The 72,089-nt window shown below is 39.4% G+C and overlaps 3 protein-coding genes across 3 annotated transcripts; 1 reads left to right on the forward strand and 2 right to left on the reverse strand.

The window, feature by feature from the left end:
• Nucleotides 1-29,548: 29,548 nt before the first annotated feature.
• LOC110893997 (CASP-like protein 2C1) lies at nucleotides 29,549-31,668 on the reverse strand. Its single transcript, XM_022141160.2, has 3 exons — nucleotides 31,443-31,668; nucleotides 30,747-30,891; nucleotides 29,549-30,090 (listed from the first exon to the last, which is right to left on the reverse strand). The coding sequence occupies exons 1-3, from the start codon at nucleotides 31,592-31,594 to the stop codon at nucleotides 29,845-29,847; spliced, it is 543 nt and encodes a 180-aa protein (XP_021996852.1). The 5' UTR covers nucleotides 31,595-31,668; the 3' UTR covers nucleotides 29,549-29,844.
• An 8,838-nt stretch (nucleotides 31,669-40,506) lies between these two features.
• Nucleotides 40,507-41,109, forward strand: LOC110892395. The gene has a single exon (XM_022139561.1). The coding sequence runs from the start codon at nucleotides 40,507-40,509 to the stop codon at nucleotides 41,107-41,109; it is 603 nt and encodes a 200-aa protein (XP_021995253.1).
• A 21,358-nt stretch (nucleotides 41,110-62,467) lies between these two features.
• On the reverse strand, nucleotides 62,468-65,231 carry LOC110892394. Its single transcript, XM_022139560.1, has 6 exons — nucleotides 65,003-65,231; nucleotides 64,706-64,890; nucleotides 63,540-64,598; nucleotides 63,413-63,495; nucleotides 63,213-63,318; nucleotides 62,468-63,088 (listed from the first exon to the last, which is right to left on the reverse strand). Exons 1-6 carry the CDS (start codon nucleotides 65,229-65,231, stop codon nucleotides 62,468-62,470), a joined length of 2,283 nt encoding a protein of 760 aa, XP_021995252.1.
• Between the last annotated feature and the right edge of the window lie 6,858 nt (nucleotides 65,232-72,089).

Consider the following 72,089-nt stretch of genomic DNA (forward strand, 5'->3'; position numbering starts at 1 on the left):
GTTAAACGGGTAAACGGGTTGAAAGTTATGCGAATTTTAGTATTATGCGGACAATGAAACAACACAGCAGGAAAATGAATAAACGAGGAGCCGTCGCCGACGCCCAGAAGGGCCGTCGCCGACGGCATGTGGGAATTGAAACTTGGCCGACGGCCTAACTAACTGGCTACGGGAAAGTTTGGGCGACGGATGATTTAAGAAGCCGTCGCCGACGGGTCCCCACCCCGTCGCCGACGGGCTGTCTAGCCCACTTCTCCGTTCTGCTTAATTTTGTATTTTTAAGCGATCCGTAACGCATCCCGATGATTCGTAAGTTTCTTATGAGCATATAGGGATGCACATATGTGGATAGGCAAGTTTGTGTGTTCATATGTATTTATATATGTATGAAGAAGTTATGTAAGTAGGTGTAGGTATATACATATGTTTATTCATAACTCCAAGAGCACACATGTGGTGGGATATGTAGTTATGCTTAACGATATGTATGAGTGTATGTACGTATGTCTAGTTGTAGGAAGGATATGTAAGTATGTAGTTGTGTATGTAGGTATGTATAAGGGTATGTACGAGTATATGTACGTTTGTAGATGAATAGGCATGTGGGCATGTAAGTACATATGTGTGCATGATTTAGACACATTGAGGATTAACGTTAATATTGGTATACCTTGAGAATGATAGGTAATGCAGGTACATTTATGAAGTCTCGCCAGGAAATGGATACGCAGATGGAATGCTTGAAATTTGATAAAGGACGAGAAGTGAAGCGTATGTGAATGATCATGTTTATACATTGTGTGCTAATGTTCTGAATGTATGTGGTGAATGCAGGTGGTACGTGTCACGGAGGATTAGCAAGGAATATAGATCAAGGATCGAGTCACTCGAGGGATTGTACGGGGCTGTCTGAGGATGTAATTTATTGCACATAAGCTATCAATTATTTTATTATTAAGTCAGTTTGTTGTATTTAATGTAAAAGAGTTATTCTAAAAAGTGAACTTTCAAGTAAGAAGCATGGTTTATAATGTAAGAAATTTTATGGTAAGGACTTCCGCTGCGACTTTCGTCAATTACGTGTTAGGGCGTTACAAGTTGGTATCAGAGCCCTGGTTTGAGAGAATCAAGTACAAGAGGATAGGTACTTGAACTCGAACCTATGTGCATTTATCACAAGAAACCCGTACAATCCGAGACTCGACCAAGATCTAAAGGTAGAAGCAAAGGTAAGTATGTGCTTAAGTATGTATTGGAAGATAACTAATTATATGTTATGTGTAAGGTAAGCATGGTTGCTTGAAAAGAATGAATTGTGGATGCGGTCTAGCACCGACGCCAAGGTATGTAAATTGACATATTGACCCAAGTACATAGGTTTAATATATGTAAATACATGTGATGGTAAAACCTAACAGTGAAAGGAAAATTTTAAGTGAAAAATAATGATAAAAATGGTAATAAAGTTTTGGAAATGTTACACGTGCCGAGACTTAATTCTTCGGACATAAGGTGACAATTACACGAAGACACGAAACTAGTGTGTGGATTGTGTACCTGGCCAGTACACAAGAAATGCATGACTTTCGTGAGCCCGTGATAATTGATACAGGTGTGTCCGTTAGAATTAAGTAGTAGGTGGACGTGAGGGTGAAGAGAAATGTAAGACTCTCAAAAATGAGAGTATGAAATGCTATGTTAGAATCCGCGAGACGGATTCGAAACATGAAATGCTATGTTAGAATCCGCGAGACGGATTCGAAACATGAAAGAAAGGTATGAATGCAATGCTTGAATCCGCAAGACGGATTCAAGGGATGAAAGGCGTGAATGCAATGCTTGAATCCGCGAGACGGATTCAAGGAATGAAGTATGCGAATGCGACGCTTGAATCCGCGAGACGGATTCAAGGAATGAAAGATAAGAATGATGCAAATCCCTTGTGGATTTGGTTATTATGGCGAATGCTATGATAAGTTATGCAAGTCGACCGGTTCAAATTGAACAAGTCGAGTAAGGATATGGTACCATCCGTTTGGAACGGGTGGTCGCGAATGCAATAATAAATGTAAGAAGTTCAATCCGTTATACGGATAGAACGAAAGATTTATGTTGAAAGCAATTAACCCGATGTGACCGGGTCGTAAGTGGTATGCTTGAATCTCATTATGCGAATATATGCCATTACCCATTTAATTGGGTAATCGAATGCGTAAAAGAAATAAAAGCATATAAGTGAATGGAATTAAAATGTTGGAATTATAAGCGAAACAAGTATTATGACTAACTTTTAAAACGGGAAGGGCAAGTGTTTGCAAGAAAACACTGAAACGGTGAAGCGATGGGATCGCAAGCATGTCTGAATCAAAAAGGGGTACAAACATGTACTCCGATACGCATGTATATACATGTACATAATAAGAAATAAGTGGCAGTTTGACCTTGAAAAGTCAAACTGCAGAAGCTAAGAAATAATTTAATTTCCAACCGTAGGACTGCTAGAAGAAAGGAAGTGTATAGAATAGTACACCCAATGAATTATAGAATTACGAAATAATGGTTATGTGTCTACCCGTCAAGAACGTGTCAAATAATAAGAATGACATATTGAGTTATGGCTATGTATTGACCCGTTATGAATAGGTATAGCACACTAATGCCTTACGAAGGAATTGAGAGAGTATTAAAATATAAATAAGGCGATGTGATAAACATCATATCTGAATGAAATCGAATGGGATGTGTAAACCCCTAATTTATAATGAGATTGGCAGGAATCACGATGCGATAAAACTACCTAGGACGGCGAAAGAATGCCCATGAATGAAAGCTTATGATACCGATGGACAAGATCAGGCCTATTAAGTTATGGATTCATGAAGGAGCAAGTCAACTCGGGTTGTTACACGTTGGTTTGATCCAAATTAGCGAGGTTAGTAAATGGTTTAACTTGAGAATGTTAAATAAAAAGTTACAAATTGAATAATACTTTTATGTGAATTGGTGGTAGTGACCCTGGATGCTCGTAACTGTGGAAATTTTGATGGAAATTATGAGAAGGGAAGTATCGTTAAGAAATGCTAATTCTGATGCTCGGCTTGTTGGCCATGTTCATTTGAACAAAATGAAAGATGGCATATGATGAATGAGCAGTATAAAGTAACTCGATTTATTTTGAATTAGCAAATATATGAATGCGATATGCTTAAATAGGGAGTTAGAAACCAGCCGCATACTTAGGTTTGTACAATCAATAATTGTATACAAATGGAATAAATTCGATGAAAGAAACGTAGTAATGCTACGTGTTAAGATGCTAGTATTATAGAGTAAAAGACACTAATAAGAGCTCTGGAGAAGAGTCTAACATAGGTATAATTATGAAAGTAATTTACTTAATATGAGGGCATATGAACGATGTGTACAAATACGTTCATGCATGAATAAAACCTTTGCCAAGGTCCCGGATGCGTTTAGGTTGTAGTAAGTATAATGAATGAATAATCTGAAAGGGGTAAGAGTATAATTGGTCTAGTTCGAATGAGAAAGGTTTCGGGGACGAAACCTCGTTTAAGGGGGGTAGACTTGTAACACCCCAAAAACGGGTTTGGTAAATTAAAAACCCGGTTGATGTAAACAAATAAGTTTTAATCCCTAATATAACCAAAATGAAACTAGAAGGACCAAAACCGTTAAGTGGGAAACATGATTTTATAAAAAGAAATTAAAACACCACACACACACATAGAGTGTGTGTGTGTGTGTGTCGATGAGCAGGAAAGAAGAAGAGGGCTCAAACCCTAGCTTCTTCAAAATATTCAAATTAAAGAGGAAATCCAGCTTAATTCTATTGCATGTGCAAGGATTCTTGATCATCTAGACACGGTGAACATGTGGTAAGTTGAATTTCGTGAGTTGTTGATCTTACATGATGTGGGTTATTGATTAATCCACGAATTGGTATGAAATTAAGCATGATTATGTGTTAGAATCGCTATATAAAACGTGTATTATGTATGATTTCGGTTAATTTGATGATTTAAGAAGAAACCCACAACTTTGAAGGAAGGTAGCGACATGGGTGTTCTACCCATGTTCAATCCTTGTTTGATGTATTTGTTACTAGCTTAAAATGGGTTTGTGATGTTAGTTTAGGGTTAATTGTATGAATGGAATGTGATTTTGAACACTCTCTTGGTGATTGAGAATTTGGAAGTTAATGACTAAACTTAAACTAGTTGTAAATTATGCATAGTAGGTTGTACGCACACCAAGTGCTCGATAAAATGACTAGGTGAAGCTAGAAAGTGAAATTGTATGCAAGTTGTGAGTTACATGTATAGAAGGTGATTGTGGTAAAAGTAGTGGTTTACTAACTTGGAAAAATATGCTTTAGATGGTATTCATATATAAACTCGGGTTGAAAGTATATGTTGGTCAAATTTATGCATTAGGAGCTTGTACCTTGTGCTTGAATGGTGTAATGCTCACCTTGTATTAGATATGCTTGAATCAAGGTAATTAAGAGCGAAGGTGTATGATATGTGAAAGTATATGTAAGCAAATGAGTATGCGAGTATGATTATGTGATCATGTGGTTGTAAGTACTCTAGCATCATAAGTACGAAATGTACATAGTGTCGTATGGTAGGTGCTAAATTAATATGTGTTTTATGCGTTAACATGATGGATCGCATGAGTCTAGAAAGATGTGGTTTTGGATGTATGCTTTATGATTATTAGACTTGACCATGAAAGTCAAATGTGAGTTACGCTTTTGATATGATCTTTATATGTGAAATCATGTACACTAACAAGGATGTGATTGCGGTAACATGAAAGCATTAGGGATCATGTGGACATGGACTCAAGCACGAAAGACTAACGGGTCAAGAAGGGACAAGGAAGCCAATGCGAAAATGGACGCTCAAGGTAAGTGATTCCGTAATCACTTCTTAGTTATTTATGTAAAGTTATATGCAACTTAACTAGGTATGGTAATTGAGGTCGAATAGGAACAAATGGTATGATATTGATGAAGTATTAAACGGGTCTCAGTTTTGATCCGAGCAAGGTATGCGTGATTAGGAATCGTAACTAGGTAGTAGGATGGGTTGCTTATGCAAGGTAGTGCTTGTTGTTAATAATGGGGCAAAGTTGACAAAAACGCCCTTGGTGGGGATCTCGGGTAAACGACCTTAAAAGTCATTTGGAAATGAGCTATTCGATTAGAGTAATGTCTTTGTCCAGTATGAAAGCGAAGTATAGGGTTTTGTATGTTATAAACCTTTTGATGTATAAATGCCCATAACGGGTCGAATAATTCATAAATGAATAATAAGCCGATAGTGTAAGTTAAGAATTTCCTTAATCCGGATATGGGATTTTAGGTTCTTATGATAAATGGTGAATTTACAAGCATGTAGAAAGGAACGGGAGGTTAAACGGGTAAACGGGTTGAAAGTTATGCGAATTTTAGTATTATGCGGACAATGAAACAACACAGCAGGAAAATGAATAAACGAGGAGCCGTCGCCGACGCCCAGAAGGGCCGTCGCCGACGGCATGTGGGAATTGAAACTTGGCCGACGGCCTAACTAACTGGCTACGGGAAAGTTAGGGAGACGGATGATTTAAGAAGCCGTCGCCGACGGGTCCCCACCCCGTCGCCGACGGGCTGTCTAGCCCACTTCTCCGTTCTGCTTAATTTTGTATTTTTAAGCGATCCGTAACACATCCCGATGATTCGTAAGTTTCTTATGAGCATATAGGGATGCACATATGTGGATAGGCAAGTTTGTGTGTTCATATGTATTTATATATGTATGAAGAAGTTATGTAAGTAGGTGTAGGTATATACATATGTTTATTCATAACTCCAAGAGCACACATGTGGTGGGATATGTAGTTATGCTTAACGATATGTATGAGTGTATGTACGTATGTCTAGTTGTAGGAAGGATATGTAAGTATGTAGTTGTGTATGTAGGTATGTATAAGGGTATGTACGAGTATATGTACGTTTGTAGATGAATAGGCATGTGGGCATGTAAGTACATATGTGTGCATGATTTAGACACATTGAGGATTAACGTTAATATTGGTGTACCTTGAGAATGATAGGTAATGCAGGTACATTTATGAAGTCTCGCCAGGAAATGGATACGCAGATGGAATGCTTGAAATTTGATAAAGGACGAGAAGTGAAGCGTATGTGAATGATCATGTTTATACATTGTGTGCTAATGTTCTGAATGTATGTGGTGAATGCAGGTGGTACGTGTCACGGAGGATTAGCAAGGAATATAGATCAAGGATCGAGTCACTCGAGGGATTGTACGGGGCTGTCTGAGGATGTAATTTATTGCACATAAGCTATCAATTATTTTATTATTAAGTCAGTTTGTTGTATTTAATGTAAAAGAGTTATTCTAAAAAGTGAACTTTCAAGTAAGAAGCATGGTTTATAATGTAAGAAATTTTATGGTAAGGACTTCCGCTGCGACTTTCGTCAATTACGTGTTAGGGCGTTACAGAGGACTCAAGAAACAACAGAAACACCAAGTGTTCGAAGAAGTATTAGGGATCGTCGTGCCCCTGAAAGGTATGACGATATCTTCGTGATTGATGAAGCTGAACCTGCTACTTACAAAGCTGCAATGTTGGATTCAGAATCCAAGAAATGGCAAGAAGCCATGAATGCAGAGATGCAATCCATGTATGATAACCAAGTCTGGGATTTGGTTGATCTTCCTACCGAAGGTCGGACTGTAGGAAACAAATGGATCTTCAAGAAGAAGACCGACATGGATGGAAAAGTGCAAACCTACAAAGCAAGGCTTGTAGCAAAAGGGTTCACTCAGACTCAAGGAATTGATTATGAGGAAACTTTTTCGCCAGTAGCCATGCTTAAGTCTATTAGAATTCTACTTGCCATTGCTGCATATTATGACTATGAGATATGGCAAATGGATGTCAAGACCGCGTTCCTTAATGGACACTTACTTGAAGATGTCTATATGGTTCAACCTGAAGGTTTTGTCGATCCAAATAATCCTAATAAGGTGTGCAAGCTAAATAAATCCATCTATGGATTGAAGCAAGCATCTCGCAGCTGGAATCTTCGTTTTGATCAGAAAATTAAAGAGTTTGGCTTCATTAAAAACGAAGATGAACCGTGTGTTTACAAGAAATCTAGTGGGAGCTATATCACTTTTCTAATTTTGTATGTAGATGACATACTAATCATTGGAAACAATATCCCTATGCTAAAGGAAGTTAAGGCTTGGTTGGGAAAATGTTTCGCAATGAAAGATCTTGGTGATGCCGCTTATATTCTAGGAATAAAGATTTATAGAGATAGGTCAAAGCGGTTATTAGGTTTAAGTCAAAGTACATATATTGATAAGGTCATACGACGCTTCTCAATGCAAGACTCAAAAAGGGGGCTCTTGCCCATGGCACATGGAACCATTCTTAATGGTGAGCAGTGTGCTAAGACCGAAGAGGAAAAGAAGAAAATGGAAAGAGTTCCATATGCTTCTGCTATCGGTTCCATCATGTACGCCATGTTATGTACCAGACCTGATGTCTCGTATGCTCTTAGCATGACGAGTAGATATCAACAGAATCCAGGAGAGAGCCACTGGGCTGCAGTGAAGAACATTCTTAAGTACTTAAGAAGGACTAAGGACATGTTCTTAATATATGGAGGACTGGATGAGGAGCTATCAGTTAAGTGTTATACTGATGTAAGTTTCCAGACTGATCGTGATGATTCAAGATCACAGATTGGATATGTTTTCATTCTGAATGGTGGGGCTGTTACTTGGAAGAGCTCGAAGCAAAGTGTGGTTGCTCAATCCACCTGTGAATCAGAATACAATGCTGCATCGGATGCTGCCTGGATGAAGAAGTTCATTACTGATCTCGATGTTATGCCTAGCATAAAGAAACCAATCGAGATGCTGTGTGACAATACTGGTGCCATTGCTCTTGCAAAAGAACCAAGGTCGCATCAAACCACAAGGCATATACTCAGAAAATTCCACTATATTAGAGAGATAATAGAGCGTGGAGACATCGTAATAAGCAAAGTTCATACAGATCTAAATCTGGCTGACCCCTTTACTAAGCCTCTACCTCAAGCTAAACATGAGGAGCATGCTGGAAAAATAGGGGCTTAGATGTGCTAGACAGTGGGCATGATCTGTAGTTAGTATTGGTGTTTTAATTTTGAACTACAACAGTTACATTGAAATAGTTATTTGATTTATTGGTTAAATGCAAGTTTAATTATTTTGTAACTGTGTTCGTTATTTGTATGTTTATATCCTTGAATAAGCGTATTCTAAAATATCCGTAGTCGATCAAATTACATGGGAATGAATTTGAATGTAAGACTATTGTGAATTGAGATGATTGTATTCGTGAGATGAATAACTCAAGAGTTTGAGAATCAAAATTCACAGATATCACTAGGGAATGATATTGGATGTGACTCGCTTCAAAACGATCTCCATGGATCTAAGTCATGAGATGTTTTGATATTGATATGTTCAATCTGTCCTTTTTCTTTAGGCACATATTAAACTACATTGATCAAGGACAATCTTTGATGTTATCTAACACTGTCCTGAAACATGGGTAGTAATCCGGGTAGCGTTGGGAGGAATCCAAGGTTAAGTGGGAGTTGTATGGTGCTGATGGAATTCTGTACTTCTATGGGATTAGAAGTTTAGACATTCTGGCGCCCTCGTTAAACTCAAACTGGAATAAACGCGTGGCCACGCTCGGACTAAGAGTAGTTCGTTAGACCACTTTGAATTAAAGACGAGAATAGAGAATGGTTGATCACTATATAAGAATGAATGATCAATGTCTTATGATCAACGAATGTTCTATACAGAAGGGACTTATTGATAGAATTATCAGGGCTATAGTATTTGGTTAAGTAAAGTGTTACTTGAACGCAAAGAACTAGTTGACGACCGTAAAGTGTCATGCCGTGTTAAGAGCAGTGCGATGCAGCTAGGCGTCCAACTCTGCACACGTTGACTCATTTAATTAAAATCGTCCAAGTGGGAGATTGTTGGATATATGTATGTCCGACCTTAATTAAAGTCAACGTAACTAACTTGGTACGATCCGAAGAGTTACACGTTGGTACACGAATCGTATATGTTCACGAGTAGGTAGATTATTATTTGTGAAATAATAATAGTGGAAACCCAAGAGACACCTTTTTCTAATAAAAGGATGTTTAATGTGGAAACCCAAGAGACACCTTTTAGAATAAAAGGATGTTTAAGGTGGAAACCCAAAGAGACTTTTTTGAATAACCACCTTCTTCTTGGCCGGTTCTACTAGAGGTATCTTGTGCTCGGTTGTGAACTTCCTACTAGCGAGGATTCGTTGTAACCCGCGTGTTACAATTCCGGTGTAGTCGTCAAAGGTTGATTACTAAAACCCTCTATGGTTGTTTATTCAGTTTATTTGTTTATACGCGTATAACCTTGATCCTGATTGGGAATATTTATTAATCGGATTAATAAATCAAATTTATATAATCGGCTTTTGGTAAATTATATAAACCGCTTCCACTATTTTTCTGATACCATGATTCCCAACAACAAGTTATATCCTGACTAATTTTTTTTTATGTTACTAGCGAAATTTTGTTATTTGCAACTACGAGTTACATGTTATGAATTTACATCGAGATATATAGATAGATAGATGATAAACGGGTAACAAGCTGTGTCGTTACCTCTTTTACGAACGTGAGATATTGATCTGTTACATGATCGGTCATATGTTTAAATGTTTGGTCACTGCCACGAAATTGTATGCTCACCACATGAATAGATTTATCAGTTTTGCCTTAAAGGTAGTTAAAATACTACATGATCTATTTAACAATATCTACATGTCCCTCGTACTTGATGTGACAAAATCAACAACATAATTGATGATAAGGATTACAATAACAATGGCAAGAATGAATGCATGTCGCGCACTTAGTTATGTTTTCAGTTCCTTTTTTTTATTGAAGAAATAAGTCCAAAAGACCTTGTGGAACGGCATTCATTTCCAATATTAAAAAACAAATGCGAGATTAACATATTAATTTAAACTACTACAAATTTAACTTGATGATGACGTAAGGTAATAGTTCACTCCTTCAATTGGTCAAAATGGGCGGCATGCTTAATAGTGCCTGCCAGCTGCCTGGCACTCCCCTATTGGCCCAATAAAATTACGATTTTATCCTGATTTAAAATTACGATTTTGCCATCAGTTCAAATTTATATTTTCGCCCCCGTTTGAAAATAAATTTACGCTTTTTGCTCCCAGCTAAATATTTCAATTTTACCCCCGGTTAAAAAAGTACGATTTTGCCCCATTTCAATTTACAGTTTTACCATTAGTTTTTTTCCCTTAAAAATTCGATTTTCCCATCAGTTCAAAATTATGTTTTTACCCTCATTTAAAAATAAATTTACGCTTTTGCTCCTGGCTAAAAATTCCAATTTTGCCCTCGGTTCAAAATTACGATTTTGCCCCGTATAAAATTATAGTTTTCCCATTAGTTTTTTTTCTCACACCCAGGTTACGATTTTACCCTCAACTTAACTTTACATTTTCCCATCGTTTTTGTTTGCTTTCCTGGTGACATTACAATTTTGCCCCCAGTGTAAAATTACAGTCGTTCCGGCAACTTCCTGGTACTCCCCCGTTGGTCCATTTAGTTTACAATTTATATCCGAATTAAATTTATGATTTGATCCTCAGTTAAAATTACGTTTTTCCCATCGTTTTAGTTTTTTTTTTTTACCAAAACTATAAAGGTTTTTTGTTTTAATTGGTTTACAACGGTCTTATCATCGTTTTTGTTTTTTTTCCCTAGCAAAATTATAATAGTCTCTTTTTAATTGGTTGAGAATTATTCGGCCATCGCCCCGCAATGCGGACGGGGCATCTAATCTACTAGTTATCTATATCTATTAATTCATAAGGAACAGTAATATTTTGTCTTTAGTTTCTTTTTATTTCTTTATTGTCTACTTTATGGTTTTTTAATGTTTTAACAAAACTTTCGTATTTTTATTATTAAGTTAAATGCCATTTTAGTCCTTGTGGTTTGAGTCATTTTGCCAGTTTAGTCCAAAGGTTTCATTTTTAACATCTGGATCCAAAAAGGTTTCATCGTTGCCATTTTGGTCCAACTGACTTAACCCCATCCATTCACCTCTGTTAAGTCAAGAGCATTTTAGTCATTTCCCACACTATTTTAATTAACCCTTTAATATTACCCTTCCTATTGATAAATAATTAATAAAGAAATACATAAATTATATATATGTAAGTTATAATACACACCAGCATCACATTCAGTGTTCACCCTCCATCTTCACTATAGCCTCACCACCACCACCACTAACACCATCACCACCACTGCCACCACCACCACCACAGCCTTACCACCACTAGTCAATAGTCGGAGCTGGAAAGCTGGTACCACCTCTGAAGACCTGCCTGCCGCCACCCATCTTTCAAACCACTGTCATATCACCCCCGTCGTCTCACGACACCACCACTGCAACATCACCGAATCCACCCGACACTCCATCATAGCCTCCCTTTGGAACAACTACCACCATATTCGCCGGCGACTGTTACTTCACCGGTGGAACAACACCACCACCAAAGAACCTCCACCACTACCGTCAACACCACCCAATCGATTTTTAACATATCTGATAAAATTTTAGCAGATCTGGAAGCCACTTATGCTGTGACAATGGTGATGGTGACCATGGTGGTTAATGGTGGAGGTGCACGGTAGAAAGAAGATGATGACGGTGAGTAGTGGTGTTGGTTCTGGTGGTCGTATTCTTACCAGTAGGTGGAAGAACACGGTGGTTTCGGGTGGCACATGGTAAGTGTATGATTATTCCATGTTTTCAGATACCCGATGTTTGTTTCATGTGATTCAGGCTTCTTTTCTGATCTCGGGTGCTTACCGGAAAACTATGATGTCGGCTGATACTTTGCGGCTAGGGTTTTTCTTGGTGACTCATAATAAACCGGAAACAGAGGGGTTTAGATATGGTGTTCTTTATGAGGTAGCAATGGTGTTTAGATGATGGTTGGCAGAATAGAGGGTGATGGTGGTGGTGTTTAGTTGGTGGTGGTGGTCTTGGTTGAGAGAAAGAGATAAAGATAGAGGGAGGAGAGAGAGACTGAAAGTATCTTTGAAAGAAACAAGGTATAAACTTTGATAAAAATAAACCTTTAATGAAAATAATAGACAAAATGACAAAATTGCCCTTGACTAACTGAAACCAATGGATGGGGTTAAGTCAGTTGGACCAAAATGGCAACGATGAAACCTTTTTAGATCCAAACCACTGGCAAAATGGCCCAAACCACAGGGACTAAAATGGCAATTAACTCTTTATTATTTGCCAAAGTAGTTACTAGGGTTTAGTTTTTTGTATTAGTTGTTGTTTTATGTTTTTGTCAGATTTGATCGTGTTAATGCACTTTGGGTGATAAGTGCATGCCTTCCAATTTGTAGGGTCTTTATTGTTCATATATTGAAACTTAGTCCTAGTTTTATCCTTGGACATTTTGTCAAAGTTTTAGGCTAGCCTTTTGTCTGACTTTTTGTTTAGGACAAAAGTCTGAGTTTTGTGCTTTATTCATGATTCTTCATTCATTTCTAGTGATTTGGTGATGGATTTTGAGTAGTGTGGTGATTTTTAGTGTTGATCTTCATCTGGGTTTTTACAGGGGTTTTGGTTCTTGTTCATACAGTGTTGAAGGTTGAAAAAGATTTCTAAGTTTGATCTTTGGAAGCTTTGTCCGTGGTTTAAATTCTGTGTTTGTGTTTCCGGGGTATTGTTGAACCAGTGTGAAGTCACATTGGGGAGATAGTCCGAAGATTGGTTACCGGATCTGAGTTTTGAGAAACTCTTACTTGTTCTGAGTTTCAAATTTCAACTCCTGTCCGATTTTTAGATCCTGTCCGAAATTTTAACTCCTATCCAAATTTTCATCCATCTCTTTGGGTCCGAATTTTCAGTACATTTCATAGTCCGAATTTTAGAAGATCCGAGTTTTAAGTTATATACATTTCATCTGTTTTCCTAGGTAGTTCGAGTTTTCTCCTAACTTTTATTAGGTCCGAACTTTAAATTTTCTTTGAGTCCGAGTTTTTCCAATTTTTACCTTAGTTTCCTTCAGAGTCCGAGTTTTTTCCTTTTCATTAGGTCTGAGTTTTAACTTCTTTGTTAAGTCCGAATTTAAGTTCTACTTAGTCCGAATTTTTATATTCCAACTGTCCGAATTTTAATTCTACTTTGGTCCGAGTATTTAAAATTCGGTGTCTGAGACCGAGTTTTAATTCTCTTAGTGTTATCTTAGTGTTGATCCGAGTTTAGTGTGTTTATTCAATCCTGCTTGTCCGATTTTTAAACTCTAAGTGTGTGTCCGAGGTTTGGGATTTATTTCAGGTTCTGATCCGGATGTTACATTCTGATTAAAGCCTCAGACATTTCACTCCGTGTTTTATCTCCGAGTTTGAACTTAGAAAACCTTTTCAGTGACAAAGTTCTTGCTTGGAAACCTACTGTTGTTTTCTGAAATGGCAAACAACAATCTGACTGCAATGGTGCAAAACCTCAAGCACAATGCTGAGGTAGGGAGTAACGACAAACCTCCTTTGTTGATAAACGAGCTTGATTTTCCTGAGTGGAAGGAGCGTTTCGAAACGTATGTACGAGCAAAAGACATCAAAATCTGGTTGTGTATCGTTAAAGGATGTGGAGCTACTCCAGTACGTACGTTGACGATTGATACGTATTTGGCTCTCATTGACGACCAGAAGAAATTTTATGATTGTGAAGAGAAAGCTATGTCAATGATAACGATGGCTATGACACAATCTATACTTCATACGTTCCGTAAGAGAAGTAGCTCAAAGGAGTTGTGGGATAGTATGATCGAGCGATATGAAGGAAATGCAATGTACAAGAAGCGACGTCTTGAACGTTTGAAGACTCAATTCGTTGTGTTCAAAGTTCTAAGAAATGAATCATTTGATGACACAGTGAACCGATTTTATCATCTGCTGAGCGAACTTGATAGAAGTCAAGAGGGTATCTACACTGAATTTGAGAAGGTTGAGAAGTTTCTAAATTGTCTTCCCAGAGAATAGAATATGTACACCGCTTTGATTAGAGAGGGTGTTCTCTATGAGTAGCTCTCATTGGAAGAAGCTGTCCAAAAACTAAGGGGTTATGCTTGGAATATGGAAGATCAAGCATCTGATTTCGAGAAGATCCAAGATCCTCAGTTATATAAGGCTTCGAAACCAATGGATAAGGGAAGTAATGGTGGAGTCGGTGTTGCTTTTTATTCGGAGAATGAAGGTTCTGCAAGTGAACACGCCTTTATAAGCAACAATGTCAGTTCAAGTGGAACAACCAATTCCAATCAAGGGATGTACTCTTCTAGTGGAGCTCAGAAATCTCAAGGAACAAGCTTGAACATTCCTAAGATAGATGCAAGTTGTTTGAAGTTGATTCAAGAAAACATGAGTCTGTTGGCGTCCTTCATGACTGCCTACGAGAACTTCTGTCTCGGAAAGCTCGTTGAACCGTCAAGTCTCGATGAGGACTTTGATCAGATAGATCAAGACGAAATGGAACAACTTGATCTACAACTCAATATGGCACTGTTAGTCCGTAGAGCGAAGAAGTTTCTATTGAGAACGGGTAGAAAGTTCATAGGAGGTCAGACAAGGACTCGAATGGGAGTCGACATGTCAAAAGTAAAATGTTACAACTGCGGTATCTACGGGCATTTCGCACGTGATTGTCGAAAGCCGAAAATGGAAAGATCTGATAGAGAAAACAACTATCGAGGAAATAATTCAAGACCTCACAACAATGCATCAACTGCTACCTCTAACTCAAGTGCTCGTTCAAGTGGGTCTGAAAATCTTACACCTTCGACAAACAATGCTATGGTGGCTCAACCTCTACAGAGTGTGACTGAGCCTTATGACTGGGGTTGTGCTTTGGAAGACATTTCAGGAGCTATAGTGTCACAAGCATTTATAGCTGAAATTGTAAACGAAGAAGTGTGTGAAGAGATTGTCGAAGAAACTAGCATTGAGGAACTTGCGGTTGTAGCTGAGGTTTTTGGGGAAGAGTTGGACTCGGGAATGTTGCTGAGAATGAAGATCCCTCGAATGAAGAGTCTATTGAAAAGTCTAACAAGACAGAAGATGGAGAAAAGGGAGAACGCTTTGAATTCAACATCTCCACAGCTGAAATGCAGCAATTTGCGGATGCAGAAGCTAAAAGGTTGGAAGAAAACTCCATAGAAAACGAGGCTTGTGCATTCATGGCTGGCATTGAGGTAAAATCATCTTCTGTAGATAAGCGATGTGCTAGATGTGTTGAGTTTGTCACCAAGATTAATAGATATGCACTTCATAACACAAACTTAATTGCAGATTTAGAAAAATCCAGAGAACTCATTGCTGTTTTGTCTAATTCGGATAAAGAACACCGAATTAAGATAAAAGCACTGAAAAATGATATCTCTGAATTTGAGAGACTTGTGGCTCAGGGAAATCTTAAAAACCAGGAATTAAGATCTGAACTTGAAATGAATCAAAATTGTGTTTTGGAAAAGAACAAAATCATTTTGGAAAAGGATAATCTGATTTTAGATTTGCAACGAAAGATTGAAAAGTTCGGGGATTCATCCGAAGTGATGAATTTCTGTATTAACAGCCAACGTCTCAAAGAATCTGAGGAAAAAATGTTCGGCATTGGTCATAGTAAGGTGCCTCCACCGGTAAACCATAATTATACATCGATGCCAAGCATTGATCCTGAACTGGCAAATTTTGTGCTAAAGACCCCTCTGACGGTTGAACCACAAAGTGAGTCAGAATCTGAGCCAGATGAAGTTTCTGACTCAGAACAGTCGAAGGTGAGTGAAGTTTCAAAGAAAAATGTGATAAATCTTGAAAACATTGAAAATTTGATAAGCAATAAGATTTTGGAAATTTTTAATCAAGTTCAAAATGTGAAGTCAAAACCAAAGTCACGTGGGAAATCTAAAAGGGGTTTGAAAAATATCCCTAAAACTGAGTTTGTTAAAGGGGAAGATTTTATCAAAGAAGAAGTGAAGATTGAAACAGGTTCCAACTCTCAGTTTGTGAACCAAATTTTGAAAAATTCCACCAACGCCTCATCATCTTCGACCAGTCATGAGGAACGTCCAAAGAATGCTGCAAAAATTCGCAAATGCTATAAGTGTCGTGGGAAAGGACACTTAACAGCAGACTGTCCAGATGACAGGGGTAAATCTCTTGTTGATCCTGATCAAAAGAAACCTTTTGTTGAAAAACCACAAAATAAAGCAGTTAATGTTGAAAAGAAAAATGGTAAAAATCAGAAGGTTGAGAAAAACAAAGTGATTAAACAAGAAGTAAAACCAGTTGTCAAACCACATGTTGAATCACAACAAAATCAGGATCATGAAGAGAAACCAGTTGTCATTAACCGTGGGGACAGATCGGAAAGTACATCTCAAAGACATGATACTCGTGAGAAAACCCCTCACAGACGACAAAATCATGTTACTTTCCAATCACTTGAGAATGACCAACGTTCTGGGGGTTCGAACAACAACTATGTTAGACCTCATGCACAGAACAGATTCGTGAATGATCTAAATGCGTCACCCCCCCCCCCCGATTTCCAAATCAAAGACCGCATTTGGATAATCATCCACGATCATTCTCAAGACACGATGATGCTCCTAGATTTGGTAGGAATTTTGAGCCACCCAGGAGTCAAAATTACAGTTACCAAAACTATGGAAGCCGAGGTTATGGAAACTCTGGTTATACCGACAGATCGTCAACTCCGTATAATCCACGATTTGCGGGGAGTCATTCCAACAATTTCCGAAATGGAAATGGAGGACACAAAGGCAATGGTGGTTATTTCAAAGAGTTTTCTTATGTTGATGAATCGGGACGACCCAAGACCATCATGGCTTGGGTCCCACACCCTAACTAAATTTTCTTGTTGGGGAGTGTAGGAGCAGCTGAAGAGGGCTATCTATATTTGGTATATCGATAGTGGCTGTTCCAAACACATGACAGGAAATAAAGAGTTATTGAACAATTTTAAACAAATTCGTGGTGGTTATGTGAACTTTGCCGGTGAAAAGGGTGGATACATCACCGGTGAAGGCTCAGTGTCAAATGGAAAAATCACGCTGCATAAAGTGAACTATGTTGAAGAATTGAAGCATAACTTGATGTCGGTTTCTCAAATCTGTGATAACAAGTACACGGTGTTGTTCACTGATAAAGCTTGCTTCGTTTTGCGTTCGGGATTTGTTGTTCCTGAAGATTGGATCGTTATGAGGGCTCCAAGGGTGAATAACACATATGTCATGGACATGCGCCCGTTGGTTAACTCGTCTGCTCCAGTGACATGTCTACTTTCGAAGGCGACTGAAGATAAATCGTATCTCTGGCATAGGAGAATTAGCCACGTGCATCTGCGAAAAATGAACCACTTAGTGAAGAACAAGTTAGTGTTGGGGGTTCTTTTACGTAGTTTCAATATGCACAACAAATGTAAATCATGTGAAAAAGGAAAAATCAAACGAAAGCCTCATAAATCGAAAACAGTTAACTCAATCCAAAAACCACTTGAATTGCTTCACATGGATCTTTTCGGCCCGATCCATGTTGCTAGCATTGGTGGGATGTCCTATTGCTTAGTTGTCACTGACGATTTCTCACGATACTCGTGGGTATTTTTCTTAAAAACAAAGGACCAAACTGCCAGTATTTTAAGAGACTTATTTAAACAACTTGAGAAAAATTATTCACTTCCTATTAAGAAAATCCGAAGTGACAACGGCACTGAGTTTAAAAATCATTATATGGATGAGTTATGTCGGGAAATGGGAATAGTTCATCAGTTCAGCGCTCCATATGTTCCTCAACAGAATGGAGTTGCAGAACGGAAGAATCGTACCCTAATTGAGGCGGCCCGCACTATGCTTTCTGAATCAAAATTGCCAATTTTCTTCTGGGCCGAGGCGGTAAACACTGCATGTTATGTGTTAAATCATGTGCTTACGGTCAAAAGGGAAGATAAAACGTGTTATGAATTGCTTGAAAACAGGAAACCGAACTTATCTGGTTTTCAACCTTTTGGGATTAAGTGTGTTATCAAACGCACCAAAGATACTCCTAAAATGGGGGAAGTTGGTGAAGTGGGGTTCTTTTTGGGATATGCCAATGGAACTCCAAACAAACGCGTTTATAACATCAAGAAGCGAACAGTGGAAATCGTGTTTGATATAACTCCTTTGAGTTTCGATCCTCCTCCGTCCGAATTCGGTCCCAAAAGTGGTTATGATTATGATAAATTATTTGATTCGTTTGATCTTCCTGATGTTTCAGAAGAAGATTCGGAGGTTGTATACACACATCTTGTGAACAAAGATGAAGTGGAAGCGAGCTGGAGAGCAAGTATTCCTACTAATGTGTCTTCGAATGTTCCAGTCGCTGATTCTTCGATCGTAAATGAAGTTGTTGCTGAGCAGATACCCAATGCAGCTGCTCAAACTACAAGTGGAGATCTATACGTTGACTTTTCAGCATATCCAAATGTTAATGCGTCTTCTGGTAATGATCAAGCTTCTAGTAGTAATGCAAATGCTGAGGGGGAGATTCAATCGAATTTGGGAAACAATCTTCAAGCTCCGGCAATTCCAGTTCCAAGAACAAATATTCATCATCCTGTTGATAATATTATTGGGAATCTAAATGCGGGAGTGCAAACGCGAAGGAGTATTTCAGAGATGCAATGTCTGTTCTCTGCTATCAAGAAAGAAGAAATCTACAATCTTAGCCTGCATGAATGTTTTATCTCTCAAATAGAGCCGAAGAACTATCAGATGGCTCTGAAGGATAATTCTTGGTGTGAGGCGATGCAAGAAGAGTTAGCTCAGTTCGACAAGTTAAAGGTGTGGAATTTGGTCGATCTTCCAAAGGGCCAACATGCAATCAACACGAAATGGGTTTTCAAGTGCAAGAAAGACGATAAGGGTGTCGTTGTCAGAAACAAAGCACGGTTGGTTGTTCAAGGCTTCAATCAAGATGAAGGGATTGATTATACCGAAGTTTATGCATCGGTGGCAAGACTGGAAGCTATTCGTTTGTTTCTAGCCTTTGCTGCACACATGCGTTTCAAAGTCTATCAGTTGGATGTGAAAAGCGCGTTCCTTTACGGGAAATTGCATGAAACTGTGTATGTATCCCAACCACCGGGTTTCGAAGCTCCAGGGTCAGACAACAAAGTCTATCTGTTGGACAAGGCTCTCTACGGTCTCCATCAGGCTCCTCGAGCATGGTACGATACTTTGTCAAAGCATCTATTGGAGCATGGGTTCTCGCGTGGTGCGATTGACTCCACACTGTTCATTTTGAAGAAAGGGGGAGATTTTCTGATCGTGCAAATTTACGTTGATGACATAATTTTTGGTTCTTCAAATGAAGAATTGTGTCGTGAGTTTGAGGCAGTGATGAAGTCAAAATTTGAAATGAGCGCGATGGGCGAGTTATCCTTCTTTTTAGGTCTTCAAGTGAGTCAAGGAAAAACCGGGACGTACGTGCATCAGACAAAGTATGTCCACGAGATTCTCAAAAGATTTGGATTGGAAGATAGCTTACCTTATGACACGCCTCTCCCGACAAATCACAAGCTTTCACCCGATAAGGAGAAAGATCCTGAAGTGGACCCGACTCTATATCGAGCAATGATAGGTTCACTAATGTATCTTACTGCTTCACGACCAGATATTATGTTTTCTGTTTGTTTGTGTGCTAGGTTCCAATCAACTCCGAAGGAGTCTCACTTGAAAGCGGTCAAGCGTATCTTCAGATATCTGAAAGGGATGCCTAAGCTTGGATTGTGGTATCCAGTTGAAGGTGGTCTGGACTTGATGGCATATGCTGACGCAGACTTCGGAGGGTGCCCGATGAACAGAAAGTCAACCTCTGGCGGCACACAACTTCTTGGGAATCGTCTTGTCTCTGGACTTGAGTACATTGCTGCATCAAGCTGTTGTGCTCAGGTTTTGTGGATTCAGCAGCAAATGAGGGACTACGGTTTGAATTTTATTCGAACTCCTATTCTTGTCGATAACAACTCTGCTATTTCCATAACGAACAATCTAGTTAATCACTCACGCACTAAGCACATAGATGTTAGGCATCATTTTATTCGCGACTGTGCTGAGAAGGGTTTAATAGAAGTGGTTAGGGTAGACACCTTGGATAATCTTGCCGACCTGTTTACAAAGACATTCGATCGGGCTAGATTTGAAAATCTGGTCCGAATGATTGGCGTGATCAACCCAGAGTAAAATGCTTTTCTAAACTCGCATAGAAACTTTATTTTATCTTTTCTGTACAGTTCTTACCGCTTTCGAAAAATTGAAAAACTCCAAAAACATTTTACTTAGTTGTAGGATAAATTTCAAAAAAAAAATACAAAAACATATGAAAAATTTAAAATGAAGTCGTGTTGAGGTATAAGGGAAATGATAGTACATCGGTTAGTCGTATCTCGTGCAGGACTATGGTTATATATAAAATTAACCGTTAACTGTGACAGCTTCATTATACGTTGCTTCGGTAGGTTTTACGCGTCAATAAGAACCTGTTTTTGGTATATAAACATAATAAACTGCGTAACTTGTGTGGCACATCTCTCGGATATATGGTCTTGGTACCGTAATTTCGTTTGATAGATTGCCGAGGTTCTGAGATACGTGGTTTTTATGCTGTTTATCATCTGGGTATCATGGTTGTTTCTTTTACCGAAAATAACGGGGACGCAAGTCTAGATCTTCCATGATACCATACATACGTGTAAATATCATTAATACATGATGCATTCGACCCCAATAAGTGATAAACAATCACATGTCCCACAAAATTATGCGGGAGTCAAGTTCGTCTCTTTGTCTGTACGATGGTACTAACCTGTTCACGGACTTGCTCCTGTGCCCTTATGCATCTGAAATTCAAGTTCCTCATCAATAAGTGATCCTATCACAAAGGGCTTGTTTTCATTTCCAAATAAGTGAGTATCTCACATCAGTTTATACGTCAAAAACAGATGATAAATGGTATACTCACCAGTAAGATGATCTCTCGTGCATACCTTGATACGGGAGTATATTCTGAGGTGGGTAAACATAGTTATTGTCAGCTATTAATACACTTAATTCCATATCTCGAAAACAGTGTTCGAAAGCGTGCTAAAACTTAAGTGGACCACAATACCGTTGAACGTCTTGAACTGTCAATATCATTCTAAAAGATTAAACTTAAATGCTATGGTTTTTGTGTCGGATACTGACAGTAAAAACCGATATGATTCCTTTGCGCCGATTTCACAAAAAGATAATTAGTGTAAATACGTTCTTAAGTTTAACCTTTTTAATTTAGTTTAAATTGAAAAACCACAAAAAGATTTTGCTCTCTTGTTTCTATGTGCGAGTTATCTTTCTTAAGAATACTCTAGGGTTGTGAAAATTATTTAATAAGATATTAAATATCAAGTTCGGTAAGTTAAAATAAGTTTTCTCATGGAAAATCGGTCGTGTAAGATACATCTAAGTGTGTGTGAGAAACTTCGTCAGGTTAAGGGATTCGATAAAATTTGTTCCAAGCAGTGATATTTTTCCATCTCGAGATGTTCATGTTTCTGAAGTGAAAGATTTGTTCTTTGAAAGCTTCACAAACTTTTATTTTGTGTCAAGTTGTTAAGTTGGAACAAGTTTAAGGGTTCAGTCTGAGATTAAACGAATCTGAAGTCCGATGTTTTCGTTTTATTATTTTAATTATCCGGTCCGAGTTTTAACTTGAAGCCTGATTTATTTATATATATATATACTAGTCCGACCTTTTATCAAACCCCCATGTCCGATTTTTAATTCCCAACCGAGGTTCAGTAAACTTTAATACCCCAACCGATTTTCTTTAGCAACACAGTTTACCCCTCTTGTCCGATTTTTACAATATCCTCAAACATTCTCTCATTCAAAACACTCACAATAACCTCAGAAGATCATCGCCCCTAACTTCTCACCTTCATTCTTCTTCCTTCCTTCTTGGAAATTTCTTTTTCTTGCTCATAGAACCCTAAGTCTTCTTCAAGGTATGTATCACTACACTCTTTACATCTCCATTGTCTCAAAACATGGTAAGAATCTTGAATTTAGGGCTTGAATATTCATCTTGTTTGAACTTAGTGTTCTTATTTCTTAGTGATTCTTGCTTGATTGGTTCTTTCTTACTGATTGATGATAGTTTTTGATACTTGTGAACATCTTGAAGTTAGGGCTTTGTGAAAATTTTTGGGGGTTTTATGTTTGGGTTCAAGAACTTGGTGTTCTTGAGGTTGGGGGTTTTGAATATTGAAGAATAATGAATGATTGAGTTAATTTTGAGCCTCGATTAGTAGAAATTTTGTGTAAATGTGTTTGAGTATGCTTGATTAGGTAACAATTTGTTTGTTTGAAAGAAGTTTAGTGAAGTTCTTGGTTGGTGTTTAGGCGCGAAACTTGATTGTTCTTATGGAGAAGATAACTAGTTATTTTTGAAAATTTCACCTTTTTGATCCATCATGAAAGGAGTGCTCTTGTTTGTTGTGTTAAAATCTTTGAGATTCAATTTTTTTCTCTTCCGTAAGTTCGGAGGGATCAAAGCCTTGATTCCATGATAAGATTTTAACTCGTGTTCCGAGTTTCTTTGTTCCGAGGTTTAACTTTCTCAAGGTCCGAGTTTTTTTTTTAAACTGTTTCGATTCTCAAAATCTTCCGAGCATTACAAACAGTTCAGCTTTTCGGGTTTTTGTTAAAAGTTTATGTCTGAGTTTCAATGTTTGAGGTTCCGAGGTTTATTAAAAAAAAACTTCCGAGTTTTCAAGTCTGAGTGTGTTAATTGTGACGAGTGGTTGCAGTGTGTGATGTTTCCGAGTTTTAAACAGGCTCACGTTTCCGAGTTTCAAACTGTGTTCCGAGGATTTAAGCAGTTCAACTGGTCCGAGTTTTTCATGTTGATTCAACTGGTTCAGTTGTACCGAGTTTGAAAGTTCAAAGTTTTTTAATTGCTAAAAAGCACTGTCCGAGTTTTTAAGTTGTTATTTGTCCCGAGGTTTCTTTTAATCAACAAAATGATTCAGGGTCCGACTTTTAGTATCTGTTCCGAGTTTTAATCAACAAAATGATTCAGGGCCCGACTTTTAACCAGTTGGGTCTCATTCGGGGTTTTTAAACTAGTTGAACCTGTTCCGAGGTTTTAACAGTTCTGATGTTCAGCACTGTCCGAGTTTTCAACTGTCTGGGCTTTTATCACAGTCTAAGTTTGAGGTCAGATCTTTAAATGTGTTTTCACTAAACTGTTTCCAGGTTTGACTGTTCAAGGTTTATTTTTATATATGTTAACTGTGTGTTCATACTTTTGAAGTTCAAAATTACAGTGTGTGACAGTAATTTTGCCAAAAATTGAATATTGAAGTTTACTGTGTGTAAACCGTATGCTGACTGTTCTGCAATTATATCTAATGCATGTGTTTTGTTTTTGGTTTGTTTTCCAACAAAGATGGCAGAACAACCTCGTCCTGTTCGCGAGTTTCATCGTAATCACAATCAAATTGCGTTGCTAAACGAAAACGTTCGTGGTGGAGCCGAATATTCTGATATCATACGTTTTCTTCGAAATTCAAGAATTGGTTTCGCGATTTCAGAAAATATTCACCAAGTGCAAGCGTATATTGAGGATTTTTGGCGTACGGCTCAGATTGTTGATGATTCTATCGAAGCTACTACTTTTGGAAGCCCTATTGTTATCACGGAGGCAGTTATTCGTGCGGCTTTGCATTTTGGTGACTTAGATCATGGAAACACGTGCTATGTGCGGCAAATCCGTGAACGTGGGGTTAGAACTTTCGGCTACGTTGGTTCTTTTACCAGGAAGGAGATCTACAAGGGATTGATTATTGGGCAGTGGAGATACTTCTTTCATGTGTTAATGCAGTGTCTGTCTGCACGAAAATCGGGAACTGATACGATGGGTCATGATCTTCTTTCTGCAATGATTGGATTAACTTTCAATCAGCCGTACAATTTCTCACTGATGATTCTCCAAGCTTACAAACATCAGATTGGTCGGAAGGCAAATGATAAGCGATTGATGATTATGTATCCTCGCTTTCTTTCACTTATTATTCGACACTTATTGCCGAATCTTTCGTTCGACGGAACTCTACCTGCCTACGCTCAAGCACCCATGCCTATTCGTATTTTCACTGATTGTGCGAGGGTTAACGAGTCCAAAAGGACTGATGCTCGTCCTGTTAAGACTCCCTTGCGTGGTTCTATTCTTCAAGGAAACTACAATCCAGAAAATGATCCAAATTGGTTAAACATTAGAAGTGGTGTTGATCAAATCTTTGTTGGAGGAATGGAAGCAGTTGTTGATGATGTTCACGTGCCCGTGGTTGTTCAACCTCAGGTTGATCTTCAACAACCACCGGTTAATCCTCCGGGACCTGAACCTATTGAAGAACCAGTGATTGCTGTACCAGTTGTTGTTGCTTCCATTCAAGAAACTGTGTCTGTTCAAGCTCCAGTTTCTACGTCTTCGGCAACATGAGTTGTTGTAGGTGATTTTAGAGCTTGATGCAGCTCTAGATGCGGGTCCGTCCTCCCGTATAGTTGACAAAGGGAAGCGTCCTATGGAAGAAGTTTTTGTGGATGACATGCTCACTGAAAAGGAATACCTCTTGTTAGTTATGAAAGATCTTCAAAATCGTATTACATCCTCTGAAAGAGAAAAGCTTGAGTTATTTCGAGCAAAGGTTGCTTCTTTCGGTCCCTCTTCCGACTGGAGTATACGCTTAGCTACTTGGAATGACAGAGCGAACGATTTGGATTCAATCGTTTTTAGCTCGTCCTCTTCTGATGATGATGATGAGGACCGTCGTCGTCCTGATACTGATACTGTCTGTGTGCCAGTTCCTCTCAAGATGTATAAAAGACGACGTGTTACAGTTTCGGATCTTCAGTCTTCGAGTCCGATAGTTGCTTCGATCACGGTTACGTCAAGCTCTGCACCATCAGACTCCAGTGGTCTTCTAAATTTGGAGTTATCTGTAGCTCTCCCATCACTGTCTTCTTCACTTCCATTCACTTCCTTTGTGGAAGCTACCAGTATGGTTACTTCTATTCAACCAGTGACGCCGATGATGTCTTCTCCGATTCCTGCAGTGCCACTATTTGGGTCGTTATCTTCTCAAATGGGTACGGGTAATGTGTTTGCTGTATCAGGAAGTTCTTCTTTGCCACCGCGACCTAGTGCTTTCACCGATTTGCAAGCGCCAGAGACACGGCAAGCACGTCCGAAGGTTGCTTTCGGTCCGAGTCCGCCAGTGCGATCGAAGAAAGGATCTCTGCGTCCTCCAGTTCTACCATCTTCAGGTCCTAGGCCATCCAGTGCACAACCGTCTGGTTCAAGACCTCCTGCTCCTAGATCTTCTACAGTTTCTGCTTCGAGACCATCAAGTTTAGGTCAAGAGCAGAATTTTTAGGAGTTTGTTCGTGGCAAATTTCAGGATGCAGCCAACGTCATGGTACAACATAAGAATCAGATCTCTAGGCAGCAGAAAGAAATTGCTTTCTTGAAGAAAAGGGATGCAGTTCGAGATCAGCAGATGGCACAGCTTTTTCGTCTAACCAAAGATTATAGTGTCCAGTTGGGTAAGTTCATAAGATGCCTCGAATTCTGCCCAACAACAGACTTTGGTTAGTACCACAGATCGGCTTCTCGGGATTGTGACAGATCTCGTGTCACTCCTTGCTGCTCAGGGGGAGACTTTGGATTTTCAGGTTCAGGCTAAATGTAAGATGGATGAACTAAAGAAAATCAGAGACGATCTTGACAAGGACAAGGATCCCAACGCAGCGAAGCAGGGGGAGCAATCAAGGAGCGCACGTGCTCCTGAAGCTGCAACCTCGGCTCATGTTGAGGGGGAGTCCTCGGGTGCAGCTGCAGGGGGAGATAAAGGTCCTGTAGATGCTGATACAGGTGCCCTATCTGATTCTGAATTGGATCCTGCTGCTGATTTGGTTTTAGGAGCTTGTGAAGTGGTTGAGGAAATGGTTGAAAATTGGCGAACTGATGATGAACTAGCTGGTAAGTTCGATTTCAATTAGACTGCGAAAGGGAAAAGGATTGAGTACGAGTCCTTACCGGTTGACAGTGATGTTATCAGAGGCTTTGTGTTTGGTAGTGAAATGCCCGAAGAAATCTTTAATCCTATTCGAATTCCCGAGGAAGTTAGCTTGGCAGCTCACAAATAGTTTAAAGATCTTCCAGATGAAACTCAAAGGAAGAGGTATTTATCCACAAAAGGTGAGTATTCGGGTCAGATTCGAAGTTGGGATTTTGATGAGCAACACAGCCTGGTAATGATCAAAAGGACCGATGGGGTACAGTATTTCAGGCCAAGGGCCAAGCTCCTTCAGACTCTTCCAGCTCGTGATCTCCATCACATTGCTCAGCTGGATCTCAACAACCATAGGAATGTTGCTAGTATCAGAGGATTAATTCCTCATCTCGTTGCTGAGAGTCGAGAAAGTAAATGGAAGATGTTCAAGCCAGCAGTTGGTCGAGGAGTTAAGTACTTAAACAAGTTTACTGGTAAAGAAGAATGGAAGATGGTCTATCCTCCAGCGAGATGCCTCCGTAAAATTCCTATGCGCAAGTTTGATCTGGATAAATTTGACAACATAGGTTATTGGTAACTCAATGGCAAGACTGGGGAAGCGGTGATTACCGAGAAGATAGTGACGGTTGACATTGAAAAATTCTAGATCCGATTTGGCTTGTCAACCTAAGGGAAGCGCATCTGAAGAAGCTTCGACGCCTGCCTCTAAAATACCTTGAAGAAGATCGTGTGCTAGCTGATCAGTTCATCAAGGTAGTTCAATTCTGTGTGAAGAACAAGGTCTGGGCAGGAAGCGAGTACTCGAAGAAAGGATGAAGATCTCAAGACCGATGAAGACCATGCACTGATCAAGGGGGAGTTTGTTAATGCACTTTGGGTGATAAGTGCATGCCTTCCAATTTGTAGGGTCTTTATTGTTCATATATTGAAACTTAGTCCTAGTTTTATCCTTGGACATTTTGTCCAAGTTTTAGGCTAGCCTTTTGTCTGGGTTTTTGTTTAGGACAAAAGTCTGAGTTTTGTGTAGTTTGTTTGTCCGGGCTTTCTAGTTTGTTTTGAAAGTCCGGGGTTTACCTGGTATATATACCTTTATGTGGAATAGACAAGGCGGCGATTCCGTGTGAAATTTTGTGCACCTAACCCTAATAATTGTGTGTGTGTTTTGTCTGGCGGCTACTGTGTGTGTGACGTCATTTATCTTCTTCATTCATTTTCTTTGTAAACCAAAAGCTCGTGGTGCTACATCAAAACAAGTTCATGTTTACTATCTTTGAGATTAACTTAGTGTTAATCTTACCGGTGGTGAAGTGTTTATAACATGAAGCAAGTTAGAGCTAGTGTGTGATTGAGTTTTGTCAAGTTTGTTCGAGGTTTAATCAAGTGTTGACGTGATGAAGAAAATTGTTCATTGGCAACTAGTTGAAGGTCATGCCTTTATCGTATGCCGGTTAGAGTAGAGAAGATTAGTCTTCTTGGTACCTCTTCCAAGTTGGTGACTGATCGGATTTTCGAAATATGGGGTTCTTACATTGAGGGGGAGATCAGAGACGAAAGTCATCGGGTAATTGGTGGATTTGTGAAGATACGAGATTGGATCTTGAAGATTCGAGATGAAATGATTTTAGACACTCAGTTGTACACTTTGATCAAGATGGTGGATGTACATTTTCGGAGTTTGGTTTGTTATTAATTTATCGAACCAAACTTCATGTCTTTGCCGAATTTGAAGTGTTTGATGTTAGGCATTGGAAATCCGACGTTTCGTTCTTCTACTGGTTAAGTTTGAAGATTAATGTATCGAGTGATGCTCTTACATATGGTTGTAGGTCGGTTCGCGTTAACTTGATTTGGGAGTAGTTTGAGGGGGAGGATCTACAACGTCTGGTGTTGGATGCTTCGGGTTTCTCAAAGCGGCAATTTAAGTGATCGTCAGCAAGTCTTTGATTAGAAGGGTTGAAGATCACAGTGCTCTGCCAGAAAGATCAAGTCTCAGCTAAAGTTGAAAGCTGACATGATATCTTCAGTTAAAGGGGAGTCTGTAAGTACAATATCCGGTGATTGAAGATTATCAATACCACACAGAACTGATGCAACAGTTAAGGGGGAGACTGTAAGTGCAGTTCCTGCTGGGTAACTGTGGCTTATCAGTTCTGTGTCAACCAAAGCAGAAGTCCAAGTTAAAGTCAACGATAATGAAGATTATCAGAATTGCTGAAGGCATTCCGGACGACTTTCGAGTGTTTCGGATTATTGTATTGTTTTGTATCCCGGACAATGTGTTTTGTCCGGGTTTAGTCCCTAGCCTATATATATGTGTGTATTGTGTAGATTAGGGAACTCTAGAAAGCTTTGTGCACCTCTCACAAGATCCCATCCATTCTCCATCAGTGTGTGAATTCTAAAGAGAGAGAGGGATACTATGTGTTAGTGAGAGAAAGCTAGGTTTAGATCTTTGTGATCTAAACCAGCTTGTAGATGATGTATACTCCTTTGGTTTGTGTAATCTGTGATGACTGATTCATCAATAAAGAGTTCATCTTCTACATATTTCTATCTTGTTCATATTTTGTTCTTCATGTCTTGAATCAAGTGCAATGTTGGATGTTCGTCATCGATCCGGTGCTTTAACAGATCGGCATATGGTTGCTACTTAGCACGATGTTTGGTAGTCACATTTGTTCCCTATCTTTTTTTCTTTTTGTTTGGTTGCTACTTGGTATGGTATTTGGTGGCCACATTTAGTCCCTCAGTTTTTTACCCTCTTGACTTTCTAATATGTGTCGGTATAAATTCACCTTCGTTTACATTTTACGTCACCAGAGTCACTTGGTGTTAGAAATTCGTGTTTTTATTTGTACATTTTTCCCGCTTTTGGTTGCCCTTCAGTTGCTATGTCGAATGATTTTACGCCCCTGCCCTGCTACGCTTGTAACACGGTTTTACGCCCCTGCACCGCAACGCGGTGGGCATAAACCTTGTTAATATATATTGTCAAATGCAAATGCTATACTATTTAATCAATGACAGTAAGACTCTATATTTTATTGATAGCAAGGATTTTTCATTAAATTGGAGATAATGAGTATACAGATCACACCAACTTGCAACATCACTTGTAATCAGCGTATAAGTCACGGGTCTTGATGTATTCACAAAAATTTATCGTGAAAAAGATCAATGTCATCAAAAGTAAAAGTAAACGGTCAATAAGATTTAGAAGACAAGTTGATCATTAATTTTTAGGTACCACCCCACCAACCCATTACTTCCTGAACATCTAATGGACGGCACCATGCTTTAAATGATCTTCTATGTTGTACTTCTGTTGTATGGAAATTGACCACAAGTTAACCATGAACCACAGCCTTCATAGGTAACACTAACCGCGATTACATTATTTAAACTATATATATGATTATCTCTAGAATATAAAATAAAAACAAATCTGTAACATACAATATTGTTCTTGTTCTTTTTTTTTTTTTTTTTACTTTAAAACAAGGAAAGTTTTGGGTGAATAGTGTCTAAATAGACCATAAGCCGAAAGGAACGATACGACAGCCATCAGGAGGAATGCAACGTAGCTGCAAAGTAAGGCACCACCGATCTGAGTGCAAAATCGGTTGAACTTGCTGCATAATTTCATCCAAAACAAATGATGTTCACCGTTGAGTGCGTATACAGAGGCCAGGAGAGATGCTGAGTTTGCTGCGAAAATCATGTAGACGACCGCCTGTGTTTTACACCATATACATTACCAGTGTCATGTTAATGGACCAATTCACGGTTAGAAATTAGGTGGATCTATCCCATTAGTCATGAATGTCAATTTTATTTTATGCCATGCATTAACCTCATAGATGTCAATTACATTTCCATTTCAGGTAGATAGATAACTAGGTATCTGTTTTTGTTTCGTCATTTTAAGCATCAAGAAAATTATTTGTAATTAAATGTAGGTATGGACTTGGTTGCAGTAGACCGAAGAAAATTATTTGTAATTAAATGTAGGTATGGACTTGGTTGCAGTAGACCGATTTTAATTACACAATTACATTTTTGTTCCAAATTCATGATTGTAAATAAACAAAGTTATCCAACAAAAAATTCATTCATTATATAAAGCAAAAACATTTTGCAATATATACTAATAACAAAAGGTGGGACCTTAAAATTTTTAAACAAAGTTATGTGGGACCTTATAATTTTTAAACAAAGTTATAAATGGACAATCATATGATATATTGTTTATGGGAATAAAATTTCTTAGAATATTTATGTTTCATTGAGGTGACAAAGTTAAAACATTTAAAGAGGTCCTTGGTGGTAGATTTATAAGTTTATATTTTATGTGTTAGTTTGGCAGAAATAAATAGAAGTACTACGCACCTGGTCTAACAAGAAAGAGAACCAAGCAAGATGCTTGTATGAACCCCTCATATCTTGTTTCTGAGGTGAGGAAATCAGCATACATCTAATCACAAGTTGAATCACATTATATCCTGCAGCTGCTATGTCTATGAACACCAACACACTGTTTCACCCCAAAACATGTTCTTCATTAATAACTATAATATATCTATGTGCACGGGCACGCGTGTGCGCAGGGGCGATGCTTTGAAGGGGCTGGGAGGGTCGCCCGACCCCCCGAACTTTTCAGCCAGTAATGTTATATATGTAGTTTTCGTATAGAAATTTTTGGGTATATATGTTTTCGACCCCCCGGTTCTATAGAAATTTTTGGGTATATACGTTTTCGACCCCCTGTAAAAAAATTCAAACTTCGCCCTTGCGTGTGCGTGTGTGGACGGGAGAGGGAGAGTTTATGGCAAATTAATATGCCGTCAACTCGCCAATCCGCCAAATATTAGGCCATGGGTCTGGGAAGAGGTTTTCTAAACCAAAACTCAGTTGAGAATTAAAACTTTTTGTTGTCCTTGTCCAATATATCTATCGACATATTGACACTCAAGTATGAGATTCAAACATAACATACATTTTGGATTATTTATTGTATGAGTGAATCCAAATCACTTGATTTTGATCCATTTTGAAAGACAGAGAGAGAGTTGAGAAGGTTCTTACAAAAGAGCGTTCATGTCTCTGAAACTAGCAGTTCTAGAGTATGAAGGGAAAATAAGGCTGGTTTGGGAATCAAATCTAACCAAACAAGCAGTGGTGAGTAAGAGCAAGATCACACAAACCCTTAGAAATGCCTCCATCCTCATAGCATCCATCTCTCTCTCTCTCTCTCTCTCCCTCTTTCAATTCAATAATAGGGTTTGATGGTACTTGGAGACCAATGATAAGAATAAGCTCTCTATTTATATATATCAATGTACTTTCCTTTGTTTATAAATTTATTTTCGTTTTCAAGATTAATTACTAGAAGTAAAACAAACAAGCTTCAATACAAATAACATCCTTTTCTCATTAAAAGATGATTGATAAAGTTTTCACGTCTCGTAAATTAAATTGTTAAACTACCATGCATTTAATAAAATAGAAACTATAAACGTGTAGGCTAGAGACAACTTGCATCTTGTGAAGTAATGAGTGTTTCGAATTTGGATAGGAAGCAAATAAACCAATGTATTAACAACGGTGATGTTTGTTTATCTAAAAAAGATCTGCACAGGTTCTTCTGCTTGCGCCGCGTATACCACATGCAGACATTGTCATCTGCAGACTGTTTGTTTTTCCGAAAACGTTTCATTAAAAAATGTCTGCGCGAGTTCTTTTTGGTGCAGACTTGACCTAGCCACTTTTAAGATATGAAAAGAAAAGTCCTAGAAATTTTAGCATGAAAACAATACTTTTTCATAAAAGGCATTATCTTTAATAAATTTGTAAAGTTTGCTAAGATTTATACCCTTTTCTTGAGGTGGATTTTTTTTTTTTTGAAACCGTTCCTTAGAAACCGCCTAAAAATAGTTAAAAAAAAACATAAAAAAACAGCTTGAAAATAAAAATTACTTCTAAAGATGACTTTTTTGAAGCAGTCTGAAGAACCGCTTAAAAAAAACACTCTTTTGGAGCGGTTTCTATATATGTAATTATATTCATCCGACTTTTCACGTATCTCACCAACAAAAATGAGTAGTCAATGAGGCAGCCCGGGCGCCTCTTCTCGATATTAAATTGGATGATCGGTTAAATTACATAGAGACACATGTGGCAATCATCGACCAAAAGGATAAGCGACTCTGCAATAAGGTGATTCCCCTGGTGAAAATTCAATGGAAGCATCGAGAGGGTTCAAACAACACCTAGAAGTCCAAAGCGGAGATGAAGGAGTTGTATTCGTTTCCGTTTATGGTATAGAAGGTTTCCAAGACGAAACCTTTTGTAAGGGTGGTGGACTTGTAACATACCGGATTTTTGTGAAAAACAAGATCAACTACGAGATTACCACTAAGACTTAATGAAAAAGGTGGTTTAAGGGTGGATTTAAACCCAAAGAGGGAAGGATTGGGCTATAAGCCTATCAGCCCTTACTATATAATGCAAAGAGATTGAACCCTAACCATAATCACCACCATCATCAAATTTCTAGAGAGAGAAAGTTGGTGAACTTGCTATTCAAGTGATTTTGAAGTAATTGAAGCTTGGAAGTTATTCCTATTTGAGTCTTAATCACTCCAGCAACAAATTGTTCAAGATTCAGGTAACATTCGATCTAAGATCTAAGTGTTCGTTGTTTTTGGGTTTTTGATAGATTCAGGGTTTATAGCTCAAAGATCGGATTTTTACGTCTTTTTGGAACTAAAAACCATGAATCTTGCTTCATGGGAGTTAAACAAACGTTTTTGTAACACCCGCATCCCAAGATAAGCTCTAGAGAGTGTTATGCGTCGGATTTACAGAACACATAGTAACTAGAGAATTCACAATGGGAGCTTTTGAACTTTAATTAAACATTAAAGTGTATTATACATACGTATTATTATACAATAATATTTTCGTCAGTTAAACTAAACTAAAGATCTAAATCTTCAGCAGCCCTCTAGACCTCTATCTCCTCATAAACTAGTCTCATTGTCTGCAATTCCTACAATCACATGGCACCTAAGATGTGTGCTCGAAAAATATTTAGGACTCAGCATAAAGCATAAACTGGTGAGTTCATGAACACAAATAATCTTATTTAAAACATATTTTTTATCGACTATAACATCAGTCAGATATAATCATGGCAAACAGATAAAAATAGAGTAAGCACGGTATATATGTTCACATAACTAGGCTATGTATACAAGCTCTACTAGTTAAATCAGATACATACAATCAGCCCTCAATCATCTTATCAATCATTGCCACATATCCACAGATGTTATACATAGTTGATTCCATAGTTATTACCAATCAGACAAAACATCACATCCCGTTTTAGAAACGGTTCAGAGGAACTCACCTTGCTAGCTTGTAGTTCTTGAGCTTTCAGATAATTAAGTTTCTTGTAAGTCTATAGTTCTAATTTAGCAGGCCTCCTGATTCTAAGCCTTCTGATAGTAAAGCATTTATTTGGATAGTAAGTTTATAGTTCTGAGATTTCTGATAGTTAAACATTTAGTTTAATAGAGTAGAATACGTATTATTGTAAAACCGAATCAAACCTAACGATGGTTCGAGATCAGAACCATAATATAAGTTAACAAAGTATAGCCTTATTCAGGCAGCATTTTGGTATCCGTTAGTTGGTTCTCTGATCAGGGTGATTATCGGTTAGAACACCAACGTATAGAGAGAAGAAGAGAAGAAATGAGCAAGGAAATGAAACCTAAGCTTCCTATTTATAGGTAGGGAATACTTCTTACCCCATATAGATCTTCCCCATGTGTTATCTACCCATATACATCTTCCCCAGTTGTTATCTAACTATATATACATTCCCTAAATAAACCTTTCTTAGATAAACCTTCCCTGGATATATCTTACTTAGATAAACCTTCCCTAAATATATCTTCCAAATATATACCTTTCTTATATACACCTTCCTTATATAAACCTTCCTTATATGTTATCTACCCCATATATACCTATTTAGATTCTAATTTATTAAATTTACGTTAAATGTTTAACTAATTAATTTACTTTAACTGATTAACTAAGTAACTTACTTAGAGGGAGTTTGGGATTACGTTTTGAAGTGATTATTTGATTATTGCGTTTGTAAAATATAAATAATCTAAAAAAGTGTTTGGATGAAAAAAGTGATTATCTGCTTCCAAAACGCAAAATCTATTTTGAAAATGCATAATCTATTTTGAAAACGCAACACCAAACACCCCCTTAGTTGTTAAGTTTCCTTAGCTGTTAAGTTTTCTTACCTATTAAGTTTTCTTAACCGCTAAGTTTTCTTAACCGCCCACGGGTAATAGAAACCAAATCAAACGTTAACGATAATCACGAGATCAAAATTTCAACGTATAAAGTATCACCTTATTCAGGAAGAACTTCAGCTTTTCGTTGCTAGGGTTTTAGATCAATCGGACAAGGTATCGTTTCAGCGATTAGGGTTTAATACATTCCCTATGGAGTAGAGGTTTAGGGGTTCTTGCATTAGAAAGACAGAACGAGAGAAAAAGATGTATCGATTTCTAATTGAAAAGGTGTAAATGAATAAGTCCCAGACCCGGCCTTTATATAGGTTAGGTGGACCTCCCGCGCGTCGGGGGAGGAGACAGAACATCTCTTGCGTGGCGCCAGGGAGGTCAGTCTAGCCTAGGCTGCCACGTGTCCACCTAGGTATGCCACGTATCACCACCTCGTGACACGCGTCCTCCGCCACCTTTTTTCATCCAATCACGCGTTTTTATCGATTTTCGTGCCGATACTTATCGCGTATGCTCGGGTCTTGATCCCAATTGATTCGGTTTTTAACTTTAAGGGTTGATTCACCGATCGCATGTTTTGTCGCACGCACTTGGGGTTTTAATTACGGGTTTATTCGGGACATATTTGGATTTTATTGATTAGAAGACTCGGGATGTTACAGTTTTGGACGTGAAAATTGTATTTTGGGATAAAAATGGAACTCGTTAGGGTGAGGAAGATGATGAATCGGTGACGCTGGGTACAGCTTCGGTGACTATCTCGGCGACACTTGTTGCTGAGATAAGTTGGGGAGGATGGCGCCGCTCCCAACGCTGGCCAATGATTGGTGAAATGTGGCTCAGCGACATTTAAGACTATTGCCAGGGGGATGGCGCCGATCATGCTAGTGATAGGCACAATCACATGCGACACTGAACCAACAGCAAAGCCGATGACAATGTCAGCGACACTGTACCGACGACACTGAAGTGAATATGTTTATTAAGTGATGAGTTTCACGTGTTAACCCTCATGCAGATCGGATGACGGTTGTTTAGTGTGAAATCCTTACGCCAAGAAGTTAAACGCAAACTGGTGAGTTCTAGACCCACTTTAAAGCCTACTTTTAGGTTGGTATGATATGCATACGTGTTAAGTGAAAGTTGTTTAAGAAAATGTTTACAAAGACATTTCTACTGCTAAGGTTTCCAAAGTTTAACATTTTAAAGTCTGTTAACAAAAACAAAGATTAAAAGTAATAATTTATGAAAGCAATGTAGGAAATGGGTCACAATTATAATAAAAATTATATAAATAAATATAAAATTGTAAAGATACCCTATTTACATAATTTTTGGGAAATTGTAGTACCCGTACCGCCTTTCAGCCCCTTTTTGACCTTGCGCGGCCGCGCACTGGTCCTACGAAGAAGGCTTAAGGGATAGGCAACACACAACACTTACGCGCCAAAAGGAAATCATAAATCCTTGCGCTTTCCCCATAAACAAAGGATGGAAATCCTAAGTTAAACACTTCCGCCTAATGATATCCAGACTTGGATATTATTTACCCGACTGGTGCCACACGATAAAAGAGTCACACAGGATTATGGCAATAACCTTCTAGAAAGACCCAATCGTGCACCACTAAACGGTTACAACCGTCTGGACACGTGTCATCACCTCAGGCACCCCTGAAATCACGATGATGGCATGAAGTTGGAGGGAAACCTCCACTTGATCACTTTCCATGTGGCAAACCCCCAGCCATAGATCTAAATAGCGATCCGTGTGCACTCACGTCGGATCGAGAAGCTTAACGGAAGGAAATGTAACTGCTTACGGGGTTAGCATCTTCCGTCAACATTTCACCAACGGGTTTTCCCGCCTAAAACTCTCGGCTATAAATATGAGAACAATTCAGGTATGAAAATCCAAGTTACACACACTTCGTCAATACCCCTTCTTCTTCAAAGACACATACTTATTCTCACGCCGGAGTCGAGTCAAGGAGAGAACCCTCTTCTCCCCTTGATGAGGCTAACGGTATTTTGTTTTGTAGGGTTTACCGGAGAAGAAGACCAGTTGCAATCGAATCAGACGAGAGAGAACAACCCTTTTTATGCAGATCCAAACCCCCTAGATAATTTGATTCCGGTCATTTATCTAGTGTTTCTTCATTCGCGCCCACCGATTTCTCTGTCTTATTAGTTTTATCTCGTTTCGATTCAGTTTCTTTCATCCTCTGTTTTCACATGGCAGAAAATTCATTACCTCACCCATCAGTTCCTCGATCTGAATTGTGTTCGACAACCCCAAATACTCAGATTGACGGAATCATGGGAGTCAACGAAAGTAATAGTCACTCAGACGAAAAAAGTTCCTCAGATCAACTCATAGAGAGAGCCCCAAAATACTGGTTCGACAGATGCCAGGTTGCTTTAAACCAAGTTTTCACACAAATTCACAGATCTGAATCCCCAAACACCAGATCTGATGCTCTGCAAAGAAGCAGTGGAACGATTGATGCTGTAGTATTGGACCCACAGATACCTTATCAGTGGGACATCCAATCTAACAGCTATACCAAGGTAATCCCAAAATCAGAGGGAACCAATGGTCAGACAGATGAACCAAAACAAACATACATGGTGCAAGGAGGCCCTTCAAGAAGGTCAAACAAACGACACCATGATCAACATTGGAGGGAACAGCAAGTCAAATTTCCTATTGTTCCTGGAGACCCTCAGGAAGAGCGACCAGTCATCATTACTGGCATCTTCGGCCATTACCGAACGGACTATATGTTTATAGATCCAGGAAGCTCGATGGATATCATATACGAGCAGTGCTTCAAACAACTTGACCCAGAAGATAAAACACGACTAGAACCGGTTGATTTTCCTCTTACCGAATTTTGCAATGAAACTGTATTCCCATTAGGGCAAATAGTGTTTCCTGTGACTCTATCTGATGGCGAACATTCGCGTACAGTCATAGTAAACTTTATGGTCACGCCGGCAACATCACGCCATGATGTTTTGCTCGAAAGAAGGTCGCAAAGGGAATTTAGCATGATCACTTCCATTCCACATGCTGCATGCGGATTTCCAACAAAAACTGGAGTAGCAATTCTATACTCAAGCAAGGAAGTCATGTACGTAGATGACGAGCCACCATCAAAGGTGGCCAAACCTTCAACATCAAACGAGCCAGAGAAATGGGTTCTGAACGACGAATATCCAGAACAGACCATCCTGCTAGGACACGCCATTTCACCAGCAACACGAATACAGTTAAAAGAATTACCATCTAACAATAAAGATATATTCGCTTGGTGCCCAGCAAATATGACTGGGGTTCCGCGCGATATAGCACAACATTATCTGAACATTAGACCTTCAGCAGAACCTGTTGCGCAGGGGAGGCGCAGCCTCAGCGCCGAGAAAGCAGAAGCTATGAATGAGCAAGTGACAGAGCTACTTAACGCCGGAATCTTGCGCGAGGTTCAATACCATACCTGGGTCGCCAACCCAGTAATGGTCCAAAAGCATAGTGGCGGATGGAGAATGTGCGTCGACTTCAAAGACCTGAATAAAGCATGCCCAAAGGATTGCTACCCGCTTCCTGAGATAGACAAAAAAGTCGACTCTCTAGCATCATTTCGATGGAAGTGCTTTCTTGACTGTTACAAAGGTTACCATCAGGTCCAGAGGAAAGAAGAAGACGAGGACAAAACAGCATTCCGCACAGACAAGGGCATTTTCTGGTACACAAAAATGCCCTTCGGTTTACGCAACGCAGGCGCAACTTACCAGCGCCTAATGGACACAGTCTTCAGAGGCGACATCAGCAAAACAGTCGAGGTATACATGGATGACCTCGTCATCATGAGCCACGAGGAAGATACAATGCTCGCGAATATCCAACGCACATTCGATTCTTTGCGCAACATAAACTTAAAGCTCAACCCAACCAAGTGTTCCTTCAGGATGGAAGAAGGAAAATTCTTGGGTTTCATAGTAACAAGAGAAGGGTTCAAAGTAAATCCAGAAAAGGTGCAGGCCATCCAGCTAATGCCATCACCTGCAACAATAAAAGAAATGCAAAGACTCTCCGGACGTCTAGCAGCCTTGAACAGATTCTTGGAAAACCATGCGGCAAAGTCTTATCCATTCATTAGCACCCTACGAAACTGCACCAAGAAAACCCATTTCCAGTGGACGCCCGAAGCAGAAGCAGCTTTCAAGCAAATGAAAGAATGTTTAATTCAGTTGCCGACGCTAACAGCACCACGGGAAAAAGAGCCACTGATTTTATATCTATCTGCTGCCGAAGGCGCAGTATTAATGGTGGAACGAGAAAACATTCAGACTCCAATCTACTATATAAGCAAGATGCTCACTGGCCCAGAGACACATTACTCGATGATAGAAAAACTAGTCCTAGCCCTAGTACATGCATCACGGCGCTTACTTCGGTATTTCTCTGGTCATGTCATCACAGTTCTCACTAATTACCATTTAGGTCAAATCTTATCCAAACCTGATGTCTTGGGAAGATTGGCCAAATGGGCCATTGAGCTCGGAGGATAAAATATCCTATACAGACCGCGACCAGCAATCAAGGGGCAAGTTCTAGCAGATTTTACCACAGAAGTTCCTATCGACAAAGTCCAAGAGTGCGAGGCAATCCAAAACCCTGTTCCTGTTTTCGACGATAGGGTCGGGACTCTACACACAGATGTCGCTTCTAATGATGACGGAGCAGGTGCGGGTCTCCGGTTGGTCAGCCCAGATGACCATGAACTTACATATGCAATACGCTTGGATTTTCGAAGCACGAACAACGAGGCAGAATATGAAGCGTTCTTAGCAGGCCTTCGCTTAGCACTTAAAATGGGGGCGAGAAACCTCGAAGCTAACGTTGATTCAAAATTAGTGGCCGAACAAGTTAATAGGCACTATGATGCAAAAGGAGAGGCTATGGCGTTATACCTGGAGCAAGCGCGGATGTTGATTAGCCAATTCCAAACGTTCAGGGTTAATCATATAAACAGAAGCGAGAATAAGCATGCAGATACACTAAGCAAATTGGCTGCTACCAGTTTCAAGCACTTAGCAAAAGAGGTACGCATTGAGGTGCTATCTAATCCTTCTATTCCTCTCAAACAAGTAAACATTATAGAAATCGGCAATCGATCCTGGATGTCCCCAATCATCTTATATTTGCAACACGGGAAACTCCCGTAAGGAAAGGCGGAAGCCAGGAAAATCCAGCATAAGGCAATAAACTATGAGATGGCGGGCGGAATTTTATACAAAAAGTCATTCATGGGGCCGTTACTACGATGCGTTGACAAAACAGACGCGCAATACTTAGTCAGGGAGATCCATGAAGGCTTGTGCGGGATACATGCCGGACCGCGAATGGTAGTAGCAAAAATAATGAACACACGCTACTATTGGTCGAGAATGCACGTAGACGCGGTAGAAATATTGCGGAAATGAGCAGCATGCCAGCGCCACGCACCAAAAACACTCCGGCCAAAGAATCCACTAATACCAGTCACGTCCGCTTGGCCTTTCCAACAATGGGGCATCGATCTTGTTGGCCCATTCCCTGACGTGCCAGGCGCAGTAAAATTCATCATCTTAGCAGTAGACTATTTCACGAAGTGGGTTGAAGCCAAGGCATTAGCTTCAACAACAGCAATGGTAATCCGCAAATTTATATGGGAACATATTATTTGCAAATTCGGATTACCATTGCGCATCATCTCCGACAACGGCACCAACTTTGCCTCGGAAGATCTTCAGAAATAGTTCAAAGAAATGAAGATCGAACACAACTTTGCTTCCGTGGCACACCCACAGGCAAACGGCCAAGTCGAGAGCGTCAACAAACAGATAGTCGACGGCATTAAAGCGCGACTTGGAACAGCGCGCGGAGGATGGGTTGATAAGCTCCCAAGCATCTTATGGGTTCATCGCACCATGCCAAAGACTAGCACGGGAGAAACTCCATTCAGTCTTGTTTACGGATCTGAAGCAGTAATCCCCGCTGAAATTGGTCTCCCATCACCACGCATGATTGCTAAGCAAAACCAAAACAATGAGAAAGAGCGAAGACTGTATTTAGACCTTCTCGAAGAAAGGCGCGAGAATGCCGCCATCGCCGAGGCAAGGTACAAATTCAAACTCGAAAAATACTACAATACGCGCGTACGCGTGTGTACCTTTGTCCCGGGTGATTTCATCTTGCGCGACCATGAGGCTTCCAACGCGGAAAAACCAGGCAAATTAGCGCCAAAATGGGAAGGACCATACATCGTCAATGAAGTCTTAAGAAAAGGGGCATACACCCTAAAAAGAATTGATGGGACACTAGTTCCCCGCACCTGGAACGCGAAGCAACTGCGAAGGTGTTACATATAAGCCAAACCATTCCGCAAAAATAAAAGTATACAGGCAATGTTTTTCTTTATTATCCTTTGTATTATTGGCCTTGCGCCCTATTAATACATGCATCAGCTTTACCCATGTTACTGTTTGTTACAAATTGCATATAATTCTTTTGGTATACGCGAAAACAATATGGTAAACATTGTACGCTTTATGAACAGTCTAAAAAGGGCACAACCTTGCGCATTTTAGACAAACGTTCAAATATGAGTACAGTACCATTCTCATTCGCTCTACCTATTCAAAGTAATTAAACATATGCAACTTATTGTAATTCAAGCACAAACTGAAGCTTACATGCACGGCAGTGCATCAAAAAATATATATATCATCAAGAGCAAGATAAACAACCATTTACAACGATCACAACAGTGATCTTCAAAAATTTTTAGTAGCAAGACCAACATGAACGTCAAAAAAGGGGAAAACACAGTTTCCCAAACCTAACCTAATCAACAGCAGGACCTTCATTAGCAACCGGCATCTGATCATCACGACGGTTCTTCCGGCGACAGTATACCAGCTGGCATCCACCCCTCCGAAGTATCGGAAAACGGGACATCAGGTCGTCAGCAGATAATACTCCGACTTTCTCATCAACAACACATTTTTTTACAATCAGCACTGGCAACGGTCGTAGAATCAGGATTAAACGAATCCTTTTCCTTGTTAGCTATTAATGGTGGAGAACCAACAAGAAGCACGAGACCTTCAGCAGCCTCGTAGGTCCTCAAAATATCCAAAAGTCCCCGAGTACGAAGAGAACGCTTCGTCTTCATTTTTTCCAAATCAAGGAAAAGGCGAAAATCCTCAAATGTATATATAGAGGAACCAAACTCCGGGGAAAGGAAAAGCTCAATCACCATGATTAGCTGACAAAACGTCCCTTCTGAACGGTGCTACAAGACCTAGGGTCGTATCCCCATAAATGAAGACTGACAAGCGTCAATACGTGTCCCAAGGTAAAAAGAAAAAGTTTTGCAAATACTAATTTTTTACTATAGGTTGACGTCACCAAGCGTCAGGTCATGATTACAAAAGGGTCAAATCAACAGAGGGAAAAATCACAACTCCCTCTAAAAGTTTAAAACAACGAAAATCTTCTTACAGACAATTCTCTACTTTCACGCCAAAAAAAAAAACAACAAAACATTTTCTATCTCATAAGTCCAGTGCTCCACTTATTTGCATAAGAGCAACACTAGACTGGGGGGACTTGAAAGGGTAAGTTCCCAAAAACCCCATAATAAGAACTTGGGACTATACCACAACCTTGTCTTTCAGCCCCTTTTTGACCTTGCGCGGCCGCGCACTGGTCCTACGAAGAAGGCTTAAGGGACAGGCAACACACAACACTTACGCGCCAAAAGGAAATCATAAATCCTTACGCTTTCCCCATAAACAAAGGATGGAAATCCTAAGTTAAACACTTCTGCCTAATGATATCCAGACTTGGATATTATTTACCCAACTGGTGTCACACGATAAAAGAGTCACACAGGATTATGGCAATAACCTTCTAGAAAGACCCAACCGTGCACCACTAAACGGTTACAACCGTCTGGACACGTGTCATCACCCCAGGCACCCCTGAAATCACGATGATGGCATGAAGTTGGAGGGAAACCTCCACTTGATCACTTTCCACGTGGCAAACCCCCAGCCATAGATCTAAACAGCGATCCGTGTGCACTCACGTCGGATCGAGAAGCTTAACGGAAGGAAATGTAACCGCTTACGGGGTTAGCATCTTCCGTCAACATTTCACCAACGGGTTTTGTCACACCCCCAAATTCCACCTGCGGAGCATCATCCGCTTGAGGGCGTGACTGACCAGGATCCAGCCACCAATTATATTGTTTAATTGAATTAATAACCATAGTAATACTTACTAACCATACGATTAGCAAATATCATGATCAAAGCTTAAAGTTTTAAGTCTAAATAGTAGTAAGTAGCGGAAGCATAAGCAAAACAGTTTTAAACGAGGTTCATAGTTCATGTTTATTTAACACCCAACACAGGGGTAGACGAGCACTACACATCCCCAAGCAGCAAGCTCCTGAGTCACTGGTTACCTGCAAAGTATGCAGTAAGGTGTCAACAATAATCTTGAGCGAGTTCACTAATTGTCCAGTTTTAATTACCAAAAACTTGTTTCACCAGTTAATTTATCCGTTCATACATGCCATGGGGAGCTACCCCAAAAGTAAGCGACTAAACTGTTTTTCCAATACCGAACACTAGGTAACCGTTGCGTTTCCGCAGAATGCCCCGATGTCAATGTTCTATCACCATTGACGGATGCCTGTGGCCTAATAACCATAGTAGGAAGCCCAGTCGAGACAAGGCGGTCTCGACTCGAGAACACGCGGTCTCGAGTCGCAACCAAGAGATCTCGAGTGATCACGTTTTGGTCTCGAGTGGTGCTGGTCAGGAGTCGCAACCTCAGAGGTCTCGAGTCCAGTCTCGAGTCGAGATCATGAAGTCTCAAGTCGAGACCTTGCCGGTCTCGAGTCCCTGAAGTCCGTCTCGAGTTGTCATGGGATGGTCTCGAGTCGCAACCAAGGGTCTCGACTCGCAACCACAGTTACGTGCACAGAAATCCTTCTAGAACCTGTCAACATGTACTATCCAATAGAAATGCATTTTCATGATATTGTGTACTATCCAACCACAATGCACAAACATGTTTTCTTGTCTGATTTCCAAACAAAACGGATCAAACATGGTAATTTGAAATATTCATATCATATTCAACATGTTCTTCACATATTCAAGTATTCATGCCATATTCAAATAGTTCATTGTATGTTCATATCGTATTAAATCAAGTCATTACCAAAATGATCTTAAAAGCATAACAATAAGTGATAACATGTAATATCTCATTCTTCTCCTTCAAGAACATATATGTGCACATTCATTAAACTTATCCTAATCTATTCAACAATCATGCATATCATTCGGTCAAAACATTATCATTAGCAACAACACATGGTTCGACTTCTAACTAGCTAAAACATGTTCATCATCATCATTAGTGACATTTCTAGCTAAAAACATGGCAAACACTTATCATCAATACTCAAGAATAATAGCAAACACCTAAATATACTAACCGGTTGATGTTGAGGGTATGAAGGATCAAAGAATCAACTTCCGAGTGACGATTCCGAGCTTGATCCGAGAGCCTTGATGTTTCCGGTTGAGTCCAAGAGAGGAGGAGAGGAGGATGATTTTGTTAGGGTTTAGGGTTTTAGTGAGAGAGAATGAGAGGAGAGGTTTGATGCACAAAGGTTGTTGTCAAAAATGGAAATAGTGGCCAAGTCCAAGAGTTTTATACCCGTCTCGAGTGGGTTAGGGGTTTCCGAATTGGGCTTCTCGGTTGTATGGCCCAACCGGCCCAAGTGTCTACTGTTTACTCGAGACCGGGTGGTCTCGAGTCGGGTTCGCTGGTCTCGGCTCACTTTATACATAAGTATATATATATATATATATATATATATATATCATACATACATACAACACATAATAAAACAGATAATCCTTAGTTTTCATTTAATAACGTATATACACACAATGGTATTACAAGATAATAGCTCGGGAAAACCTAGAGTGTCACAGGTTTTCCCGCCCAAAACTCTCGGCTATAAATATGAGAACAATTCGGGTATGAAAATCCAAGTTACACACACTTCGTCAATACCCCTTCTTCTTCAAAGACACATACTTATTCTCACGCCGGAGTCGGGTCAAGGAGAGAACCCTCTTCTCCCCTTGACGAGGCTAACGGTGTTTTGTTTTGTAGGGTTTACCGGAGAAGAAGACCAGTTGCAATCGAATCAGACGAGAGAGAACAACCCTTTTTATGCAGATCCAAACCTCCTAGATAATTTGATTCCGGTCATTTATCTAGTGTTTCTTCAAAGTCTTCACCACTTCTCCAAGAATTCTTCATGCATATTTTTTTTCTTGTAGTTTTCTCATACTTCCAATGAGGCACATAGCCTACCATTTTTACAATAGATGTGGGTAGTGAAGAGTTACTCTTAATTGGTGATTTATTAGACATAAAAACTCTAATAAAATTTAATCAAGTGACATAAAAACTCTACTCAAGAGTTAGTCATATGAAGAGTCCATTAATTATCACTAAATTAATTTCTATTCGCATTATTCTAGTTTTCCAACAAGCAAAATGAAACGTTTTGAATGTGAGAATGAAAGATTAACATTGTAAAGTATGTTAATGTGAGTGACGAATGAAAAGTTAACTTGAGTAAAGTTGAATGTAAAGTTTTTGAGAGAAAACTTACGAGAGAAGGACGAATGTTGCTAAAACAATGCTTTATAAAAGAGTTTTAAAGTTTTCAAAATAAGTTATTAATAATCCTGATGTGTTATATTTATGATTAAGAATTCTTGTAGAAAAATTAAGAAGGCTATTGTAACAACTTTTGTATAAGGCGTTACATAACAATATATGTATTAACCTTTTCCTTTGTCTCCGAAGAGACCATTCGATGACCGTAGTAACCTACCACAGTCGTCTCCATGGCATTATTTGGCTTATGTACAATCACATTATCCTTCGTCAGCCACTAAAGCACCACATTTGTTTCACAGAATATTAACGTACTTTGTAATGTTAACACCTATCCCCAAGTACCTAGCATACAGATCAGGATTATGTAATAACTTGTATTGAAAACTTTAATACTCTTTTACAGAGCATTGTTTTAACAACATTCGTCTTTCTCTCGTAAGTTTTCTCTAAAAACTTTACCTTTTACTCATTCAACTCTAAAAAAAATAATTTAGAAGATATGAACAATTACGAGTTGTGTTGGATAAATTGTAGGATAAATATTTAATGTGTAGGAAGGATAAAGTGCAGAAATGTAAAGGAATTTATTTTGATGCATGTAAGCAAAAATTTTAGTATGTAGGATGATAGTCTTTATAATTAATAAATGAGATGAAAGAAAAAACTATTTAATGTTTTACAATTATACATTTTTTTTTCTTCTCAATTAAATTTTCTTCCAACGTTTTTTGCTTGTAACAAAAATCACAGATGTAACATACATGTTTTAAAGGATTTTGAGAAAAAAAAAATTCAAAAAGCGCTGACTAGATTTTTTTTGTAAATAAACAAGGTTTCGTGTAGCATATGTTACAATCATGTATAACATATATTACAGTCGCGTTACACAAAACTTGTTTATTTATTTATTTATTTTTTGATATCCTCTCGCCGCTTTTTTGTTTTGTTTTGTTTTGTTTTTTTTTTTTTTTTTGCTTTTGAGTAAATTACAAGTTTTTTTTATGTTTGTACCAAATTGCAAGCATTGTCCTTTGCCTTTAAATTTGATGAGTTTTGTCCTTAACGTTTCAAAATACTGCACGTTATGTCCTTTAGCCTAACTTAGTCAGACTTTTTTGTTAAATATGATCATGTGACTTGCACATGAGGGCATCTTTGTCATTTTACCTCTCCAGTGACTATTAAGTAAATAACTTATATCAAGGGACTAAATATGTAAAACGATTAAAAAATAAGATACATACAAAAAAACCTAACTAAAAAATTCTCTCTCTCTATCACCGCTTCTCCACACACTCTCTCTCTCTCTCTCTCTCTAAAAAACCTTGCAACAATCTCCAGCATCACTGAAATACCTCCTTCGGCCACCGCCTCCTCTCTCTTCTCTCTCTCTTTCTCTCTCTCACTTGCTGCCACTTCCCACCCCCACCTGCTGCCGACCACCACCACAATAATAACTATCAATCATGGAAGAGAACCTAAAGCCAACTGTACTTGCTTGTTCAGTTCTCTGAATTTGCGTTTTGAATATTGACATTCTCTTAATAGAGTGTTTCGTCTTCTTTAGCGATGAACCGGAGGTTATTTAGGGCTTGAAGCGAGGAATCAGACGCGTAATTAACTGGTCGTGGTGGTAGCGTTATGGTTGTCGGAGTTTCAGAGAAGATTGCTAAGTACATCGAGATTATGGTGCTATAAAAAATATATGTATAACTCTTCGCTTTCTCAATGATTTGTTCCTGTAATCTGAATTCAAAGATTGAGTTACAATGTTTAGTGAATTTTTGGCTTGATTCTTGGTTCGGGAAACGAAACATATGATAATGTACGTTAAGGCCAATTGTACGATACCCCTTCACGCCATTTTCCTGCCCCGACGGGTGGTGTGCCACGCCTAAAAATGGCCACCTCATATGGAGCTTTGAACCATAACAACCGGCATAATAAAAATTAATAACTCAACGATTTGAAACTCAAGTCTATCCAAGGAAGTCTGTGTGAGTTTCTCGGCTATTTGTGCAAGGCCCTAAAAGAAGGTAACATGTGCATCTAGCTAGGCAAAGCATCTAGTTAATAATAAACAATTGGTTAACATGCAACACAATAACGTACTCTTATCATCTTATGTTTCGGCTAAAACACAGCAAAGTTAGCCACATGATGCTTCTCACCAAATCTAGGCTTAGGTAATTATATGGTTGAGCTACGATATAAAAACCTTAATTCGAGTTTATATATTAAAGAAGAGTAATATACGAATCAGGACCATATAATCTTTTTGTTAAAGCACCCCATTCTTCTACACCACCAACGTATAAAGATATTAGTCATTCTATACGTCAAATTTCAAAAAAAAAATCGTACACAGAAAATTACAAAAGACACACACACCATTTGCCGTTATTTACAGGTAACGTTCATTGTTTATGTACTTTGGGGGCAATCATTTATTTGTTGTCCACAATGAATGACTAACTTGATGTGTCGTAGTTATTATGATTTTAATTGACAATGTTGATGTTTATCGAACCAAGATCTTAAAATTGATAACAGGTGTACAGAATTCGGTATTAGTCAAATTTAGTGTTCCTGGCTTGCCAACAATACATATATTGAATCTAGATTTGTTTTTTAGGCCATCAGTACAACGATTAACACAAGTAATATATATTCAATGTTTAAAAACCCGCACAAGTCTGGCCTGTTGGAAAGCGGACCTTCTTCAAGTTAATCAAACAATGGATTTAATAAAAAAACTATTTGATTAAAATTAAAGGTACATAGACTCTAAACTATAACTCCTAAATATATACTTAACAAATCTAGATTTCCAATAAACATATGTAGACTAGAATTAGAAAATCATAGACAAATCTAGATGCCTAAGAAACATATGTAGACTAGAAACAATGAATTTAATAAGAAAAAACTATTTGATTAAAATTGAAGGTAGATAGACTCTAAACTTTAACTCCTATATATACTAAACAAAACTAAATGCCCAAGAAACATACGTAGACTAGAATTAGAAAATCAAATAAAAACTAACATAAATCCTAATTCATCCTACTGAAATAAACTAAACCATTTAACATCCTTCAACTCTTGAATATATCACAAGATTAATCCTAACAATCACCCCTCTAATTTTGTCGAACACTTTTCGTCACATTAGAGTTGGTCCATTGTCCTCGTATCGGGTAAGGTTGGCTTCCTCTTTTTTCTCCCACTTGGGACACTCCGATATGTAATGGTCGGGCTCATTGCACTTGTAACACTTCATGTGGCTTTTGTCCCGTTGTACTCGACCATCTGCTTGATCTCTCCCAACCCCATACCTCTACCTCGGCCTCTTCCAAAATCTTCTCGATTTGAGTTCCCACAACCGCAATGCTCACATCTATGCTACTTAATTTTTCTTTGCGTTTTCATCTAATTTTGTGAAAGCTAAACCATTAGAATCGGTTCAGTTTATCATCGTACCATTTTAAGATACCAAATCCACATTAGTGCCCAAGTCATCATCCACATCAGCAAAAACTAACGGTCAGTTAGAAAAGAATCAATGAGGGTCAGATTCTTACTAGTTGTGATTGTTGGAGGGAATTTTTTAAGTTGTGATTATTATTGCCAAACATGTGAAACTTGAGATTATTAATGTGACAACCCTCAAAATCCCATGTATTCCGTACAATTTATTAATAATAATTAATGTGCTTGACGACTGTGTGGAATTACGTAACTGCTTTCTGATATCTGTGTTATATTTACATGTGCATGTTGACACACTAATAGTGTACAGAAAAGTAATTAAATAGTCTGTTATGACTTCCTAAGTGTTAGAAATTAAAAGGGTTACAAAAATATATATAAAAGACACTTTACGGATTAATTAAGCACTTTAACGGAACAGTATCAAACTGAACAACCGGACATTACCCGGAACACTAAAATATTACCAGAGGCGTTGTTTTATTTTTCTGAATTAGTTATGATCCCCGAACATCATAACACCTCCTAAAAATATCTACTAACTAGATCATGTAACTAATACTTAGATTAGAACTAGTAAGTAATCAAACTAGTTAACACCTAACCTACTACCCCCCCCCATGTTGGATGATTAGGGGACATGGGTCCCACCCTTGATTACTTTGTTATATTTTATAAAAATCTTGTAGGGAATATACCAAACTTAGATGTCATATGCCATCCTAATCTCTATATAAACCACTAGTCCATCATCACATTCATCACTTATCTTCATCAACACACTCAAACTCTCTCCTCCCTTCTCTTGTTCGGCCGCCCCCTAGTACCACCACCACCACCATCACTTGATCACCTTCAAGCATTCTACAAGCATACAAAGGTGCTACGGGTCATACAACGGAGCTTGGTGCTCTCAGAAGTGGAAGGACCTTCTCTATTTGCTATTAACCACCACATTTCTTCACTCGAACTTCCCTAGCCTTGAGCTAGTGGTAAGAACTCAGATCCGTTCGTTCTTCATGTTATTTAAGTGGTTAATAGGTGATTTGATGATTAAAGTTATGAAACACTAAAGAACTTGCACTAAAGTCTTGAACATGTTGGTTAAAGAGTAACTAGTGGTGTAAATCATGTAGATCTGGTGTGGATATAATTATTGCTGATTTCCTTGATAATTTACTGGTTAACATTAATGTTTGATGTTGTTGTGATCACTAAACTTGTTAACGGTATCGATCGAACACGATTTAGAAGGTTAAACACTGAAAATCAGAATCTGTCCAAGTTTTACAGCCAACTTCAGTTGGCTGTAAACAGGTCATAAACTCAACGAAAAACTGATATTTTGAGTCTAAAATGTGATATTATGAAATACGGTTCTAATGGCACCGGAATCGTAATTTTTGGACTTCGTTTACTATTTTTAAAGTGTTAATTTGTAACAGCAACTTAAGCTGAATTTTGACAGCAATAAATGGGTGTCGTACTTTCAGTCATAACCTGAGTTTTGTGATGAATCGGACCATGAAATTTGTACAGTAGATGACAACCGATGCATGTGTAATTACCCCACTGGAATTTCGTAAATCGGACACTCGATGAATTTTTAATAAATTGTTCCATGGACTGTGGTCAGAAATTCATAAATCTGAGTTCAGTCCGGAATACGATTTTTTATAAAATATTGGTAGTGAACCGGACCCCGATATTTTTACACAACAAAATATGGAAAGTTTAAGACATCTTGTAAAAATTTGGGAATTTTTGGAATAATTTAACTATTTTATTAAAACGTCCGAAAACAGCCGGTTTTGAATATTAATGCTGAATTGATATAAGTTGTGACTTGCGTGTCTAAATGTCGAGTGTGCTATCCGCGAATGATCTAACATGGTATATATGTTATGTGCATTATCGTATGTTTGATTTTGAGTGGGGAATGGATGGGAAACTTAGAGGGGCATAAACCGTTAAAACGATGCATGTTGTGTGATAGATACGTGTAGGAACTTTGTGTTCTATTTGAAAGCCACTAAATGACTAACTGGTAAATTATATTAGGACGTGATTGACCGACCTTGACTGTTAGCTATATTGAGAATCTAACCGAGCAAACCGAGGTGAGTTCACACTCTTTCTAAGGCATGGGATTCCCAGGAGTTTGGGAATGGGATTGATTAACTATTTGTACTATCATTACTATTAAACTACTTTTTACTGTCCTCGGATTGAAGGGCACGTACGTAAAACCTACGTACACGATCATAAGACCATCAACTCTATCACTTTAAGTCTCTCATTTATCGACTTAATCGCCGAGGCCTATGGCGAGCGGGTCATTAGTTAATAGCGCTATTAGGTTTAACAAACCTCACACCGTGCCAGTCGGACGGGCGTGTACTAATGGACTATGGGCAAAGGGTCAATGCTGATAGACACTGACTTAGGGCACCTCTTATATTTTCGTAGCAGTCGATACGCGTGGTCTAGTAACACATGGGAATCCCCCACTAACCTTCGCAAACATGTCAGAAAGACCGCGATGCAAACTCATACGATACATGGTTTTCAAAACGAACAAATGATTTACGAAACGAATGCTATAACTAAACAACCAACTGTGAATTCACTCAACTTTGTTGTTGACTCGTTGTTACATGCCTTACAGGTTGTTAAATGCTTGGAGCTTGCACGAGGAAGGAGTCGTTGTGGGATACGGACTGTCATGTTCCGTAATAAACACTTAATCCCTATGAACTTATTAAATCTACGTTTTGGATTTTAAACTTATGGACTATGAACTTATATTTTGGTACCTCGTATTATGCTTCCGCTGTTTAATTTAAAACTTGGTTAACTGGCTTTTGGTCACCAATTGTATTGTGGTTGGTTTTATTTACTTAAATACGTTGTTCAATATGATTGGTGGCTCGATCCTGGTCATGTCACGCCTCCAAGCGGTGGCGCTCCGCATAGTGGATTTTGGGGGTGTGACAGATTGGTATCAGAGCCATTGGTTATAGTGAACTTGGTTTTAGAAAGGGAAAAGATTTTTGATAAAACCAGACTATAACCTGTACAGTGCTCAACGATCCACAACGACGCTTCTCTCCACGTGCAAGACTCGACACAATAGGTGGTATGATTTATGTTATATTGTCGGTTAGATAGCTCGCACTGTGCATTAGTTAACGTGATAACTGCTACTTGAACCTTGTGTGCTTACTCTCTACTGTCGTCCCACACTTACGCACTTTCACGACACTTTTCTCACTTACGTTGCTTCGTGATGAAGATCATGAGCGGACGCGGAGGACGTATCAACCTTACTCAAGCCCAGTTGACGGCTCTGATCAACGAACGAGTTGCTGAGGCACTCGCAGCTGTTCCCGCAGGAGGTATAACCTGCTACTTCAACCCATCTTAGAACGTTTAGATCCCACCTTCGCAAATCAACCCTCGTGCTTAACCTTGTCTTTTATTCTCGCGCCACAGGTCAACATGCTCAGCCTCCTGTGTGCACATTCAAAACCTTCATGGATTGCCGACCCAGCACTTTCAGCAGCACAGAAGGTGCTGTAGGCCTTCTTCACTGGTTCGAGAAGCTCGAGTCTGTTTTCGAGATGTGTGATTGCCCGGAAGATCGTAAGGTGAAGTATGCTACTGGAACACTCGAAGGAGCTGCGTTAACCTGGTGGAAAGCACAGGTCCAATTGCTTGGGTTGGCGGTTGCTAACGCCTCCCCATGGAACGGCTTCAAAGAACTGATTAGAGAAGAGTATTGCAGTCGTGACGACATCCACAAGCTAGAGGTGGAATTTTTCAGCCTGAAGATGACGGGGTCTGAGATTGAGGCGTATACTAAGAGGTCAAACGAACTGGCCATCCTGTGTCCTACTATGGTAGACCCTCCTTACAAACGCATTGAGCTGTACCTTAAGGGCTTGGTGCCAGAAATTCAAAGCCACGTAACCTCAGCTTACCTTGGCACTATACAGCAAATCGTCAAGTTGGCTCACCGTCTCACTGATCAGGCAGTTGAGCAGAACAAACTGCCCGAACGTATTAGCGCCACTACTTCTGATGCTCCCAACGACAATAAGCGAAAATGGGATGAAAACTCCAGTAAGGGTTCTGCTTCGGTTCAGTCTCAGCAGAGAAAGACTGATGGCTACCAGAGTCCTGGTCAGCAATCCTCCGGTAATCAAGGACAGGGTGGGTATCAAGGAAACCACCCGAAGTGCAACAAATGTAACAGACACCATAGTGGTCAATGCAACAAAGGACGTTGTCAGAGGTGTCTCAAGATGGGTCACGAAGCCAAGGATTGCAGGAGCTCACGGCCTGCAAATCAGAATCGCCAGCAGCAACAGCAAGCACCGCAAAATCAACAACAGCAACGGGGCAACAGGGGATGCTTTCAGTGTGGCGCTGAAGGCCACTTTAAGAAGAACTGTCCCCAGCTTAACCAAAATCAGAACAACAACAACAACCAGGGAAACGGGAACAACAATGGAGGTAACAACGGGGGTAACAACAATGGTAATGGAGCAAGAGGTCGTGCTTTCGTGATTGGTCAGGGTGATGCAAGGAACGATCCCAACGTTGTGATGGGTAAGTTTCTTCTGGATGATTTCTTTGTTACTGTTTTATTTGATTCGGGTGCCGATACTAGCTACGTGTCCTTAAAAGTTAGCCAAATGCTTAAGCGCACTCCAACACTTTTGAACACCAAGCACACGGTAGAAATAGCAAATGGCAAAAGTTTAGAGGCTACATATAGTTAATGGTTGCAAGCTTGTCCTTGCCGATCAGCCCTTTTCTATCAACCTCATTCCTATCGTTCTGGGTAGTTTTGACGTTGTCATTGGGATGGATTGGTTATCTCAACACCAAGCGGAGATTATTTGCAAGGAGAAAATCGTCTGCATCCCTCGCCCTGGTAAAGAACCCCTCATGATTCGTGGCGACAAGAGTGGTGCTGTTGTAGGCATCATCTCTTTCCTTAAAGCCCAGAAGTGTTTACGGAAGGGCCACACCGCTATCCCAGCCCTCGTTACTGAGGCATCCGCGGAAGAAAGGAAGATAGAAGACATTCCTATTGTACGCGACTTTCCCTAGGTATTTCCTGAGGAATTACCTAGGCTTCCGCCTCATCGCCAAGTTGAGTTTCAAATCGAGCTAGCTCCTGGAGCAGCGCCCATAGCTCGAGCCCCTTATCGTCTAGCTCCATCGGAACTTGAAGAACTGTCCACGCAACTACAAGAACTCTTGGAAAAGGGTTTCATACGTCCTAGCTCTTCGCCATGGGGAGCTCCAGTGTTATTCGTAAAGAAGAAAGACGGTACCTTCAGGATGTGTATTGATTACCGCGAACTCAACAAGGTGACCGTGAAGAATCGTTACCCCCTTCCACGCATTGATGACTTGTTCGACCAGTTGCAAGGGTCGAGCTTCTATTCTAAGATTGATTTGAGATCGGGATACCATCAGCTGAGAGTCTGAGAGGAGGACGTCTCTAAAACAGCATTCAGAACTCGTTACGGCCATTACGAGTTTCTGGTTATGCCTTTCGGATTGACGAATGCACCAGCGGTCTTCATGGACCTCATGAACCGAGTGTGCAAACCTTACTTGGATAAATTTGTCATAGTCTTCATCGACGACATCCTGATCTATTCTAAGAGTCAGGAGGAACACGAGCAACACCTGAGGCTTATTGTGGAACTACTTCGTAAAGAGCAGCTGTATGCCAAGTTTTCGAAATGTGACTTCTGGCTTCGCGAAGTCCATTTTCTGGGCCATGTGGTAAACAAGGATGGGATTCATGTGGATCCATCTAAGGTTGAATCGATCAAGAATTGGCCTGCACCCCGCACACCAACAGAGATTCGCCAATTCTTAGGTCTGGCAGGATATTACAGAAGGTTTATCAAAGATTTCTCAAAGATTGCGCAACCTCTCACTTCACTGACTCAGAAAGGTGTTACCTATCGTTGGGGTGATGCACAGGAGTCCGCATTTCAGCACTTGAAAGATAGACTCTGTAGCGCGCCTATCCTCTCATTGCCTGAAGGCACAGATGATTTTGTGGTTTATTGCGACGCTTCCATCCAAGGACTTGGTTGTGTGTTGATGCAACGTGACAAGGTCATTGCCTACGCATCGCGCCAACTTAAGGTTCACGAAAGGAACTACACTACGCATGACTTGGAATTGGGAGCAGTTGTTTTCGCGCTTAAGATATGGAGACATTACCTGTACGGTACCAAGTGCACCATTTACACCGATCACAGGAGTCTCGAGCATATCTTCAAGCAAAAGGAGTTAAACATGCGTCAACGTCGATGGGTCGAACTCTTGAATGACTACGAATGTGCGATCAAGTATCATCCGGGCAAGGCCAATGTTGTGGCTGACGCCCTCAGCCGGAAGGATACTATACCTAGGCGTGTACGTGCGTTACAGCTTACCATCCAATCTAACCTTCCCGCTCAGATTCGCGATGCTCAGGTTGAAGCATTGAAGGTAGAGAACATCAGAGCTGAGTCCCTAAGAGGATCGAGGCAACGGCTAGAACAAAAAGAAAACGGCGCCTACTATGTTAACGGACGCATCTGGGTTCCACTTTATGGCGACTTACGTGAGCTTGTGATGGATGAAGCACATAAGTCTCGTTATTCAGTACATCCTGGTTCGGATAAGATGTACCACGACCTAAAGACTACATACTGGTGGCCTGGTATGAAAGCCAGCATAGCAACCTACGTCAGTAAATGCTTGACCTGTGCTAGGGTCAAGGTCGAATACCAGAAACCATCAGGCCCACTTCAACAACCAGAGATCCCAAATGGAAATGGGAGCAAATATCCATGGATTTCGTTACTGGCCTGCCCAAATCTCAACGCGGAAATGATACCATTTGGGTGATCGTGGATCGACTGACCAAGTCTGCACATTTTCTGCCTATCAAAGAAACGGATAAGTTTTCTACTCTAGCAGACATCTACCTAAAGGAAGTGGTATCAAGGCACGGAGTGCCAACCTCCATCATTTCTGATCGTGACGCGTGTTTCACCTCTGAACTGTGGCAAGCTATGCACAAGTCTTTTGGCTCACGATTAGACATGAGCACCGCTTATCATCCACAGACGGATGGGCAATCAGAACGCACCATCCAAACTCTTGAAGACATGCTTAGGGCATGTGTAATCGATTTTGGTAACGGCTGGGAAAAGCATCTCCCGTTAGTGGAGTTTTCATATAACAACAGCTACCACACCAGCATCCAGGCCGCTCCGTTCGAGGCATTGTATGGACGCAAGTGCCGATCACCTCTCTGTTGGGCAGAGGTTGGTGACAGTCAAATCACTGGCCCAGAACTAGTAGTAGATACAACAGAAAAGATTGCTTAGATACGACAACGAATGGCGGCAGCTCGTGACCGTCAGAAAAGCTATGCCGATAAGCGAAGAAAACCACTCGAGTTCCAGGTTGGGGATCGAGTGCTGCTCAAAGTCTCACCTTGGAAAGGTGTAGTCCGATTTGGCAAACGGGGCAAGCTCAACCCGCGTTATGTCGGACCGTTCGAGATCATTGAGAGAATTGGAAAATTCGCCTACAGGTTGAATCTACCTGAAGAACTCAGCGGAGTTCACAATGTTTTCCATGTGTCAAATCTGAAGAAGTGTCTGTCAGATGAGACCCTCATAGTCCCTCTCAAGGAGCTCACTATCGACGACCAGCTACGATTCGTCGAGGAACCAGTAGAAATTACGGATCAAGACGTTAAGATTCTCAAGCACACAAGAATACCCCTCGTCCGAGTTCGTTGGAATTCCCGTCGTGGCCCAGAGTATACCTGGGAACGAGAAGACCAAATGAAACTCAAGTATCCCCAGCTGTTTAAGAAAAATGCAACCACTACTGAGGTTGAAGCTACCGCAGAATTTCGGGACGAAATTCCAAATCAACGGGGGGATGATGTGACACCCCAGGAAAATCAGGAAAACAACGCAACTTAACTAGCTTCCTCAGTAACCACGCACTAAATTTCGGGACGAAATTCTCTTAACAGGGGGAGAATGTGACAACCCTCAAAATCCCATGTATTCCGTACAATTTATTAATAATAATTAACGTGCTTGACGACTGTGTGGAATTACGTAACTGCTTTCTGATATCTGTGTTATATTTACATGTGCATGTTGACACACTAATAGTGTACAGAAAAGTAATTAAATAGTCTGTTATGACTTCCTAAGTGTTAGAAATTAAAAGGGTTACAAAAATATATATAAAAGACACTTTACGGATTAATTAAGCACTTTAACGGAACAGTATCAAACTGAACAACCGGACATTACCCGGAACACTAAAATATTACCAGAGGCGTTGTTTTATTTTTCTGAATTAGTTATGATCCCCGAACATCATAACACCTCCTAAAAATATCTACTAACTAGATCATGTAACTAATACTTAGATTAGAACTAGTAAGTAATCAAACTAGTTAACACCTAACCTACTACCCCCCCCCCCCCATGTTGGATGATTAGGGGACATGGGTCCCACCCTTGATTACTTTGTTATAGTTTATAAAAATCTTGTAGGGAATATACCAAACTTAGATGCCATATGCCATCCTAATCTCTATATAAACCACTAGTCCATCATCACATTCATCACTTATCTTCATCAACACACTCAAACTCTCTCCTCCCTTCTCTTGTTCGGCCGCCCCCTAGTACCACCACCACCACCATCACTTGATCACCTTCAAGCACTCTACAAGCATACAAAGGTGCTACGGGTCATACAACGGAGCTTGGTGCTCTCGGAAGTGGAAGGACCTTCTCTATTTGCTATTAACCACCACATTTCTTCACTCGAACTTCCCTAGCCTTGAGCTAGTGGTAAGAACTCAGATCCGTTCGTTCTTCATGTTATTTAAGTGGTTAATAGGTGATTTGATGATTAAAGTTATGAAACACTAAAGAACTTGCACTAAAGTCTTGAACATGTTGGTTAAAGAGTAACTAGTGGTGTAAATCATGTAGATCTGGTGTGGATATGATTATTGCTGATTTCCTTGATAATTTACTGGTTAACATTAATGTTTGATGTTGTTGTGATCACTAAACTTGTTAACGGTATCGATCGAACACGATTTAGAAGGTTAAACACTGAAAATCAGAATCTGTCCAAGTTTTACAGCCAACTTCAGTTGGCTGTAAACAGGTCATAAACTCAACGAAAAACTGATATTTTGAGTCTAAAATGTGATATTATGAAATACGGTTCTAATGGCACCGGAATCGTAATTTTTGGACTTCGTTTACTATTTTTAAAGTGTTAATTTGTAACAGCAACTTAAGCTGAATTTTGACAGCAATAAATGGGTGTCGTACTTTCAGTCATAACCTGAGTTTTGTGATGAATCGGACCATGAAATTTGTACAGTAGATGACAACCGACGCATGTGTAATTACCCCACTGGAATTTCGTAAATCGGACACCCGATGAATTTTTAATAAATTGTTCCGTGGACTGTGGTCGGAAATTCATAAATCTGAGTTCAGTCCGGAATATGATTTTTTATAAAATATTGGTAGTGAACCGGACCCCGATATTTTTACAAAACAAAATATGGAAAGTTTAAGACATCTTGTAAAAATTTGGGAATTTTTGGAATAATTTAACTATTTTATTAAAACGTCCGAAAACAACCGGTTTTGAATATTAATGCTGAATTGATATAAGTTGTGACTTGCGTGTCTAAATGTCGAGTGTGCTATCCGCGAATGATCTAACATGGTATATATGTTATGTGCATTATTGTATGTTTGATTTTGAGTGGGGAATGGATGGGAAACTTAGAGGGGCATAAACCGTTAAAACGATGCATGTTGTGTGATAGATACGTGTAGGAACTTTGTGTTCTATTTGAAAGCCACTAAATGACTAACTGGTAAATTATATTAGGACGTGATTGACCGACCTTGACTGTTAGCTATATTGAGAATCCAACCGAGCAAACCGAGGTGAGTTCACACTCTTTCTAAGGCATGGGATTCCCAGGAGTTTGGGAATGGGATTGATTAACTATTTGTACTATCATTACTATTAAACTACTTTTTACTGTCCTCGAATTGAAGGGCACGTACGTAAAACCTACGTACACGATCATAAGACCATCAACTCTATCACTTTAAGTCCCTCATTTATCGACTTAATCGCCGAGGCCTATGGCGAGCGGGTCATTACTTAATAGCGCTATTAGGTTTAACAAACCGCACACCGTGCCAGTCGGACGGGCGTGTACTGATGGACTATGGGCAAAGGGTCAATGCTGATAGACATTGACTTAGGGCACCTCTTATATTTTCGTAGCAGTCGATACGCGTGGTCTAGTAACACATGGGAATCCCCCACTAACCTTCGCAAACATGTCAGAAAGACCGCGATGCAAACTCATACGATACATGGTTTTCAAAACGAACAAATGATTTACGAAACGAATGCTATAACTAAACAACCAACTGTGAATTCACTCAACTTTGTTGTTGACTCGTTGTTACATGCCTTACAGGTTGTTAAATGCTTGGAGCTTGCACGAGGAAGGAGTCGTTGTGGGATACGGACTGTCATGTTCCGTAATAAACACTTAATCCCTATGAACTTATTAAATCTACGTTTTGGATTTTAAACTTATGGACTATGAACTTATATTTTGGTACCTCGTATTATGCTTCCGCTGTTTAATTTAAAACTTGGTTAACTGGCTTTTGGTCACCAATTGTATTGTGGTTGGTTTTACTTACTTAAATACGTTGTTCAATATGATTGGTGGCTCGATCCTGGTCATGTCACGCCTCCAAGCGGTGGCGCTCCGCATGGTGGATTTTGGGGGTGTGACAATTAAAATACAATAACCCTCTTATATTATGTATAGATTATACGTTTTAACCCATACCGAGTGCTACCGTTTTATTTTGGGTATATTACAACTTTATGTTTTAGGTTCTCTTTCAATCTCTATACCGAGTGCCGGTATCGTACCCGTACCGTACCGTAATGAATAGAATTGATATCGACCAAATGGCCGTCGTTTAACACAAAAATGTCTAATGTATAAATTAGTTGCGAAGGTCGATATAAACATCATACTTAAGCCGAGTCTCAAAACACATATTTTTGAGATTTTTACATATTTCCTGAGTCCCTGACTAATTATTGTGGAAGAGCTTCCCCCAACATCCACATCACCTCCACCTCACCACCTCCCTCTTCCTCTCCCCCTTCCCCATCAAAGGGGTATGGTTTCCCTTCACCCCCTTCCCCTTCTCCTTCTCCACCAATCAACAAACAACAACCATACTCATAAGAGGGAGGGGATGTGGAGTTCCACCGAAATTGAAATGGGAGGGCCAGTGTTCCCCGACCGGGGAGGGTGCCACCTCACCTCCTCGATGCCGTCCCCGAGCCCACACCCCTCCTTGTAATCATCGGTCTTATTCTGTCATTCTGCACTAAGTTTGAGTGGCTGAATCTGGAACGCAATCATGTCATCATTAATTATTCAACCGATAATTCGTTTTATTTAATGTTCAGTTCTTAGGACAAAGATGTCGATGTGACATCACATGGATACTCGACCCGTTCTTAAGTCAATAATACAACCTTTGAGAGTTCAATTTCAACAACTGCGTTCATGGTCCATTCTGCAGATTTTCATTTAAGAGTGTCGGACTAGTTCTACCATACAATCGTATTTTAGAAAAAATGTGAAGTATTAGTTAGTTTTCTATTTAAATGGTTTATCTTACTTGTTTTTTAAAGATGGTTTATTATAAATAGATTATTAGAGTTAGTAGGTTAAAATCTCGTGTTTCATACGAGTTGAATATATAATAAATTGTGAAGAAAAAAAACCCTTTATAATTATGCAAGTTATATACTAATAAGGGATAACTACACAACCAATACTAATAGTTACGCAACTAATGTTATAATTACACATACATTATTACACAGCTTATAATAATTATTACACAACTTATATGATAATAACACAACTTATAATAATTAATTATTACACAACTTATATCATAATAATACAACCTATTTATAATTACACATATACATAATTAAGCATGTTATATGCACTCCACATCAACTATAAAAAAATCTATTTTTTTTAAGTAACCATAATTAAATTAAAGAGAATAAAATATTTTATGACACGTAGCACAATTAGTTATTTCTTTAATAGATAAGTTTGAAGTCAAACTTGTTTGATGAGCTCCATTTACCTATTACTGAAGTGCCATAAAGGATGTGAGCGTTTTTTTTTTTTTTTTTTTGAACGGCAAACAAAATTTTATTTATTTCTTAAAGGGCCAACCATAAGTTAGCCCATCCTAATTACATACACTAAATACAACACAAACCAACTACATACACTTACTCGATACATTAAAATTACACCACTCCTCCCACGATAAATCCTTTAATGTCGACCGATTTCCGACCCATAAGAAACTCAAGTGTTTGATTTCATTCGCCATTTGTTCCCGGTTTATTTGCTTTTCATTAAATACCAACTCATTTCTACTACGCCAAATAACCCAAATCGATACTTGCATGATAGCATATACTAGCTTCCTCCACTTTGCGTTACCTCGAACACTTTTATGCCATTCCAGCAAATTCTTGGCTCCAGTGGCGGACCCAGGATTTTATTTCAATGGGGTCCATTTTCGGGTCGGTCCTCGTTCGGGTCGAGTTAAAGTGAGGTTTGAACTAGATTTAAAAAAAAATAAGAAAAATGGGTTTATCAAGGATTGAACCCATGACCTTTTGGTGGAAAAGAGGGAGATTTACCACTACACCAGCTTTCTTTTTATTTCTATGGTGTCCACTTAATTGTATTTATGGGGTCCATATACAATTTAATATACCGAATCTACTATTTTTTTTAAAAAGATTGGGGTCCGGGGACCCCGGTGGCACCAATGTGGGTCCGCCCCTGCTTGGCTCTAAAGGCAAAGATGTTTGATATTTTGCACCATTGTGATACAAAATTCCAAAAAACTGTGCCACCTCACAACTAACAAACAAGTGATCCGCATCCCCCTCATGTTGATCGCATATCCTGCACCCAATCGGACCGAATTGAACATTTCTATGTGGCAGCGCAACAAGCGTCGGTAATCTATCCAGTGATATCCTCCAAGCCAAAAAGTTTATTTTTATTGGAACCCAGTTATTCCAAACAAAATTGTTCCCCAAATTTGCGAATCTTGCATTCTGAATAGCCACCTTTAGACTTTTAACCGAAAACAAACCTGACCCATCGAGTTCCCATTTCCATTGATCGATCCCGTGTCCTCTGACAGCCGCAAACAACTCTGCAGACAAGCTTTGAATGTCGTTCATCTCTGCTGCCGACAAGAGCTGTCGCACCCAAGAGAAATTAAGGATCACTACTCCATTCAGCACCTTTACTCAATCCGAAACTGCTGCGTTTTTCACCTTTTCCAACTGATAAAGCCCAGGGTAGCGACTAAGCAGCGTCCCGTCTCCTGTCCATTTATCTTTCCAAAACGACACCGTGTCTCCAACTCCGGGACTGACCCGAAAGCACTCCGATAAAACTATCCCATATTTTTCCATATCCTTTGACACTTTAAAAATTTGTTTCCACGGTCCGGCTATTGTCATCTTTCGAGGTATCGGGTTCCACGACCTTTCACTATTATGAATCCCCCAAATTACCTTACGCCATAAGCTATCTGGATCCGTCTTGAACCTCCACCACCATTTAGCAAGCATTGCTAAATTCGCATCTTTTAGTGACCCTACACCAACTCCTCCCAAATCTTTTGGCGTCATGACATTATCCCACGCAACCAAAACCGTTTTACCCTTCTCCGGTGTTAAGCCCCAAAGAAATTCCCGGCGTAATCTTTCAAGTTGTTCAATTACTTGTTCAGGCGCTCTAAATAGTGAGAAGTAATACGTAGGAAGTGCATTAAGCACCGATTTAATTAATGTCAACCTTCCCCCAAACGATAAAATTTTTGCCTTCCAAATCGCTAGCCGTTTGTTTCTTGAACACTTCGACCACTGGCTGCCAATTTTTGACCAAATTCATATTTGCACCCACTTGAAGCCCCAAATGTATAAAAGGGAAACACCCTGCTCTACACCCCAAAGTGTTTGCCATGGATAGAATACTGTCTTCACTTACATTCACCCCGAATACACTGCTTTTTGCAAGATTCACTTGAAGCCCGGATGTAAGATAAAAGCACCTTAAGATTCTCCTCAAATTGTTCACACTATGATTTGACCATCTACCCACAAATATGACGTCATTTGCGTATAAAAAATGAGAGATACCCAAGCTTTGTCTATCGAACCGAACTCCATCATAGAGGCCAAGATTACATGCCTTCTTCATCACGCCAGTCAATGCTTCCATAGCGAGAATGAACAAGAACGGAGACAACGGGTCTCCTTGTCTCAAACCCCTGTAACACACAAATTCCTAGGTTGGTGATCCACTCACTAGTACAGAGGCCCTAGCATTTTCCACTGTAGCCATAACCCATTTTGTGTACACCGGCAGGAAACACATTTGTTCCATTATGGATTCCAAGAACCCCCAGTTCACCGAGTCATAAGCCTTTTCAATGTCCGCTTTAAAAATAAAACCCTCCATCTTCTTTGACCTCAACCATGGTATCAACTCATTTAGAATCAATGGCCCATCTAATATGCTCCTGTTTGCTAAGAAAGTCGTTTGTTCCTCCGAAATTAACTTATTTATTACCAACTTCATTCTATTCGCCAGTACTTTAGATATCACCTTGTTTATACAACTTATAAGACTAATAGGTCTAAAATCTCCCATGCCATCTGGGTCCGAGCACTTAGGGATGAGAGCGATGAACGATGAAGTACAACCTGCAGAAATAGTTGCATTCCCCGAAAATTCCTCAAAAACTCGGATGAAATCTGCTTGTAAGGATGCCCAAACCCGGTTAATGAACCTGAAATTAATACCGTCCGGGCCCGGCGCCTTATCTCCACCACATTCCCACACGGCTTCCTTGATTTCCAATAACGAAAACGGGGCTGCCAATAACTCACCATCAGATGCCGAAATTCGATTTAAACACGGGCATATCAAACCAGGCCTATCGGGCAAAGGCTCTTGAAATTTTTGAGCGAAAAAAGAACAAATTGAGTCCTTGATCAACACCGGGTTCGTTTCCCATGCTCCATTAATTACCAACCCATTAATCCGATTCGAGCTTTGATTTGCATTCACGACATTATGGAAGAAAGACGAATTCTCATCCCCTTCAATGGCCCACTTTAACCTAGACCTCTGCTTCAAATCCATAACTTTAGCCTGATCTATCTCCATAATCACCTTTTTGCACTCAGCTCTGTTAACCAACTCATTTGGGGACAATAAACGTTCTTCAGCCTGTATTTCCAAGTTTTCCAAAATTGCCAAGTTTTCTTTGTAAATCAACTCCTCCTCCGTTTTTATTGTGTTCACCCGCTCTTTTAATTTGAACTTAATCCACTTCAGTTTTACCGCAAGACCCAAAGCAGCAGCCCCCTGAAAAGGAAAACTCTCTAAAGATTGCTTGATAAAAAGTCCATAATCCCGGGCAACACTAGCCACGAATTGAAAATCCTTGTTGGAATTGGACCAAAATTATGAACCAAAACAGACAAGAGGATAGGGCAGTGATCCGAGACCATATTGGACAAAGCAACAACCGAAGCCGCCAGCCATTTAGCAAAAAAATCCCTACACACCAAATAGCGATCCAATTTGCTTTTATGCACGCCATTATCAGAATGGTATGTATATTTACGTCCGCCCATTTGATATTCTACCAGCTCAGCTGTTTCAATAAATCTAATTAAAAAACTCTGCATTAATCGGAACGAAATCCGAATTGAAACGTTCGCCTAGCTCTCTGACATCATTAAAGTCACCTCCAAACACACACATACCTTGTAATGACTGCCTTAGTATCACCAATTCCTCCCAAAGACCCCTCCTTTCAGCAGGGTCATTGAAAGCATATACATTGACCACATTAATCAGTTCCCCCGTATGTTTTAAAACCCCATGTACTATAATGAACCTCTGCCCTTTAATTATATCATTGCTTTCAAAAACATAAAGATCCCACATGCTAATTAAGCCACCTGATCTACCCGCCGCATCCACCCCAGCCATCTCGAACCGTGATCTTCCCCAAAATTTACTGACCGAAAACTGTGTGATACCCCCCACTTTCGTTTCCTGAATTGCTAAAAAGTGTACCCCGTGAGACATTTTTAACCCTCTTATCCAATCTACTTTCCTCTGATCCCTGACCCCCCTAAGATTTACTGATAACAAATTCATTGCAAAACATTTAGTTCACCCAAAACTACCTCACTGACCTGGTTATGGAATCCATTGAGTTGAAAACCTAACACCTCCCCAACAGCCACACAGTGTCGACCACTTCCTTCTGCATATTATTTTCATTCGCCACCGTCTCATTACCCCTCTCGCAATTTTCTTCGTTGTTCTGATCAGCCGGTCGCCCGTTTTGAATATCCTGAACGTATTAATTATGGACTTTTTAACTAAACAATACATAAAAAAAAAACTAAATAATGACAAACTCATTAAGTTATTAAAAAAAGATAAAAATCATTTTAATTCTCATATGCTTTTGTGCGTTATAATAGTTTCCTTCAACCAAAAATTGCATGTTACTGTCACCAATGATTAGATTAATTATATGCGTACTGATTTTATAATATTTAGAAAAAATATTTCAATGTTTAACAGATAATCCTTGTCATTAAAATACATAATCCATTAATATTAAATATAAAATATGTATTCTTTTAATTTTAATATTAGTATTTAATAAAAAAAATAAGCAAAAGAAAATTTATTTAATATTAATAATTAAAGAAGATTAGAAGGCTGATTTTTGGGATTAACTAACCAAAGTAATTTTGGTGGGAAAATAGAATTCTAGATGACCTCAATAATTGCTATGTGTTCACAGTTGATTTACTTTGTTATATAGTATAGATATAGAAGTATAGATTGTAATTGTGTGCTTTTGATTTATTAGTAAAAAAAAGTCGATAAAGTGAGAACCACTAGGCTAGCAACATTGAAGAGGGAACTCGAAGGACTACACATGAAGGAGGATGAGGTAGCTGATAACTTTGCAACTAAACTTACCGGGTTAGCTTTAAAAGCGAGGATTCTCGGACAAGAGACCGAAGAAAAGGAACCGGTGAGAAGGCTACTTGATTCAAGTCTTTTATTCAAATTGTGGCCTAATCATCATCGCTCATTGCCAATATACTTGGGTATCAAAAGACGCTAAGTGAAAGCAAAAAATGATAACATTTTCTCCAATTTCTTACAATTTCAGTTGGAGTTGTGTATGCAGACACTAGCACAAAGAAACTCCATAGCTGTAAGTTGTTTGTTTAGGCCCTGACAACAGGTAAAAACATGTGTACATGTACTAATTTGTTGTATGACTCACACATTCAGAAAGATCGTGTCCGGGCATTGACAATGACCACAAGACAAACACTGGTTGAGATATGGCGGTATGTATTATATGTCCACTTTATCGATTCCAGTTTTTATATTCGTTTATCACGAATTTGACAAGATGCATGGTTATTCACACGAGCCGTTCCACGTGTAGCACGTGCAGGCCCATTAGTGGGGATTGTAGTGTCCTTTTATGAAGTCGTGAAGTACGCCCTCTATAACAGAAGACATCAACCATGTGAAAGCTAGAACCATCATTTGACTGGAGGTAATCTAGTTGTGAATCTAAATGAAATCTTGATTTAAAGACTTTGACGATATCTTAGTTTTGGCTTTGATTTTGTAGCCTAACTAGATATAATTCCATTTAAGTTATTTTCAAAATAAGCAAATCACTACCCAAACTATCATGAGAATGACACAACCCCATTAGTATATGAATAATTAACACATATTAGTCATCATCATAAAAAAACCTGACCCGACCCGACCCGACCCGAAACCCGTTCTGACCCGTACCTGTTTCTACCTGAACCAAAACAACTTTTTTTTATAATTGAACTGAACCCATTTTGAACCATGACCCGACCCGGCCTGTTTGCCAGGTCTAGCTAAATTCAATAACAATGCCTAATCCAATAACAAACTTGGAGATTCATCCTGTTTCGACCTTTTCAGGTTTTTAGTCCAAATTCATAATTTTTATACATCTAAATTATTTGTTTAACGTCCATGAAGCTAGAGCTAAGGTTTTTTTTTTTTTACCCCAAGCTTTACATAAAAACCTCAATTTCATAAAAAGAAAGTATTTTGCTTAAATATCTATACTAGTACTCGTAATTAAGGTCGTATTCATAGGGAATTTGTGGTCGATGTTTAGCAATTTAACTAATTAACTACTATTATCCAGAATGAGGGTTTGTTTGATTGGTTTGAAAGAAACTAAGAATTATCTAGGAAAAGCGTTATGAGATTAAAGAAAAGCATCTCCACCCGAGATTCAGGCTGTAAGTTTCACACAAAAACTTAGTTTAATCACAAGAATACACGATAGACATTACCTTAGAATTATTGAATCGAATATAGGTACCGATATTTGAAGGTAAAATACCGGTACCGTACCGAACCGATACCGGTACTGAAAACGCCAAAAAATACGTACCGATTTGGTACTGAAAAAATCAGTATGGTAAATTCGGTACCAATACCAGTACCAAGTCCCATATGATCATCCTTTGAACACTCTCTTTTTAGTTCCTTTCAACTTATCTTGTGAGCCATGGGCTGCAATTATTGGTCCGCCAAGTTTCTTGATTTTATATATTGTCTTAAGATTTAAATAGAAGCCCATCATAATCTCCCACTAAATTAAGTCAACCTTTAAGTATCAGCCCATGTCACCATGTATAAGCCCACTGAGATATGATTTGTTATAAATTAATTTACGGACCATAAAACACTTTTGTAGCATTCTTCGATGATTAACAATTAAAGGTAAACTAAATTCATGTGAAACTTATTACTCAAAATGATTGAACTGAATTAATTGTAATTGTGTCATTAGATGAAAAGTCAACGACATCAAACTGTTTTCCTTTTCCTTTTTATGAGTAAACTGCCATTTTGGTCCCTGAGAATTGGTCACTTTTGCTATTTTAGTCCAAATTTGAAACTTTTTGCATCTGAATTCCTGTGGTTTCACTTTTATTACCATTTTGGTCCAAAAATGAAATCAGTCATATTTCTCAAATTAAATCCTATTATTTTGTCTTTTTCTTAAGAGCAAAATGGTCATTTCCTTTTTTATCTTATTTAAACTTTTTATTAAAACAATAATGTTTTCTTTTTCATAGTCATCTTTCTCTCTTTCCCTTCACTTTTCCAGAAAGAAACCCACCCAGATCACTCAATCACTCTCTCCATTGTTTTTCTTCATGCCATTCATATCATCTTTGCCATGAATCTATCAAACTATGAGCTAATTCTCATAAGTTCCCCCCTAATCGACCCCCTAACCTGGAGCATTCCCTCTTCTCTCAAACCCTTCCAATCTTGGTCCTAAAACAAGCCAGATCTGGTTTTGAGATCAAGTATTGGTGGTGATTGTGAACAACGACGGCGGGATAAAAGATCTGTTTTTCTTTTTTGAAGTAAGATATTAAAGCACATGAAATCCAACCCTATTGAGGACCTGTCTTTGCGGTTGTTTGTGTTTGTCAAGAAAAGTAGATAAAGATTAATGGCAACAAATATCAAGAAAAGTAGATAAAGATAGAAAATTTTATGATAATTTAACGAAAAAGAGTAGATTGAAGGAAAACAGAGGGGGATAACAACTCTTGAAGGGGTTTTAAGCTTCAAGAGCTTTAAAGCAATTGCGTTTGTGGCTAAAAGAGCTTCAGAAGATGAATAACAGATTAAAGACTTGTGGGTTCTTCTATTGTGGTGGTTTTTTCATGATGTTAGACTATGGGGTATGGTGGGGCGGGAGTTGGGGCTTGGCTTGGGCATTGGTTGACATGTGGAACGGGGTGACAGACATGGGAAATCCACAAGAACACACGGTATGGTGGGCGGGGGTTTGGGGGGCGTGGGTTTGGTGGGCTTGTGGGCTGACCCGCTGGGCAGACCCAATAACACAAATTTAATTTTTTTAATAATTTTAAATAAAGAAAATTACAAAAAAAGAAGATTACAAAAAAAAAAAATTCCTAACTTTTATATTTGTTTTTTATCTCTTCTCTCAACGCTAAGACTATTTCTAACTTGTCACCCTGTAGGTGATCAATCGGCTGGGATAGAATTTTCAAATCATCCCGTCTTTGTTTCAGGGCATCTCTAGCGGCATCTCTAGCTTCTTTGCTCCTTCGTATTTCGGCCCTTTGTTGTTGGAATACGTTGAATATATCCAACTTGCATGAAATGTCATCCAACTGGTCGTTGTATATTCCCCTACGCGAGCCAGAACTCCCAGCTGAAGGCGACGCCGTTTGTTTTTGAGCACGCCTTCTTAAGGCATTTCTTCCATGCTCAGGCCGGTTTGGGCTTGGCGAATCATCCAAAAGGTCCTCAAACTCTTGATCTCGTGCATCTGATTGGGCTTGTGATGAGGCCCTTGACCTTTTGGAATACGAGTTAGTTTCGCTACCAATGGGGATAGTCGACCACTTTGGATGGAATTTACAAATCTCCCAACAATGCATGAAACGAAAGTCGGTCTTCATATTTGATTTGTATGCGACCAGTGCATTTGTCAAAATGTCGGCTTCGGTTTCACCATTTTTAGGGTTTTGCTTTCCTTTATTTAAACACCCACTAAATTTTGTAAGTTGGGTGCTTATTTCGGTCCACTTTGAGGATAAGCTATCGTTTTCACGATAAGTCTCCCTACCCATTTCTTCATGGAATTTCCTACTAACCCATTCCCACAAGGCGGTTCGATGTTGCGAATTTCCTATTTTAATAAAAAATATTAATATATTACAAACTCATATAAAAAATAACCATTCCATTAATATAAACTAAGGTTAAGAATACCTAAAGTTGAATGTTGAGATTGTTCACACCAAGCCCTCGCCAATGCAACTTCTTCAGCATAGACCCATTTTTGTTGTTTCCGTTTGGCGGTTTCAACTACTTTATCCTCCTCGGTTTTTTTCTTATGACTTCTTTTTTTTATGGGTTTCGATGCGGAAGGACCCTCTTTGGGTGGTTGAGTTTCGGGAACGGATTCGTTTAGTGAAAGGTCGATGGAGGTTGGTGAAAGGTCGATGGGCGATTGTGAAAACGGGGTAGGTATTGAATCTTCGGTTGGTGGGAAGTTAGTATATAAACGATTCCCGATATACGATGCATAACTTGCTAATTCGGGCGTAGGAGAGTGTATGAAAAACGGACGAGCTATTGGACGAGTGGGTGGTGGGCTAGGATTATTTTCTTGGAATCCATACGGGTTGCTCGGGTTAAAAGGACGGTTGTAAGGATACATTTTTTCGTTTTGTAGAAGGATAATTGAAGATGTATAGAAGATGTGGTTGAATGTGGTAAAAATGGAAGTAAAATGTGAGTTTTTTATAGTGAAAAAATGGAAGAATTTTTTTTTTTTTTTAAATATAGCCGTTGGCCAACGGCTCTTTTCTTTGGGCCATTCACAAACCGCCATGTCACCTTGCTCCCCCGCCCCACGCCCGGCTTGAAACCCAAGCCCCAAGGGGCCACGCCAAAACTCCCGCCCACCCGGGGTGGTGACTTGGGCGTTTTACCCCAACCCACGCCCAAACTCCCGCCCCATACCCCACGGCCTTAGGTTGATTTTGATGGTTAAAAAACAGAGCTTTTTGCATTGTGGTTTGTGGGTGTTGAAGTTCTTTGTAATTAGATGAGAGTTTGATTTGGGTTTTGAAGTTGGGGTTTTTGAATCGGAAAAATGTTGTTGTTGTTCACCGAATTGAATGATGGGTTTCTTCTGACGCATTTACATGTTAACAATCATGTGTTGATCTCTGTGTGTTTTTTTTAGACCATGGGGTATGGTGGGGCTTGGGTTGGGCATTTGATGACACGTGGATCTTGAATATTACAAACCCAAAAGCCAAGTTTTAAGAGGTATGGTGGGGCTTGGGTTGGGCGTGGCTGGGCGGCGTGGCCTAGCTACATCAACAATTTTTTTTAAAAAAAATACAATTTATAACTACATAAAAAATAAACATACATATTTTTTTTTTAAATACATAAACATACATAATAATTATCAAAATAAAAAACAGTCATTCTTCGTCGTCTTCATCGGTTTCGAACCCAAGAATCGTTGAAACATGTTCCACCAAATCAGCTCGAAGGTTCTGATGTATATCCCTTGACTTTATTAAAAATTGATTTGCCACTTTATCTTCGTCTGTTACGTTACCTGGTTGGGGGTCATCATCATCATAGTAGGTTACGACCGCTCTACCTTCATCCTCCAAAATCATGTTGTGAAGAATGATACATGTGTACATCACGTTTCCAATTTGATCCTTGTCCCATAGTCGACAAGGCATTGCCAATATTCGCCACCTTTTCTTCAAAACACCGAATGCTCGCTCGACGTCTTTACGTGCAGCCATCTGGACCCTGTTAAACTTTAATCTCTTTGGATCTGAGGTACCGTGTCTTGTGAACGATTTTATGAAAACCCCCCACTCTAAGTAAATCCCATCAACTAGGTAGTACCCGTACATGTACTCAACCCCGTTTACAAAGAAAGTTCCTTTGGGTCCTATACCATTTACCCGATCATTGAAAAGAGGCGAGTGGTTTATGATGGTAATATCATTATGTGAACCTGGCATACCGAAGAACACATGCCATATCCAAAGATCTTGGGACGCAACCGCTTCAAGCATGATGGCTGGCACCCCGTGAAATCCACTAGTGTGATCGCCTTGCCATTGGGTAGGACAAAGTTCTTGTAACTAGGTGTTTTCCCTACGTATGTTGTCGCACCATTTTTAACCTGCATTTTCGCTTTTTCTACTA

This window comes from Helianthus annuus, chromosome 12 (assembly GCF_002127325.2).
Source record: "Helianthus annuus cultivar XRQ/B chromosome 12, HanXRQr2.0-SUNRISE, whole genome shotgun sequence".
Taxonomy (NCBI): Eukaryota; Viridiplantae; Streptophyta; class Magnoliopsida; order Asterales; family Asteraceae; genus Helianthus; species Helianthus annuus.

Bases quoted from the DNA above. Each gene is read 5' to 3' on its own strand.
- LOC110893997 (XM_022141160.2), bottom strand. From the start codon at position 31,594: ATGGATGCTATGAGGATGGAGGCATTTCTAAGGGTTTGTGTGATCTTG. The intron at 30,892-31,442 runs GTAAGAACCTTC...GGGGTGAAACAG, and splicing joins AGAGACATGAACGCTCTTTT to TGTGTTGGTGTTCATAGACA. The intron at 30,091-30,746 runs GTGCGTAGTACT...TGTAAAACACAG, and splicing joins TCTCTTTCTTGTTAGACCAG to GCGGTCGTCTACATGATTTT.
- LOC110892395 (XM_022139561.1), top strand. From the start codon at position 40,507: ATGAAGATCGAACACAACTTTGCTTCCGTGGCACACCCACAGGCAAAC.
- LOC110892394 (XM_022139560.1), bottom strand. From the start codon at position 65,231: ATGGCTGGGGTGGATGCGGCGGGTAGATCAGGTGGCTTAATTAGCATG. The intron at 63,496-63,539 runs GTACTAGTGAGT...TGTGTGTTACAG, and splicing joins TGGAAAATGCTAGGGCCTCT to GGGTTTGAGACAAGGAGACC. The intron at 63,319-63,412 runs GTAATCTTGGCC...ATTTGTGGGTAG, and splicing joins TGGCGTGATGAAGAAGGCAT to ATGGTCAAATCATAGTGTGA.